This window comes from Muscardinus avellanarius, assembly GCF_963383645.1.
Source record: "Muscardinus avellanarius genome assembly, chromosome: 10".
In the NCBI taxonomy this organism is placed as follows: domain Eukaryota; kingdom Metazoa; phylum Chordata; class Mammalia; order Rodentia; family Gliridae; genus Muscardinus; species Muscardinus avellanarius.
Genome location: NC_137796.1, coordinates 1,635,246 through 1,695,584, shown reverse-complemented (window position 1 = coordinate 1,695,584; position 60,339 = coordinate 1,635,246). Strand labels below are relative to the sequence as shown.

The 60,339-nt window shown below is 56.5% G+C and overlaps 1 protein-coding gene across 1 annotated transcript; it reads right to left on the bottom strand.

The window, feature by feature from the left end:
- Positions 1-23,778: 23,778 nt before the first annotated feature.
- On the bottom strand, positions 23,779-48,809 carry SLC7A5 (solute carrier family 7 member 5; the record flags this gene model as incomplete). The annotated part of the gene is made up of 10 exons (XM_080702865.1): positions 23,779-23,834; positions 25,216-25,393; positions 26,494-26,643; positions 27,766-27,862; positions 28,195-28,298; positions 28,896-29,019; positions 29,596-29,640; positions 30,009-30,114; positions 37,213-37,338; positions 48,254-48,809. The coding sequence occupies 10 exons, from the start codon at positions 48,807-48,809 to the stop codon at positions 23,779-23,781; spliced, it is 1,542 nt and encodes a 513-aa protein (XP_080558991.1).
- Between the last annotated feature and the right edge of the window lie 11,530 nt (positions 48,810-60,339).

Genomic DNA, 60,339 nt, shown 5'->3' with positions numbered 1-60,339 from the left:
TGGTGAGTAAGTTAAGGATCTCAGGACGGGAGATCACCCAGGATATCAAAGTGTGTGTCTGAGAGAGAGGCAGGAGGTCAGAAGGGGCTTAGAAGATGGAGGAGAGGCCGGGTGTGGTGATGCAAGCTTGTAATCCCATAATCCCAGTAACTGGGAGGCTGAGACAGGATGATCTGGGTTTGAGGATAGCATTAGCAAGTAGTGGAACTCTTAGCAACCTAGCAAAACCCTGTTTCAAAATAAAAATAAAATAGGGCTGGGGTTGTAGCTCAGAGGTAGAATACCCCTGGTTTCCATCCTCAGCACCAAGAAAGAAAGAAAGAAAGAAAGAAAGAAAGAAAGAAAGAAAGAAAGAAAGAAAGAAAGAAAGAAAGAAAAGACAGGGACCTGGATTCCCCCAGAGCCTCTGGTGACGGGGCACAGGTACATTGCACACCTTGCCTTTGGCCCAGAGAGAGCCTATCTGGGAGTCTGACCTCCAGACTGTAAGAGAATCAGGGTGTGTGTTTCCAGACACCAAGAATGTGGTTACTGTAACGGGAAGACATGAATACAGGTGGCAGCGTGGTCCAGGTATGCAGGACAGGGCTCCTTCCCAACGCAGCAGAGATAGGGTGTCCCTGCGGGTCGCTGTGGGGTGCCCTGGTTGTTCACAGGAATGACAGCTGGGCCAATTGGGGACCAGGGTCTGGGCTCCTCGTCCTCTGTAGGTGAGAGGTGGGAGGGAGAGAGGACCCAGCGAGGGCGGGCGGGAGCTGAAGGTGGTGCTGGACCCTGGGGTCCTTGGACCCAAAGACCATGGAAATGAAATGGAGTCGGGCCTGTGAGCAGCCCCAGGGCTGGGGGCCTCCCAAACCCCTAGCCTCCCCCTCGTGGGCAACTGGACGGGGGATTAATAAAGGCTCAGCCCAGATCCTCCTTAGGAGCCATCAGCCTGAGCCCACAGCCCCCATCCCACAGGAGGCAGGGCTAACGGACACCACCTCTGGGCAGACACACAGACATGGGTCCAGGCCAGGGTGCACGCAAGCACAGGCTGGTGCCTGGTGGGCTCCGGGCAGCCCACCTAGAGCCGCGCTGCCGAGGGGAGAAGGAGGAGGAAGAGCACTTGGGGTGCGGGCTCCACCGCCGGCCCTCCCCAGCAGCAGCTCCATCCGCACGCAGACGGGCCCTCGCTCAGCCAAGCAGAACATTCTAACAGGCTGTCTGGGGGCCATGGAGGGCCAGGTGCAAACTTGCCGCAAGTCGCAGGTCGGGGCTTGCGTCCCCCCAGGCACAGGCCCGCGCTCACCTCTTGCCTCAGCGTCTTGGCCTGAGCTCTCCTGGAGTTCGACGCCAGGAACTGTTTAACAAGCGTGCGCTGACCCGAGGCGGAGCTCCCCCTGTCCGCCAGCTTTGGCAGCTTCTGCCACAAGCGGATGTGCCTCCCACTCCTTCCCCGGAGCTCCCTGCCCACCCTGGCGCCTCCTGGCACAGTAAGCGGCCTGCCCTGCCCTAGACCTCCGCCTCCCTGCCCCTCCTCCTGCTACCCTGCCGGCCCGTCCAACCCTGGTGCCCACTGGCTTCCAGCCGGGGTGGCCATGGGGACAGTCATCACAGAGCTTGCACCCTGGGCTGGGGGAAACGCCCTGCTGTCCCTCCCGGCTTCTCCCTGAGCTGGAACACGGGTGCCCCAACCCTCCCCAGACCCTCTCCTGCTCTGATAGGGGCTTCACGGCCCCCTGGTTCTCCCGAGCCCTGCCCTGCTCCTCGTTTACCCCTTTTTTATTGGGGGGACAGCCTGTTCTCATGAAGACCCAGAGGCAGGAATGAAAGGGGAGACACGGTGTTTTAACAGTGGGCAAGTGCGCCTGGACCCACTCCACTCAGGAACGCAGATACATCGGCTAGGGCTTCCAGAAAGCACCATCCCAAAGTGCCTGCCACTTTATTCTGTGTCTGGGTCCGAGGGGAGGAGGTCAGCATTGGGAGCAGGAGGAGCGGCCTGTGCTGCTCCCTGCAAGGGGGCGGCCTGGAGCAGCGGGCCTTGGGAGAGCAGCCAGGCTCCTGGGCCCCTGCTCCTCCTGGGTAATATCGCGCTGACACTAACCCAAACCTGCCTGCTGCGGCTCCCGTGTGTGTGTGTGTGTGTGTGTGTGTGTGTGTGTGTGTGTGTGTAGCACATGCTGATGTCCACGGGCTACAGATCCTGCTGTGTGAGCAATGGGTCTCCTGACTTTGGGGTTCCACCTCTGGGAAGGTGCCACTGTCTTGGTGCCAAGGCAGTCTAGATCCCAGGTCCCCTCAGAAAAGCTCTGGAAGACTGAAGTGAGCCCAGTAGCTCTTGGCTTGGCCAGGGAGGAGGGCGGGCTCCTAGCTGCCCCCCAGGAAGCCATGGTGGGACCCCTTCTCCAGTGTCAGCCCGGAGGAGGGCAGTGCATGCCCAGGAGAGAGCAGCGGTCATCAGAGAGGCCAGGGCCTGGCAGCTGAGGGAGAACAAGGAGATGGACACGGTGTCAGACACCAGCGTGGAGAGCTGGCAGGATGGTGGCCCAGCATGGCCCTGCCTCGGGGCCTGGCCTCTGGCCTTCCTGAGAGCACGGTCTTCCAGGGAGTCAAGAGCTGTCGTCGTCTTCCACAAGCAGAGGAGATACCTGTCTGGGCGCCTGGGCATATGGAGTTGGCTTAGATCCTGCCACGGCCTGGGGGGATGTGGCCCAGGATGGGTTCTGCCAGCCTCCTTACTGAGGTAGGTTAGGAAGAATAAAAAAAGATAGCGCTGGGTGTGGAGGTGCAGGCCTTCGAGTCCTAGTACCTGGAAGACCGAGATGGGAGGATTGCAGGTTCGGCAAGTAGTGAGATTCTCATGACCCAGCAAGACCCTGTTTAAAAAAAAAAAAATATGAGCGGGTGTGGTGGCGCACGCTTGTAATCCCCGTGGTGGGGAGGCTGAGACAGGAGGATCACACAGGTTCGAAGCCAGCCTCAGCTACTTAGTGAGGCTCTCAGCAACTTAGTGGGACCCTGTTTCCAAATAAAATATAAAATAGGTCTGGGAGTATAGTCTGGAGGTAGAAAGCCCCTGGGTTCCCCCCCAGTACCACAAAAATAAAAATAAAAATAGCTGGGTGTGGTGGCGCATGCTTGTAATCCCCGCGCTTGGGAGGCAGAGGCAGGAGGCTCATGCAGGTTTGAAGCCAGCCGTGCTGGCTTAAGAGACCCTGTTTCCAAATAAAAAGTATAAAATAGGTTTGGGAGTATAGCCCAGAGGTAGAAGGGTTTCCAGGAACCTCAGTACCACCAAAAATAATAAAATTAAATTAAAATAAAAATAGGAGCCGGGCGTTGTGGTGCACACTTGTTTTTTTGTTTTTTTTTGTTTTTTTTTTTTTTAGTAGTACTGGGCTATACTCCCAGACCTATTTTATATTTTATTTGGAAACACGGTCTTACTAAGTTGCTGAGAGCCTCACTAAGTAGCTGAGGCTGGCTTCGAACCTGTGCGATCCTCCAGTCTCAGCCTCCCAAGCGTGGTGATTACAAGCATACACCACCATGCCCAGCAAGGTGGCGCACACTTGTAATCCCAGCATTCGGGAGGCTGAGACAGGAGGACTGCAGTTCTCAGACAGCCTCAGCTATTTAGTGAGGCCCTTTGCAACTCACTGAGACCCTGTTTCAAAATAAAGAATAAAAAATAGGGCTGAGGGGTGCAGCTCGGAGGTAGAATGCCCCTGAGTTCCATCCCCAGTACTGAAAAAAAAAAAAAAATAGGACTGGGGATATAACTCAGAGATAGTATGCCCCTGGGTTCCCCAGTACCAAAAATAATAATAATGATAAGTAAAAAGGAGGCAAACTGGAAAGAGAAAAATATAGCTTGTAATCCTAGTATTTAGGAGGCTGATACAGCAGGATGGCAGGTACACGGCCAGCCTCAGCTACTTAGTGAGGCCCTCTGCAACTCAGTGAGACCCGCTTATTTCTTATAAAAGAATAAGCCAAGTGTGGTGGCACACGATTGTAATCCCAGCACTTGGGAGGCTGAGACTGAAAAAAAAATAAAAAAAGGCCTTCTGTTCTACCCCCAGTACCACAACATAAAAGAATAAAAAATAGGTAAGAAGGTGTAGCTTGGAGATAGAATGCCGTACTGGGGATGGAACCCAGGGGCATTCTACCTCTGAGCTACACCCCCAGCCCAATTTTTATTTTGGAACAGTGTCTGAGTTGCAAAGGGCCTCACTAAGTAGCTGAGGCTGGCCATGAACCCGGATCCTCCTGTATCAGCCTCCCCAGTGCTGGGATTACCAGTGGGCACCACCACACCCAGCTTCAGAGATCCTTAATAAAAGACTGTAAGACCCCAAGGGCCCCTCACACTCTCAGGTGGCCCGGGTTCTCCCCTGAACGTGTGTATCCCCACTTTCCTAAATAAACCTCTGTCTTTGTCTCTGACTGCCAGGTGCTGAAATCCTTTCTGGCCACAGAAGCCGAGGACCCCGCCTGAGTTCGAGGTAAGGAATGGTCTCCCTGACTCTTAGGACTGCGCAGCTCTCCGACACAGGGTCCTGGGTCTGCAAAGGCTGCAGGACCTGGATCACCAGGGCTCTGCCCACACCCGTGTGTCCAGCGTGCTCAGCCTGTCTGTGTAGGAGACTCCCGGGTGCACTGTAGAGGGGTCTCTCCAGCTGCACCTGAAGCCTGGGATACAGCCTGGGGGGCGGGGTGCCCTGGCATAGTGATGGGGTCCGCCGCAGGCTCTCCCATGCTGGCCTCCCTTCTGGAAAGCCCTCCAAGCCCACCGGCAAGGGCCGCGAGGGGAAGGCCCAGCAGTCCAGGCGCCGGGCCTCACTGGAGCTCAGGCAGATCCCCGTGGTCAGTCCTGCTGAAGCCTGGGACCACCAGTGACGCTCTGGGGCCGGCGCTCCGGTGCCCATCCCAGCTCCAAAAGGGCATTCTGGGGTGCAGGCCCGGCTGTCCCCGTTGACTTTTCTCCCTCCTGTGCTCGCAGCCCCTTCCAAGGGCCCCAGGAGAAGGGCACCTCCCTTTCACAGGTCTCTTTCACATCCCCCTTCCAGGAGCTGCAGGATGGGCGCGGGCTGGTCTCCGCACCAGGTGGGGGAGAACAGCGGAGCAGCTGCGGTGGGCGGAACCAGCTTCCCCAAACTTCCCACCTGAGTTGCAAAGGGCCTCTGCCACCAGCCCCTGCAGGGCCTGGGGTGAGGGCAGGGCCGGGGCGCAAGCCCCAGTGAGGCCGCAGCAGGTTCATGGTGGGGCGGAGCGGGCGTGCCCCTGGATTCTTCTTTCTGCACGCACCACCCTCCCTCTGCCTTTGTGCTCAGATTGGCAGCCTTGGGGAGGGTGAGGACGGTGTCCTACAGGCGGCTCCTTTGAACTGTTCAGACTCATGCCCGCTCTCCCCTGGAGCAGGCATCGGCTCCTTTTGAGTCCTGACCTTGAGGCCTTGCTCCTGCAGAGGGCAGAGGACAGGGAGACTGGGGGCACCTCAGGGACACTGGGAGCCCAGGGTGGCTCCGGCATGTGATGGATGCTGGGAGGATGCTGGGAGGGGGCCCCTGTGGGGCTCAGGGTGTGACCAGCACACAGCCCGCAGGCCCCAGAGGCTCCCTCCAGGCTCTCTATAATCCTCAACACTGCCAGCTTAGGCCCCTGTGGCACTGGACTTGAATCTCTCTCTTCTCCTTCTCCTCCTCTTCCTCCTCCTCCTCCTCCTTGTCCTCTTCCTCCTCGTCCTCGTCCTCCTCCTCCTCCTCCTCCTCCTCCTCCTTCTTCTTCTTCTTCTTCTTCTTCTTCTTCTTCTTCTTCTTCTTCTTCTTCCTCTCTCTCTCTCTCTCTCTCTCTCTCTCTCTCCCTTCTGGGTACTGGGTACTGTGGATTGAGCCCAGGGGCATTTTACCTCTGAGCCACACACTCCCAACCCATTTATTTATTTGTTTGATTATTTATTTATTTCAATACTAAGGATAGAACCTAGGGGCATTCTACCTCCAAGCTACACCCCTAGACATAGTCTTTATTCTAAAACAGGGTCTCACTAAGTTGTAGATGGCCTCACTAAGTAGCTGAGGCTGACCATGAAACTGCGATCCTCCTGTCTCAGCCTCCCAAGTACTTGGGTTACAGGTATGCACCACGATGCCCGGCTTATTTTTATATATATATATTTATTTTTATGTGGTACTACGGATGAAACACAGGAACATTCTACTTCTGAGCTACACCCTTAGTCCTATTTTTTGTTCTTTATTTTATTTTATTTTATTCTGGTGGTACTGGGGATAGATCCCAGGGGCTTTCTGCCTCCGGGCTACACTCCCAGACCTATTTTATATTTTATTTGGAAACAGGGTCTCTTAAACCAGCTGAGGCTAGCTGCGCGATCCTCCTGTCTCAGCCTCCCGAGTGCGGGGATTACAAGAGTGTGCCACCACGCCTGGCTCGCTTATTTTTTATTTTGAAACAGGGTCTCATCAAGGTGCTGAGGCTGGCCACCAACGTACAATCCTCCGGCCTCAGCTTCCCGAGTACTGCTATCACAGGTGTTTGTCTCCATACCCGGAGAGGGACCTGGTTCTGAATCAGCGGGCACTTGGCGGTGTCTGGAGACAATTTCACTTGTCATAGTCAACCAGGGGGAGGCTGTGCCTGGAGTCTAGTGCTGGAGGCCAGGAATGTTGCTAAACATCCCATAGCTCACGGTCCACTCCACAAGAAAGAACTATACAGCCCAAATGTCAACAGCCCAGACCAAGAAACCCCAGCTTTGGGAGAATGGTGCAGCGGTCGACTTGTAATGCCTGCCCCAGGTCAGGAGGGCGATGGTGGTGCATTTGCCATTCGTCTAGATTCCAGGCCTGCCTGCCAGCAGATTGTCCAAGGAAGCAGTCCCTCCCCCCTCCCACTTCCCACCTACAGACCCCTTGCTCTGATGGAGAGCCCGGGCTGAGGGAGGGTCTGGACCTGGGCCACCATATTGTACAACGTTAGCTGGTGGCCTCATCCGATTCGTTGTGTTCTGGGATGTGGATTGGGTGGAAGTTGAAACCTCAAATGCCTAAGGGAGCCGAATCCTGGAGAGGAGAGAAGTGTATGTGGGGGAGACATGAAATTCAGAGGTCCTGAGTGGGTGTTGGGGGCGCACCCTTGTAATCCCAGCATTCAGGAGGCCGAGACAGGAGGATGGCGGTTCGCGGACAGCCTCAGCTACTTAGTGAGGCCCTCTGCAACTCAGTGAGACCCTGTTTCAAAATAAAGAATAAAATATAGGGCTGGGGGTGTCACTCAGAGGTAGAATGCCCCTGGGTTCCATCCCCAGTACTGAAAAAAACAAAAAACAAACAAACAAAAAGGATGGATGGACAGGAGCAGAGGCGCTTTTTCAGGAAGAACCGCGTGCGCATTCAGAGGCGCCCTCCTCTTGTCCAGGTCCTGCGCCTTTCAGAACCCTGCTGCCCATGCTCAGGGCAGGTCTTCCCTCGGTCTGCCATGACACAAGCCAACCACCACGCCGACACACCACAGTCACATCACCTTAGGGGCTGCACGATCCAGTCGTGGTGACACCCAGACTCACCATCACAGGGGCGTGGTCGCTGCACTGGCCTGGTGCAGCCTCTGGTCTCGGCATGGTCAGAAGGTGCCAGCTCCCCAGCTGACCCTGGACATCCCAGTGGCAAGCAAGGCAGCTGCTGGAAGGTCCTGGTGCCACGGACTTGCACCGTAGGACGGTGCACGCTCCGGCTCAGGGGGGAGCGGCCCGTACAAGCAGAGAGCTTGCGGCAGAGTGAGGGCGACACCAATGGGCTCTCCCACGCCTGGCCAGCACCTGCCAACACACCCTGGCTTTCCCCAGCACGCTCACCAGCCTCTGCCATGACGGACCCCAGGCTCTACCCGGTTCTTCCTCTCCTTCCTTTTTTTTTTTTTCAGTACTAGGGATGGAACCCAGGGGCATTCTACCTCTAAGCTACACTCCCAGCCCTATTTTTTTATTCTTTATTTTGAAACAGGGTCTCACTGAGTTGCAAAGGGCCTGAGTAGCTGAGGCTGTCCTCGAATACTGATCCTCCTGTCTCAGCCTCCGAATGCTGGGATTACAAGTGTGCGCCACCACGCTCAGTTTTAGTAGGTTTCTGAAGTCTTACTACTTGCGGAGAATGTCCTCAGACGACAATGTCCTCAAACTTGTTATCAGCCTTTCTCAGGACCCCAAGTACTGGGATTACAGGGTGTAACCACACTGCTTTAGGAACCTGTTTCTTTTTCCAGTACTGGAGATGAAGCCCAGGGGCCTTCTAACTTCAAGCTCCAGCCCCAGCCCTAGTTTTTATTCTTTATTTTGAAGCAGGTCTCACTGAGTTGCAGAGGGCCTCACTAAGTAGCTGAGGCTGGCCACAAACCCAGATCCTCCGGTCTCGGCCTCCCGAGCGCTGGGATGACGGCGTGCCCACCGCGCCGGCTTAGGAACTTGTTTCTTTAAAAGCCCTTTAAACCTGGGCATGGTGGTGCTTGCCTGCAATCCCAGCACTTGGGAGGCTGAGATGGGAGAATCGGAGGTCTGAGGCCAGCTTCTACAATTTAGTGAGATCTTATTTCAAAAAAAAAAAACTGGTCAGAGGTAGAGAGCCTATTTCAAAATAGAATTGCTCAAGCCCGGCGTGGTGGCGCACGCTTGTAATCCCCGCGCTTGGGAGGCTGAGACAGGAGGATCGCGCAGGTTCGAAGCCAGCCTCAGCTACTGAGTGAGGCTCTCAGCAACTTAGTGAGACCCTGTTTCCAAATAAAATATAAAATAGGTCTGGGAGTATAGACCGGAGGTAGAAAGCCTCTGGGTTCCACCTCCAGTACCACCAAAAAAAAAAAAAAAAAAAAAAAAATAGAATTGCTCAGACCTGGGTTCAGTCCAGGCTACCACACACACACAAGGGATATCCAGGGGGACTGGCGACTCCCTCCCCAGGTGTGTGCCCCTAAAATGCAAGACAGGCTCAACTAGACTTGAGTCACATCATGAGTGATACCAAGCTGAGCCCGTGGGCGGCTGCCCCAGCACCCCGCCTCCGCCAGGGCCTTTGTGCCTGGCACAACACGCTGGCCCGGGAAGACCAGTGGCCGCCCAGGAGAACCCGAGCCTGAGCCCCAGGGTACAGGAAATCCCTGGCCTCCGGATGAGCCCAGCCTGGCAGGAGGCCTGCAGCCGTTCACCTGTCCTCAGCCCAGAGCAGCCCCACTGGCCCAGGCGCTGAAGGCGCAGGTAGAGACAGTGGGCAGAGTTGGGGAAGGCTCCAATCTCAACACCCATGGGCTGGAATCATCTGTCCCCTGGAGACACACAGGCCATTGCAACACCCTCCGGATACCAGCGAGATAAGGCACCGTCGCTGGCAGGTCTGGGCACAGGAGCTCCCGTCCTGGGATGGAGCTCTGCCCGCTGGACCGGCTGGGCGGAAGTTGTGATGGAGTTGGGACCCCGTGTACACGCAGCGGAACTGGAGATTAACCCTGCGGGGCCTCCGCAGTGCTCGGGCGCCCCTGCTCGGGGCCGGCTGTGAAGCTGCAGGGTACCAAGTCCCCCAGACTCGTGGTCACCGCTGACTCAAATGTGAATGCACCGGGAAATAGGGTCCTTGTGGAGGTAACCAGCTGGGACGAGGCCAGGCTGGAGTGGGGGCCCTAAATCCAAGGATTAAATCTAAGGACAGTAGTCCTTAGAAGAAGACACACAGGGAAGAACCAGGTACAGTGGTGCACGCCTGTAATCCCAGTACTTGGGAAGCTGAGACAGGAGGATCGCAATTTGAGAAGACTTCCTGCAACGTAGTGAAACCGTTCCAAAATTAAAAAAAAATAGAAAGGGTTGGGGTGTAACTCGTAGGTAGATGCCTTGGGGTTCAAACCCCAGCACTAAAAAGTATAAAATTAAAAAAAAATGAGAAGCCAGGCGTGGTGGCGCACGCTTGTAATCCCTGCGCTTGGGAGGCTGAGACAGGAGGATCATGCAGGTTCGAAGCCAGCCTCAGCTACTTAGTGAGACCCTGTTTCTAAATAAAATATAAAATATAGGTCTGGGAGGGTAGCCCGGAGGTGGAATGCTCCTGAGTTCTATCTTCAGTGCCGCACAATAAGGAAAGAAAGAAAGAAAGAAAGAAAGAAAGAAAGAAAGAAAGAAAGAAAGAAAGAAAGAAAGACAGACAGGCAGGCTGGGGATATCGCTTAGAGGTAGAATGTCCCTGGGTTCCATCTGTAGTACTGCAAACAAACAAACAAACAAAAGAGAGAGAGAGAGGCGGCCGAGTGGTCACCAGCAGGGCCTGCAGTGGTGTGACCATGAGCCAGGGACTCCAGGGTCGTTCACAGCCACCTGGGGCTGGGCGAGGCCGGAAGGAGCCTCGGAGGGAGGCTGGCCTTGCGGACCCCTGCCTTGCCCTCCTGGCCTCCAAACTGTGCAACGGGCAGGTCTGCGGGTCACTTGGGGTCATGCCAGCCAGCCCTGAAGCGGGCTCTGTCACCGTGTGTTGGTTGAAAGACAGCCAGGAACCAGAGTCAGGGACGGGAGGGCCGGCGTCAGTCTGGGGACAGCCGACAGGGGCCAAGGCTCAGGACGGATGGGAGCTCCAGCGGGCGCGGCCCAGCACGCCCGTGTCCTGCGGTGGGCAGCGAGCCCTGGAGGCAGGGAGAGGCAGGACAGCGCGCTCAGCCCAGGCTCAAGGGGACGGCTTCCCAAGATCAGAGCCCGGATCTACTGTGCGGGTTTGGGGAAAGACGGAAAGATGTCAGAAGGGGCCGCCGCCTGCTCTCAGGGGACTGCGGCCCCGACCTCCCAGCACCCGGGGGGCCTCTCCCAGCCTTTCTGTCCGGGCACTGTGAAAGTCGCCAGAACCAACAGGACTCGCTCACGTCCATCTCTAACAGGGCTGGGCGGCCCGGTGACCTCGCCTCATTCCCACGAGGCCCTGGAACGTGCCCTCCCCCACAACCCTGATGAAAGGGAGTCCAGGAAGGGGTCCCTGGCCCTCGCCTGTCTGTATATGTCTCACCATGGACATTAAGACCACGGCCTCCAGATAAACCGTGGGCACAGGAAGGACACCAACTCAGGCTAGGAGCCCGGGACAAAGGCCTTTGTTTGGAAACCCTCCAGTGGGCTTGATCCCTTTGTCTGGAGTTCCCATGCCCAGCTCACTGTGTGGCTCCAGTTCCCCTCCTCGGCCCTGGCATCTACACCAGCCAGGCAGAGTGAGCTTCAGGCAGGCAGAGGGGAGGGAGGGGAGGTGCCCAGGGCCAGAAAGTTAGGGGCCGAGGAGAGGGGCCGGGCGGCTCCTCTGCTGTGACACGTGCAGAGCGCTGGGGAGCGGGCAGAAGGAGCTTTCTGTGTGATCTTCACAATCTCTCTGCAAATCTAAAATGCTTCTAAAATAAAAAAATATATTTTTAGACACTTAGGGCGGCGCTCACTGTCTGTGCTGATAGTACATCACGTGAATTTCGGGAGCCTTGCTAATTTGTTTTTCCTAAGGGCATGGCGGCTCTTGTTAGTAATCCAAGTACTTGGAAGACTGACCCGAGGACCGAAAGGTCAAGGTCAGCCCCAGTAATTTAGTGAAATATTCAGCAATTTATTTTTACTGTTTGTGGTACTGGGGATGGAACTCGGGGACATTCTACCTCCGAGTTACACACTCAGCCCTATTTCTTATTCTTTATTTTGAAACAGGGTGTCACTGAGCTGCAAAGGGCCTCATTAAACAGCTGAGGTTGTCCTCAAACTGAGGTCCTCCTGTCCCAGCCTCCCAAATGCTGGGATTACAAATGTGCTCCACCTGCAGGCCTGAGTGGAATTTTTCCCACCTGCAGAGTTGGGGAGGGGGAGGGGTAATATGGAGACCAGACTAAAAACCAGTCCAGACTGCCAGGATCAAAGACTGTAGTTCCTCTCAGATAATTAAGGATTCTCCACCGTGCCCTGGGCAGACCCCTCAGGTACTTACAAAAGAAATGTGTAGGATACTTGGCAGAGCGCCGCCTTTATCATGGTGGGGTTACTAGTAATGGCCCTGAGCTGCCTCGTCTTCCAAAGGACACAGATTTTCCTCAGGAAAAACCCAAAGAGGGCTGGGTGTCGTGATCCAGCCTGTCATCCCAGCACTTGGGAGGGAGAAACAGGAGAACAATCGGTTAGGCCAGCCTCAGCCACTTAGTGAGACCCTGTTTCAAAACAGAAAAACAAAAGGGAAGCCGGGCGTGGTGGGCACGCTTGTCATCCCAGCCTTTGGGAGGCTGAGACAGGAGGATTGTGGTTCGCGACCATCCTCGGCTACTTAGTGAGGCCTCTGCAACTCAGTGAGATCCTGTTTCAGAATAAAGAATTAAAAAATAGGGCAGGGGGTGTGGCTTAGAGTTAGAATGTCCCTGGGTTCCATCCCTAGTACCGCAAAGAAAATAAAAAAATAAAATAAAATAAAAAATAAAAGGTCTGGGGTTGGGGGTGTAGCTCAGAGGTAGAATACCCTTGGGTTCAATCCCCAGTGCCACAAAAACAGAAGCCAAAGAAGGAGGAAGCAGACATCGCCAGATGAGCCTCCGGTGTGGCCGGCGCGGCTCCCCCGTTTTCCCAGTTCCTGTTCCTGCTCCCTGGTTTGCTCCAGGCCTGCACCAGAGGTCGAGAGGTGGAGATGGGAGCAGAGGGACCACGTCCTCTCTCTCCAGAGCTGCAGCCCTGGGGCCTCGGGGCTGATCCCTGGGAAGCAGGCTGAGCAGGGAAGCCAAGCAGGTCTCGTGGGGGCTCTGTGGCTGGACAACTCCCCAAATTGCCCTGATTTGGGGGACAGGGGCCCATGAGCACGTGCCCACCTGCCACTGGACGCCTGTGGCCACAGCCCCCAGCCAAGGGCAGGTGGGCAGGCCTGCAGAGGCTCCTGTGAGCGCGGTGCAATCCCTGTAGAGAGTGTGGGCTGTACTCCGCGTCCTCCTGTCCTGCCTGGACCAAGCAGGGCCAGCGCCTGTCCCCGAGCGGGTGTGACCACCACAGCAGTGGCGCGGTCCTAGGTGCCAGCCCCAGGCTCAGAGCCACACACACAGTGTTTGGGTGTCACGGGACTCGCTCCTGGGACGGGGCTTGAGTCAAACAGGAAAAAGTGCAGGGACAGACGGGGCTCTGCTGGAGGGCCGGAGCACAGGCACGTGGTCCTCCCTGGCCCTTCCCCAGCTGTGTCCAGCTGCTCCTGAAAGAAGAACCATCCCTTCCTGTGGTTAAGAGGGAGCTTCCCAGGGCTGGGTGTAACTCAGTGGTAAAGTGCAACTGCCGAGGTTTGATCCCCAGCAATAAAAACACAAGAACACCCAGGGAGCCTCGCCTGAAGCCCTAGCAGATTTCCCCTGGGGTCCCAGAGCCACAGGCCACCCGCAGTCACTGCCTGCAGAGTGGTCACACCCTGGAGCTGCCCTGGGCTCCAGGCCCCAGGCACGTTGGGTCCCTGGAAACGCAGGCCAGCGGGAGGAAGATGGAGAGCTGTGTCCTGGCCTCATCCAGCCTGCGCCCCTGGAATCTACCTCATGGGTGGGGACACTGAGGCTTGGGAGGTGAGGCTGCTCCCTCCACGCTCATCGCCAGAGCGACGGCCGGCCGGGACTCCTGGTTCCGACAGGACCGCTTCCCCCGTCCTCTAGTCTGTCTGTCTAAATGTCTCCCCAGCCTGGTGTGGCGGCACACACTTGTAATCCCAGCATTGGGGAGGCTGAGACAGGAGGATGGTGGGTTAACAGCCAGCCTCAGCTGGCCAGTCCTGGGGCCAGCAAGGCCGGGATCGGAGCCTGCCGTGAGGCAAGGCCGGTGCTGGGGCCTCCGAGGCCGGGATCAGAGCCTGCTGAGGGATTAGGCTGGTGCTGGGGCCACTGGCCGGCATCAGAGCCTTCCATGAGGCAAGGCTGCTATTGAGGCCTCTGAGGCCGGGATTGGAGTCTGCCGAGGGGTTAGGCCTGTGCTGGGGCCTCCGAGGCCGGGATCAGAGCCTGCTGAGGGATTAGGCCGGTGCTGGGGCCACTGGCCGGCATCAGAGCCTTCCGTGAGGCAAGGCCACTACTGAGGCCTCCGAGGCCTGGATCAGAGCCTGCCGAGGGGTTAGGCTGATGCCGGGGCCATCGGCTAACATCGGAGCCTGCTGTGAGGAAGGCTGGAGCTGGGGCCTCTGAGGCCGGGATCGGAGCCGGCTGAGGGGTTAGGCCAGTGTCGGGGCCAGTGAGGCCAGAACCGGGGCCTCCCATGAGGCAAGGCCGCTGCTTGAGCCAGCGAGGTCTGGATCAGTCCACCGGGTAGCCAGGCCACTACTGGGGCCGTCAAGAGTGGGATCGGTATTTGCAACACGGCATGCACGGAGAAATATTGCAGAAAATTAAAACCAGATGCTTCCCCTAATCAGCAATAACTAGGAGGAAAGGGGCAACAGGAAGTGGTCGAGCTATAGAAAGGGCCCTATAGTGAATCAATTAAGGTGACCAATCAGAAGGTATGGAATAGGGGAGGATGGAGCCTCTTTAAAAAGCAGGAGGTACATAAACAAATGTATCAAAGTTAATCACCAAACAAGCATGGGATCGAGGGAGGGGGAGGGAATGGGATGGGGGCTGGATGAGGGCTAATTGGATGATGTGTGCTTGTATATCCTCTCAAGTCTTATATTCCAATGTGATGTATGATTACAATGCACCAATAAAAAATTAAAAAAATAAGGCAGGGGTTGTAGCTCGGAGGTGGAATACCCCTGGGTTCCATCCCCAGACCCATTAAAAAAAAAATAGGGCTGAGAGGTGTAGCTGGGAGGTAGAATACCCCTGGGTTCCATCCCCAGTACTGAAAAGAAAAAAAAAGGTCTCACTGAAATGGCATCACAGGTCACAGACGCGTCCCTCCTGGGGAGAAGATGAGCAGAGAAAGGCTCGGGACCCTCAGGACTGGGTGTCCCGAGTTGTGTCCAGGGCTGGGGAACTCCAGCCCCTGAGACGGCCATGGAGGGCTGGAGTGCCCAGGAGGGACAGTGGCCGGGCACCACAGAACCCTGGGGACCCTGGCACTCCACCTTCACCTCAAGAGCAGCGAGTCCTTGCGGGTGTGGAGCCAGGATGATGCTCCAGGGCCCGCTCCGGGGACGGACGCAGCGAGTCTGGGAGGGCCTTCCACCTCCTGGCTGGCCGCCAGGATGCTCAGGGCGCAGAGCCGGTGAAGCTGGGCTTCTGCAGGTTAGTGAATTTCAGCTTGTTGGTGTGTTAAAGGTATCCAATCTCCAAAGTGCTCCTGGAGTTCCCACAGGAGGCAGGAAAGCAGCCAGGAACAGCAACTCCAGGCCATGGAGGAGCCCCAGGTGCTCCACCGGAGGCCGGGACCTGCCAAGGCGAGGGGGGCTGTGGGCTCCTCCATCCTCACAGGACCCACCCGCCCTGCGGGGGCCGAGAGCTGGGGCCCAGTCACAGCCAGAGACCCCTGCTGGAGAACAGTGCCAGACACTTCCCAGGTGGGGGTCTGGGGTCTGCAGGACATGTGCAAAACGCCCAGCGATGCCAGGACAGAGCCCTGCAGCAGTCTCCTGCCCGGGAGGAAACGCCTGGCAAAGAGCCTGGCAAAGAGCGGGAGCCCTGGGGTGAGCCCCACCCGCGTGCAGGCCCGGGGCAGCACACGCTGGCTTCTGAAGCAGTGACTCTGCAGCGTTCCACGGGAGATGAAGGGGCGCCAGGGGCGCTTTCCTGCTGGGTCCCCAGGACCCAAGTTCTCCTACCTGGAGGTGCCTGAGGTGCGAGTCCTGCATGACTCTCCTGGAGATGCCCATGTGCAGGAAGAACGCATTTCTACATTCTCATTCTTCCCTTCCCCTCCCCCCCCCTCTCTCTCCCTCTCCCTCTCCCTCTCTCTCTGTACTTGGGGTTGAACCCAGAGGAATTCTACTTCAGAGCTACATCCCCAGCCCTATTTTTAAAATTATTTATTTGCTTGTTTTTTTGTGTGTGTGGTAGTGGGGTGGAACCCAGAGGCTTTCGACCTCCAGGCTATACTCCAGACCTATTTTATACTTTATTTGGAGATGGGGGGTCTCACTAAGTTGCTGAGAGCCTAAGTAGCCGAGGTTGGCTTCGAACCTGCGCGATCCTCCTGTCTCAGCCTCCCAAGCGCAGGGATTACAAACTTGCGCCACCACGCCCAGCTTTATTCTTTATTTTGAAATTGGGTCTCACTGAGTTGCAGAGGGACTCATTTAGTAGCTGAGGCTGCCCTTGAACCAGATCTTCCTGTCTCAGCCTCCCAAATGCTGGGATGACAAGTGTGCGCCACTGCACCCAGTTTATTTATTTGGAAACACAGGGTCACACTAAGCTGCTGAGGCTGGCCTTGAACCTGTGACCTCCTGTCCCAGCCTGGGGAGTCCTGGGATTGCAGGTGTGCCATGTGCCTCGCTCCATTCCCGTGTTCAACTCCTTCTTATGTAAGCGGCAGCTCAGTGTCACCGCACCTTGCAGCTTCTATGAAAAGGCCTATGTTGTCCTGAAGGTGGGCACAGCCGGGTGTAGTGGCACACGCCTGTAACCCCAGTACTTAGGACGCTTGCTTGAGGATCACAGAGTTGAGACCAGCCTCAGCAACTTAGTGACTCTCAGCACCCTAGGGAGACACTTTTAAAACCAAAAATAAAAAGGACCAAGCTGAGCGTGGTGGGCACGCTTGTAATCCCAGCATTTGAGAGGCTGAGACAGGAGGCTCACGGTTCGCAGGCAGCCTCTGCTAGTTATTTAGTGAGGCCCTTTGCGACTCATTGAGACTCTGTTTCAAAATAAAGAGTAAAAGAGCCGGGCGTGGTGGGCACGCTTGTCATCCCCGCGCTTGGGAGGCGGAGACAGGAGGATCACGCAGGTTTGAAGCCAGCCCGGCTACTGAGTGAGGCTCTCGGCAACTTAGTGAAACTCTTTTTCCAAATAAAATATAAAGTGGGTCTGGGAGTATAGCCCGGAGGTAGAGAGCCCCTGGGTTCCACCCCAGTACCACAAAAAAAAAAAAAAAGGGCAGAGAGTGTAGGTTGGAGGGAGAATGTCCATGGGCTTCATCTCCAGTACCGCAAAATAAGTAAGTAAATAATAAATAAATAAAAAGGACTGGAGGTATGGCTCAGAGGTAAAATGTGCCTGGGTTCCATCTCCAGTACCGCAATAAATAAATAAATAAATAAATAAATAAATAAAAATAAAGAAAGTGAAACAGGAAGCCAGGCCACGTGCAGCCTTTCCAGGTCAGGGGCCCCGCGAAGGGTGCTGCGGGCATCAGGGTGCAGAAGAGGCCACAGGAGGCTTGAGGAGGAGGAGTGCCAGGGGTGGCCTGGCAAGCGGCTCCTTTCCACTGCGTTCACCTCGGCCCCCTGTGGCCGTGTCCGCCTGCCTGTGATCACAGTACTTGAGAAGCTGAGATGGGAGGATGGCAGGTTTGTGGACAGCCTGAGCAACTCAGTGAGACCCTGCTTCAAAAATAAAAATAGGGCTGGGGTGGAACTCAGAGGTAGAATGCCCCTGGGTTCAACCCCCAGTATTGCAAAAATAAATTAAAATAAATAAATAAAAAAGAAAAAGAATTGGGAAAAGCCGGGGATGGTGATGGGCATCTGTAAACCTAGTTTTTACGGGGAGACGGAGACAGGAGGATTGCAGGTTTGAGACCAGCCTCAACAACTCAGTGAGATTCTCAGCAGCTTAGTGAGACCCAGTTTCAAATTAGAAAATAAAAGGCCCAAGCCCGGCATGGTAGCACATGCTTGTAAACCCAGTATTTGGGAGACTGAGTGCAGGTTCGAAGCCAGCCTCAGCTACATAGTGAGGCTCTCAGCAACTTAGTGAGACCCTGTTTCCAAATAAAATATAAAAAAGGTCTGGGAGTATAGCCCAGAGGTAGAAAGCCCCTGGGTTCCATCCCCAGTACCACACACACACACACACAAGGCCCAGCCAGACATGGTGGTATACGCTTGTAATCCCAGCATTTGGGAGGCTGAGACAGGAGGATTGCAGTTCGCAGCCAACCTCAACTACTTATTGAGCTTAAGGAGGCCCTCTGCAATTCAGTGAGACCCTATTTCAAAATACAGAATTAAAAAATCGGGCTGAGGGTATAGCTCAGAGGTAGAATGCCCCTGGGTTCCATCCCCAGTACTGCAAAAAAAGAAAAAAAGAAAAAAAGAAAAAGAAAAGGGGCTGGGGTGTGGCCTTGCGATAGATCCCCAAAGCCCCGGCCAGATGACCTAGACCTTCCGACCTGGGGCCAGGTCAGACCTAGACCCCCACCCCTGCTTGGTCAAGAGGACCTCATGGGCGGCGTGGAATGCCTCCCTCACAATCGTACCGGGCCCCAACATAATCCTGTAGATAAAACTCTCTGCCAAGTCCAGGTTTGTTTTTTGTCTGACAATTTATTCTCCATGGATTCTCAGCCCGACTCAAAGACTGAGCCAAGTTCTGAAATAAAACAAGAGCGCTGTTGGTGGGAGAGGTCAGGCGCGGTGTTTTGTTTTGTGGTGCTGGGGATGGAACCCAGGGGCACTCTACCTCCGAGCGACACCCCCAGCCCGATTTTTTAGTCTTTATTTTGAAACAGGGTCTGAGTTGCAAAGGGCCTCACTAAGTAGCTGAGGCTGTGTGCGAACCATGATCCTCCTGTCTCAGCCTCCTGAATGCTGGGTTTATAAGCCTGAGCCACACGTCCCGCTGGGCCCAAGGAGAGGAACAGGGTCTCTGCTGGAAGTGTTTGAACACGGTGGCTAGAGATTCAAGTCAGCTGCATACAATCCTGCAGAGGAGGGATGCCGGGACTTGCTTGGAGATGCTGGGGGCAGGAGGCCTCGCTCAGAGTCGCTCAGAGTCGCCGGGATTGATGGGTTCTCTGAGAAGCTCATGGGACTAACTCCTACCAAGGGCAAGGTGACCTTGGGTGACCCAGAAGATTGTCAGATTGCCTGGAGGGCCACACCAAGGGGCGGGTCAGGGCCACACCTAGGCCTGGACTTTGGGATCTCACCACAGGGGCTGGGAGCCACCCACCTGATCTCCACCCAGCCTTGCAGCAGTCAAGGGGGAGTGCGGGGGAGGGAGCTTCTGGAACCTTCCCTCAGCCTCTTTGACCTGGAGAGGCTGTGCTCTAGGGAGACAGGTAGAGACTGGTTTGCTGAGGGCCTGACCCTGTACCCAAGCATTGCCTGTACTTTTAAGTGGCGGACTCTATCATGCAGCTGAGTTCCTACATGCAGAATTTAGTCACCCTTTGGCTAAAGAGAAAGAGCTGGGTCTTGTTGGAACTGGACCCCAAGAAGGGAACAGGGTGGCGCCTGGCCTGTTTGGCTGTGCACACAAGAGACAGAAATTTGGAAGTTGCTGGCAGGGGGGCAAAGCCCTGGACAGAGCAGCACCCCTCTGGGGAGGGTCTGCCTGCCTGCGCCTGTCTCCAGGCCGTGCAGGGCGAGGAGGGGGCAGTCCTACAGGGCGAGGCCAGGTGCTGCAGGATGCTGCTCTGGGGTGTACCTGACAGGTGCATCACTGCAGTGCCCCCAATCCAGCCCCGGCCCCACCTAGTCCTCCTGGGCGCCTTCCAGGTCAAGGCACCAGCTGGATCTCCACAGGCAGGGGTCTCTCCAGCACCTTGGAGCACCTTCCTTTGCTCATCTATGACCAACGGGACAAGACACCAGCTGACAGTGGTTCTGCCTCCCTCTTTCATTCCAGAGTCTGGGCTTACAGGTAGCCCAACGCCCTGCTGACACCCGCTGGCCCAGGGCAGCCCACTCCAGCTACAGTCCCCCTTGCCCCTCCCACACCAGCCTCTTACAGATGCTGGCCCCTTCCCTGGAGAAGAAAACTCCTTGTCTAACCCTTGAGACTCTCTAGGCCCTGGGGTGGAAGCTGGGTGTCCTCGTAGCAACAGCCCTGCTCTCTTGAAATAACCCAGTCTCTCCCTAGTCGGGGGTGGTGGCGCACGCTTGTAATCCCAGCATTTGGGAGGCTGAGAGCATTCGGGAGGCTGAGACCTAGACGATCGATCGGGGTTCGCAGACAGCCTCAGCTACCTAGTGAAGCCCTCTGCTACTCAGTGAGACCCTGTTTCAAAAGAATAAAAAATAGGGCAGGAGGTGTACCTCGAAGGTAGAATCCCCCTGGTTCCATCCCCAGACCCGCAAAAACAAAACAAAAAAGTTTCTCCTTAACAGAACCTGGTTTTCACTCATAGCCTCTTGCTTACTTAACACCCCTCAAAACAACTCCCCTCACCCTACACAGGAAGGCCGAGAGCTGGCCTGGCCATGGCCCATCTCTTCTCCAGCTGGGCTGGCCCCAAGGTCCCCACCGAGCTGTGCGGTCTGTTCACGGGACGCACCCAGGACACTGCGGGCTCCTACCCCTGGGTCTGGTCCACTAATGAAGTCTTGGTGAGTATCTTGAGAGATGGAGCCAGCACCGGGCCCACAGGAGCCCAGGTCCTTCAGCAGAGTCAACTTGAGTGGCGGCCCGACGTCCAGGTCAGAGGACCCAACCTGCTAAGGAGGCACCCAGAGGGCCAGAGGACCACTGCGGCGCCCTCGGCTCCACCGGGTGGTCCCCCAAGGAGATACTGGAGTGCATCTGGAGGTCTAGGCCCAGCCTCGCCCAGGGAGACCCTGGGTGTCTGAGCTCCTCTAGGCCTCTGGGGGAAGGTGCCAGCACTCCCACAACACAAGTGGGCTGGGATTTCTTAACCCGGGCTGGGCTGTCTTCCAGGAGCTCAGGGCTCTATAAAGGTCACTTTGCACGTCACCAGGAAGTGCCAGAGGGCAGGTGGGCTGGTGGCCACTTGGGAGCTCCCAGGGGCCTATCCAGCTCAAGGGTTACTGGGAGCAGCTGGGTAAGTTACCTGCGGCCCGGCCCCATCCTCGAGGTGGGGGCCATCCCAAGCCACTTCACAAGTGGGAGAGGGGGTAGGAGCTCCCCAACCAGGAGGCACTTCCAGGCTCAATTATCGCTAATAACAGGGAGGGACGGCGATGCGGCTCCCAGGAATTACATTAGCCTTTGGACTGCAGCGCCAAGGCCTGGGCATGCCCTCCCCAGAACCCATGGGAGGGGGTAGGTGGGGCCTGGGCCAGGCTGTGCCTGTGGGGAGAGCTGGCAGTCAGGATTCACTCAGGCTCTTGGCAAAACTCTGGCCCAGCAGTTCAGGCTCTCCAACCCCCACTTTAGGATGCCTGGTAACTACACTGGGCATCTCCCTAAAGTCTAAAACCAGTCTCCTGGAGCCAGCCCACCCTCCAGGCCCCAGAGGCCTGCACGGGAGTCCCTCGGCATCCTAAAGCCACCTTCCTCAGGATGTGTCCCATGTAGCAGGTGAGGGGTGAGGGCCTAGGACCCGAGCCCCGCCCCTCCTTGCTGCATGCCGGGGTGAGACTGCAGGGGTCTGATAAGACCCCTGCAAGTAGGGGTGACATCCTCGAGTTCTTCCAGGCTACGGTACAAGCACCAAGGATGCTTAGAAGCCAGGACACCTGCACTGCTGTACCCCTCTGGCTCCCCACCGACCCCACAGAGCATGCCAGGCCACACCCTCAGCCTCAGGTGCCAGCAGCCACACCGCACCCCTAACTGACCCAGCCCTGGGGGCTGCTGTGCCCCTCGGTGTCACCGATGTCTGCTCCCCCAGGTTCACTTGCTGGGGGACCTTGCCCCATTCCCACCTCTGTGAGGCCCCAGTGTCTTCTCCAGGCCCTCCCACTTGTGAACTGAGGTCAGGGAGGGGGAGAATGGTAGACCATTCCCACACTCAGAATTTGGCAGCAAAGAAAAGGACACAGAAGACCATGAGCAGCACTCGGAATTCCAATTGCTTTTCTTTAAAAACCAACAAAACCCCACAAAATAACAATCTCCCACTCTAAACAGACTATTGTACAGGTTAGCAGTTAACACAGAACAGGAGACGACCCAGCCACCAGCCGCCACTCCCACGTGGCCGTCACAGTGGGCGGCCCTGTCGTGGACGCGGACACGGCGCCGCACACACCACAGAGACGCAAGGCTGAGGGCGACCACCGGAGACAAGAGATGCCGCCAACAGTACCTTCACATTAGTAAGATGTTAGGGCCAAAGAAAAGGCAGGAGGGGACAGATGCTGGGAGGGCCAGGGTCTTCAGGAAGAAGTGAAACGCACAGTGGGAACCGCAGAATGCGCCAAAACAGCCCAGTGGGCAGGGTCCGCCTGTGCAGCCTTGGTCTGGAGGACAGGCAGGCGGGCCTGGGGCTGCTGGCGGTGGGCATGGGTCAGCACCATGGAACAGTCCCCGTGGTCCCTGCCTTCAGGCCCCCACAGGCTCCCCAACCCCTAGAGAGGGGACCAGAACATGGCGGGGCCGAGGTGCCTGCCTGCAGGAGGCTGCCCTTCTCCAGGAACTCTTGGTCAGAGGGCAAGGCGGAGCAGCCACCGGCAGTTTGACGGGCGCCACGGGGCCTCTCACGGCCTCAAGTCTTTTCGGTCCAACAGGGACATTTTCGCCTCTCCTCCCCAATGGTTCCCAGGCACGTACTGGCAGCTCAGGAAAAGTCCGTGTGGCTGGACGTGCTGGCCAGGCTGCAGCTGGCCAACGTCAGCACGCGGGGGTAGGGGGTGTAAGACTCTTGTCTCCATCTTCCCGATGGGGAAATGAGTGACGGGGGGATAGCCAGAGGGGCTGCTGTCCAGCCAGTTGGAGGTGGCGGCCGATTCTTCAGAGCCTCCAGCAGGGCCATACTGCCCATGAGCACGGCCACCCAGTGCCTCGCCTTTCTGGTTGTTTCTAGATCTGAACGCAGCAGGTTTGTCTGTGTGAACTAGATAGAACTTGGCCTCCCAAACTGAACAAGCGGAGCAGGCAGGCACTGCCCACTCTGGAGCTAGTGTGCTGGGGCTGCTCAGGATGGAGCCTGGGGCCCCTGCCCAGCCAGGATACTGTCCAGCACGGCCCCCGAGCCCAGAAGCCAGGCCTGCTGGGCATCCAGGGCAGGTCTCAGCCTTCCGGCCAAGCTCCTGTCTACAACAGCCGGCCGCCTTGTGGGGATGTCTCTCTTTTGGGGCTGCAGAGAGGTAACTATCTCAAGGCAGAGAGACACGAGTCCAGGGGACTGTTTTCATTCATACCCTGTTTATGATTTAAAAAAATGTAAGATGGCTGGAGTGGGGCTCTGTGGCAAAGTGCTTGCCCAGTGTGCTCGAGGCTGTGGGTTCCATCCCCCACACTGTAAAAATAATAGCAACGATAATGATAATAATAAAAAAGAAAGAAGGCTGGGCGTAGGTTTTGGTTGGCTGCAGCCAAAGCGGCGGTGCCAGGGTCAGTAGTTCTATCTGCCCAAGGACAGTCAGCTGGTCCCTTCCAGGTGCCTGTGCGTAAGGAGAGAACTGTCTCCCCTGTTGCCTCCTGCCCCATTTCTTAAAAAAATAGAATCGTCTTGGTGGCACCAACTTGAACATGAATTTAAGTTACAAATGAAAACAAGGAAAGATGGGTCCGAGGTGAGACCCAGAGGTCAGGCCTCCCTCGGCCCCGGGAGGAGGAGCGCGCCCCACGCAGAGCAGCAGCCGGGGTCACCTGCCCAGTTCGTACCAGTGTTCACAGCCCCGACCCGTGGGGACAGTGATGGGATGCTGGGCGGCAGGTGACGCTCTGACAGGTGTGGAGTGACGGGGATGGAGTTACTTTTCTGAGAACTGGGTGTCTGGAAGCAGGCTCTGTCTCTCCCGGCAGCATCCAGCGTTCTGGCTAAGTCTCCTGCGGGACCACCTGCATGAGCTTCTGGCAGAGGACCGTGGTGGAGACTGTGGGGAGAGGAGGGCGAGTGAGGGCCCCGAAGGCCCACTCCCACCAGCCTGGCACCACCCACCTTCCTAAATCGCAAGAGAAGTCAAAAACCCTTGGGAAGCTGGGCATGGTGGTGCACACTTGTAATCCCAGAAAGGCTGAGGAGTGGACAGCCTCAGCCACTTAGTGAGGCCCTTTGCAACCCAATGAGAATAAGCCGGGCATGGTGGCGAAGGCTTGTAATCCCCGCGTTTGGGAGGCTGAGACAGCTTGGGAGACTGAGACAGGAGGATCGCACAGGTTCGAAGCCAGCCTCAGCTACTGAGTGAGGCTCTCAGCAACTTAGTGAGACCCTGTTTCCAAGTAAAGAATAAAAAACAGGGCTGGGGGTTGTAGCTCAGAGGTAGAATGCCCCTGGGTTCAATCCCCAAATCTCCAGTACTAAAAAGATAAAAATAAAAATAAAAAAGGTCTGGGCATGGTAGTGCATGCTTGTAATCCCAGCATTTAGGAGGCTGAGACAGGAGGATCGCAAAGACATCCTCAACTACTTAGTGAGACCCTTTGCAACCCAGTGAGACCCTGTTTAGGAAAAAAAAAATTAGAGTTGAATTACCCAGGGGTCCACTAACAGTATTGCAAAAAGCAAAAAATATAAATAAATAAATAAATAAAATAAATATGGCTTGGGGTATAGCTTGGAGGTAGAATGCCCCTGGGTTCAATCGCCAGTACCACAAAACAAAAAACACCTTGGGAAACTTCCCCTGGGACACTTCCAGGCCTGAGCGCTGGGTAGACGCCCCAGCCTTGGTGGCACAGCCCAGCTCCTGGTCAGATGCGTTGAGTGCTGAGGGCTGCACACCCCCAGAACCCTGCCTGCACGCAAGGCCCCGGGGCATGGCCTGAGGCACCTGGGAGCTAACAGTCCTCCTGCAGGTCCTCCCTGAGCGCCATGTGGACCTATGCCAGGGCTTGGCTCGCTGAATGAGCAGCCATGGCTTGGGCGGGCTAGCGCCCCACACCAGGGGCCCTAGGGAGGCTGCCGCCCCTGGTGCTTCCTACAAAGGACACGCGGGAGGGGCCTGGCTTCAGAACGTGGCCTCTGCCCTGCTTTGGGCTTGTGGTATGGTTGTCAGGGCCAACCGGCAGGGACCCCTGGTCAGGCTAGGAGGGGCGACTTCAGCCCTGGGCATCTAGTGGTCAGAACATGGGTGCGGGTCTTCTCACCGCCTGGCATGGTGGCACTGGGCGGGACCCCAGGCACAGCCTCCCTTCCCCCGGGAGCCGGCCCTACTCTCTCTGGCGCTGGCTCTTTCTAGGTCAGTCCGCTGCCTGCACTGACACCGACAGCAGATCTTTTATTTGGTGAAGCAGCCTGGCACCCGGGACACTCACAGATGGCCTGCAGGAGCCACTTGGGCTTGTTCTGCCACCACACCCCGAGGAAGTAGACGGGCAGGCCGCTGAGGATGATGGCGAAGCCGATGCCACACTCCACGGGCGTCTTCCAGAAGGAAACGACGATGAGGAAGAGGCAGGCCAGGATGAAGAAGACGGGGAGGGCGAGGCTCACCTGGGACAGGCACAGGGTCAGCAGGGGCTGTGCCCGCCCACCCACGCGTGCCAGCCTCAGGCGAGGCTCACCTGGGACAGGCACAGGGTCAGCAGGGGCTGTGCCCGCCCACCCACGCGTGCCAGCCTCAGGCCGTCCGGGGCCGCTTCTGCCTCAGATCCACCCAGCCACACCTACACATCTGGGCCCCCAGGTGGGCACACACCCCATGTGCCCGCGGCCCGGCCAGCACCAACAGGCAGAGCGGCCAAGGCCCTGGAGAACCGAGTCTGGTCCTGCACCACTTCACCCTGGGCTCAGCGCATGGTGCCAGGCGTGTAATTACCCAAAGCTAAGCTGGTGTTGACAGAGATGAAAAATAGCCACCCGGTGTCTGCCGAGGGCGGCAGAGGTTCCCACATCACAGGCCACAGCAGCTCGTGGCCACCGGGAGGAGCAGGGGTCTGGTGCTTCTGGGAAGGCCGTGCCACTTCAAGAGTTTTTTATGGTCAGTTTGCCAGGGCCCCGGCTGGAGCCCTGCTGAACACCTGTCTGAGGTCCATCACTGGTTGGTCAAACAGCCACTGTTGGTCCCCCACAAAGGGAGGGGTGTCCTCCCTGGATCTACCCTGGGCTCTCGTGGGGTGGGGCTTTAAAGCACTGTTAAAGGCACAGAGCAGGCAGCCCTGAGCCCCGCGCCTGGGAAGAGTGGGGGCTCCAGGGTACTAGGTCACCAGCTGCCTCCCAGGACCCCGGCTCAACCCGGACTCCGAGGGGACCGCCGGCTGGCGGGCAAGGAGGCCTGTGGTGTGCCGGCTGTGGTGGCCTTGTGCCCAAGGAAGCTGGCAGAGAGGCAGGAGCTGCTAGCCAGCGGTCTCCATATACAGGCCCACCCCCCTGTAGGGGCTCCTAAGGCTCCATGAACCACCCTGCCAAATTAATTAGCCTCCACCGCCTACTCCAGAAGCACGTTCACACGCCTGGCTCAGCTCTCGCCAACCCTCTGGAGCGGGCAGCGGACCCTGACTGGCAGCGGGAGGAGGCGGCTCGGCAGGGCTGGCCGCGGGCGCCCGCCCTGCCCCTCCTGCCTGCTCCTGCCCAGGGCGCCCGCGCCGGCTCACCTTGATGGGCCGCTTCAGCTCGGGCTTCTTGAAGCGGAGCCAGACCATGCCGATGATGGCCAGAGCCACACAGAGCCAGTTGAAGAAGCTGAAGAAGTTGATGACGGAGAAGATGTCTTTGGAGAAGGCGTACGGCAGCGTCATGAGGCACTGGAAGCAGAGGGGCCGCTGAGCCCTCGCAGGCGCGGTCCCGAGGCCAGGAGGGCGAGCCCGGCCAGCGACACCAGGGCGTGCACGTGCTTGCCCCCTTCAACAGGGGACCCACTCAGGGAGGCCAAGGGAGGAGTAGAGGAGACCGTGAGGCCTGGAACTCAGCGAGTGCCCACAGCAGGGCCACTTAGCACACACGGCGCCCCCACATACAACACCGCCTGGCTGTTGCAGACGAAGGCCAAACAGTGGCAGTTTTTTAATGCCAGGGCATTCTACCCTTGAGTTACACCCTCAGTCCTATTTCATCTTGAAACAGGGTCTCACTAAGTTGCTGCCAAGGCTGGCCTCGAATCTGCAATCCTCCTATCTTAGCCTCCCAAGTACTGGGAATAGAGGTGTGCACCATCACACACCTGGCTAGAAACTGTGACAGTTTTAAAATATGTCTAAAATTAGTCAAGCGCTGTGGGACATACTTGAATTCCTAGCTACTCAAAAGGCTGAGATAGGAGGATCATCAGAAGTTTAAAGCCAGGCTGGGCAATTTAGTGAGACACTGTTTCAAAATAAAGTATAAAAAACTGGGCTGGGGGTATAGCTCTGAGGTAGAATGCTCCTGGGTTCCGTCCCGAGTACCACAAAAAATAAAAAATATGAAAAGATCTCGTGACAGCCAGGTACAGTGGTACGGGTCTGTCATGCCAGCACCCGAGAGGCTGAGATGCGAGGACTGCAGGTTTGAGAACAGCCTCAGCAATACAGTGAGACTTTGTCCCAAAATATAAAACGCGCCAGGCGTGATGGCGCATGTTCGTTATCCCAGTACTTGGGAGGCTGAGACAAGATTGCAGGCTCATGGCCAGCCTTAGTAACTTAGCAAGACCCTGCCCGCCACGATGCAGTGAGACCATGTTTCTAAATAAAACAGGGCGAGTGGGGGTGTGGCTTAGAGGCAGACAGCCCTGGGTCCCATCTCCAGTACCACACACAGGCCTTGTGTGTCTTGTCGCACACGGCATGCACTTGGTCTTCACCGGCCCCGCTCTAGGCTGCACACACGCGCCAGGCGCTGTGGGGTCACATGCATGGGGATAGAGGGCAAGGCTGCGGCAGGCTTACTGTAAATACGAGGGACGGCATGGGTGTCAGCAGCTGCGGGTGGATCATGGAGAGGACCGAGGGCAGGTGGCCTTCCCTGGCACCTACGAAGAACAGCCTGCAGAGGGAGTGGCGGGCAGTTAGCTGCAATCTCCTCGCTAGGGCATGCTGGGTTCCGCTCTGCCGGAGCCTTTCGGCTGGTGGGGACAGAAGCGGGACAGGCCCCCGGGTTTGCACAGCAGCCGAGGAAGGGGCCTAGCAGCACGCAGCCGTTGGGGCATCTCCAGGCAGGGTGAGGTCACGCCTGTTTTCTGGTTATTTGAACTTTTAACCCCTACACCTCCCTCCCTCAACCAACAGCAAGCAGACTTTGAACTCACAGGCTGGAAAGCAGCCTGGGGGGCTGTGGGGCCTGGCAGCTGGCTGCCCCCTGCCAGGGCCGGCACGTACCTCGAGGACGTGAACAGGGACCCGTTGACCGAGCCGAAGCAGGATAGGCCCACGAAGACAGGGATGATCCAGGACATGACTCCCAGGTGGTAGTTCCCAAAGTCCTGCAGGGACAACAGCGTGACTCCGGCCCTGGCCCGCCCGCCCTCATGTCTGGTACGTGGCGGCACGTCTCTTGCCAGATTCCATCCTGTGGGGCCCTCACAGTGGCCCTCCCTGCTCCTGAGCGGGGTGCCTTCCTAAGGAGTGTCGGCCTCTCTTGTGGCGTCCACCAAGAGCCAACACCAGCTATAACAGGAATACCCTGCCCTCCTTGTTGAGGGCTGGCACAGTGGATCTTTGCAAGTGGCGGGTTCCAAGTTAGAAAATACTTGGCCGGAGCACCTGGTTCCCATCAGCCTAGGAGGCAGTGGGAAGAGCCTTGGGGGCTTCGAGAGGACCCACTGGCCAAAGCTGCCCCCAAGTTGACTCAACATCACCTAACTCGCCATGGTCATGAGGAACCCTAGCCCCTGCACTGGAGCTTCAGAACCGCCAGCCAACGTGGGGCTGCCTGCTGCCTGCTACTGAGTCGCGGACGCCCACGACAGTCGCTGGCTTGGCAGAAGGGCCCTCTGCAGTCACCTTTAGTACAGACCAGGACCCCCCACCCCCTGGGCAGGCCTGGCCTCCGCCTCCGGGAGGCCTGTGGGTCAACTTACCACGGCCACGGCTTCAGAGGACAGCATCTGCTCGGTGGACAGGGTGGTGAAGTAGGCCAGGTTGGTCAGCACGTAAACCAGGGTGACGATGGGCAGGGAGATGATGATGGCCAAGGGCAGGTTTCTGGGAACAGGGAGAGCACACAGTCTAAGTGTAGCCTGGACATGGAGGGACATGCCGCGAGTCTAGGCGCCCAGCCTCCTGGTGGGCGCATCTCTCTCAGCCTGCGCTGTGCTTTCTGGACAGAGTTCTGAGCACTGCCCCCTTCAGCAGATCACCTAGTCACTTTACCCCGCCAGCCTCAATGCCTGGCCGCCCAGCTGGACACCTGCGGTCCTGCCTGCTGGCTTCGAAGCCTGGACAAGGACCTCCTTGAGTCAGCTGAGGCTCTGGGCACCTGGGCTCACCCCCTCTGGCCCTTCCCACACCATGTAGGGGACCTGACACCTGTGTATGTGTGTACACACGTGTACACACGCACACTCTCCCAGAAGGCCACCCCTTGCAGATTTGTGGCCACTGCAGCATCGGATGCAGGGCAGGGGCCCCAGAGGAATGCCGACCCCGCACACTGCCCATCTCTGCCAATGTGGGTCCAGAAATCAGCCCTGCCCCTGGCCCGGCTCTCTGGAGATGGCTGAGCCCATTACTGAGACAGGACTCAATTTAAGGAGACCTCTCCGATCTTTCTGCACATACCGATAGGGATTGATCATCTCCTCTGTGACAAAATTCAGGTAATTCCTAGAAATCAGAAACAGAGTAGTGTTATGCGCCTGTCCTACAGCCACTAGGGCAGCGCTCAGAATTCCACAGGGAGCCCTCCTGGCTGCTCCGCCCGGCAGATCTCAAGGTCGCCAAGAGTGGTGCTGAGGTCAGGCCTGGGTCTTAGAGAGCCAAAGCGCTGCGGTGCTGCTCGCTGCCTTCCAGAAGCTTCCCGCCTGCGATTCTCACGTCCCTGTGCAGCCATCCTGGAGGTGCCAGGGCCGGGGGCACCCTCTCCCTGTTCTTTTGGTGCCCCGGGGTCCAGGACCTGTGGGGTGGCTTCCTGAGCCCTGCGTGTGTGTGGGAGACGCGTATTTCAGCCAAGGCCCCAGACCTCCAGAACCTACCAGCCTCCGTAGGCGAAGAGGCCGCTGTACAAGGCCAGCACGATGTTCCCCACGTCCCAGTTGGTACCTTCAAAGGAGAACCTGGGGTCCAGATTGGACACGTCGCCTGGCAAAGGCCAAACAGAAAGGAATGCCGGTTAGGGAATGCCGAACAGGTCAGGCTGCAAGTTCCGGAATCTTCCTGGAGCAAAATACTGTAATTAACAAAAATGCCGGCGAAGGCTTCTCTGTAGCAAACTGTACCTGCCGAGCCGCCGGAGCACACGCGCCTGGGTGGGGACGTAGACGACGTGGTCGGGCTGCAAGGCCCCTCCCTACCAGGAGAAGGGAGGTCCTGCCCAAGGCCCAGCTCCCCGGGAGGGCCAAGCCACCTGCACACAGCCACTGCTGCTGGACGCCGTCCTCGCCCTGTGCAGACGGGGGTCCTGGCAGGGCAGGGTGTACGTGCAGGAGGAGCAGCCGATCACCCTTCAGAATGCCCGCACGGTGCGGCCTTCGAGACCATGCTGGAGACCAGGGTCTGGGAGATCCTGCCCTCTCAGTGTGCGGGAACTCAAGAGCGGCCCTCTGCAGGCCGTCGGAGCGGGGAGACCCTGGGCCATGTGTGCGCCAACGGCAGCATACGCCGGTCCCTGACAAAGGCGGACTCCAACCTCCACCGTCTCCAGGTGTTCACCCACCCTTCGCCTCTCTTCTAAGGATGCCTGCCGCTCAAGCCCCACACCGTGACCCCACGCGAAGACCCAATTTCCAATGAGACCCGAGTCACAGGTCCGCCTGGATGCACCCTCTGGGGCTACAGTTTACCCTGGCGCAGACATCAGGCGGGGTCTGGGGACAGTGGCTGGCTGCTATGGTGGGTTCTGGCCCTTCCCAGGGCTCGGTTGCTGCATCTGTGAGATGGCCCCAGTGCCCTCGAGTCGGCTGGACAGCCAGGGGCTAGGGTAGGGTGGGTCTCCGCTGACCACAGGTCACCGAGGAGGTTCTAGTCCTGGCTCCTATGGCCCTGGGTTACCAGGGTGGCCACAGCAGACACGCCTCGCAGTGGCCGCACTTCAGGAAGCAGGGTACAGACCAGGGTCCAGGTGCCAGCAGTAAGAGCTGAGTTTCCAGCTGTGGTTGTGGACGCAGGGTCCGAGCCCTGGTCCTGCCAAGGAGAAGCCACCAGCCCAGGCCATGCCCGGGTCACATCGGGCTACCTGGTTAAGGTCATCACAGGAGCCCAGCAAGAATGCCCACCTGCCCAACCAGGCCTCCTGAGAACCCCGCCTAACCTCTGCTGGGGGGAACATCTGGCCTACAACTGGGAAAGCCACTGCCCAGGCTGCAGCCCCGGGGCCTGAGCTCTTGGGTGCAGGCAGGATACAGCCCGGGCTAGCACACAGGATGCCCACTGATCGGTGGCCAGAGCCAACCTCTGGCCTCTGCTGGTAGCTTCTGAGCGCCACAGGGCGGCTGGTGCGCTCACGGAGGAGACGACAGTGGGAGGTGCTCTGGTCACTGAGATGTCCCTGCTGGGGACAGAGCACCGGCCACGGGAGGGCATGTCTGGCGATTCACCACTCAGTCTTGTAGCCCCTGAGACCCACAAGAAAATCCAAGTAGCTCTGAGAGAACACGGGCTCAGCTGCCTCACTGGGCACAGCTGGGCGCGGGGTACACACCTGTCGTCCCAGGACTTAGGAGGCTGAGTCAAGAGGGTCGCAGGATCAAGGTGGCCAGCCTCGGCAACTTGGCGAGACTCGGTTTCAAAACATAACAGGGATGGAGGTATGGCTTGGAGGTGGAATGCCCCTGGGTCCCATCCCCACTAAGGAAGGGGCGAGGATGGCTCTCACCGGGCTCTGGTGGGAAGCTGGGCCAGGTCCCTCTCACACAACCATGGGACTCTTTCTAGGAGCAGCCTGGCCAGGCCACCCTGACAGGGCCTACCTGCCCTGGAGGAAAGTGGAGACCCAGGCATGGAGGGACAGCAGCCCTGGCCAGGCAGTCAAGTGCGGCTGGCAGGCCAGACTCGTCACCTGCAGTGGGCGGGTGCTGGGCTCGGGGAGCAGAGGCCGCCTGCCGCTGCAGGTAGATCTCTGCCAAGGACTTGGTGGTTGGGGGCAGCCCATCAAGTCCGGTGCTGCCCCATTTCTGGCCAGGGACAGAAGAGAGAGTATGGGGTGTGGGCAGGTGCCTAAGGAACTTGAAGACATCAGCCCGTATGTAGCAAAGCCCCAGGGCGTGGCTGGCCGCAGTCTGTGCTGGGCATCTGCCCAGCTTCCCTGGGCACAGAGCCAAGGCAGGCTGCCTCTGCTCTCCAAAGGCGCCATGGAGCGGGAGCCTGGTCTCCTGGCCTGAACCCCGGCTGGCCCTGCACCGCCTGACAAGGATGGGGGTGCGACCACACAGCAGCCGGGGCTCCGCCAGCCCCTGCTGTCCAATCTGAGCACGGGGCTGCTTCAGGCCTGCTTGAAGAGCTGGCCGTGGGGCCGCCCACCAGCCTCCAGGACAGGGGTGGGCCAGAGCCACACCCCCCAGTCTAATCTGGGCCCACAGGCAGCTCTCTGCTGCCTGACTCATCCAGGCCACAGGATGGAAGCCACACACCCTCCAGGGAGGAGGTGGGGCCAGGATTTAGAACAGCTGCCCCTCCCATGGCCAGCAGCTGTCAAAAAAACGGGCGCTGTCAAAAAAACGGCACTGTCAAAAAAACGGCACTGTCAAAAAAACGGCACTGTCAAAAAAACGGCACTGTCAAAAAAACGGCACTGTCAAAAAACGGGCGTGGGTGGGCGGCTGGCTAGAGGTCAAGGCCAGTGTTGCTGCTCCCCATCCCCAAATGCACAGCACTCCCTTAGTGAATAAGGGAGTGTAGTAGCAGGCTGGGAGGGGCCTGTCCTGCTCCCAACAGAGCGCCAGGCCAGCAGATGCTGTCGTGGGGGGCAATCGGGCTCACTCCCTCAAGTGCCGCCCAATGCAGGGGTGCCTTCCTCAGGGCCTGGCTCACAGGGAAGACAGGCAAAAGTGCCGCTGTGCATATGCCAGGAGACCTCACAAGGGAGTCAGGTGCTGTGATGCACACCTAGTAATCCCAGGCCTCAGGAGTCTGAGGCGGGAGGACTGAAGATTCAAGGCCAAATTTAGCAAAACTCAAAGCAACCTCAGGAGACCCTGTCTCAAAAAACAAAAAATTAAAAAGGCCGGAGTATAGCTCAGAGGTATAATGCTCCTAGATTCAATGCCAGTACCCCTCTTCCCTCCCTGAAAAAAAAGACCACAAGAGGTGTGGGGGGCCGGAGGCTAGGCCAGGGGCCTGGAGCTGTGGGGCTCCCATGGCTCTGTGGTCTTAACCGCGCTCCTCTGGCCAGGCTGTCTGTAACCTCAAAGCCCCTCACCTGCTCTGGCCAGGGCAGCAGTGACCTTCAGGAGAGGTCCAACCGCTGCTCCTCCCCCCTCCCCACGCTGCTCTTCCCCCCTCCCCACGCTGCTCCTCCCCCCTCCCCACGCTGCTCCTCCCCCCTCCCCACGCTGCTCCTCCCCCCTCCCCACGCTGCTCCTCCCCCCTCCCCACGCTGCTCCTCCCCCCTCCCCACGCTGCTCCTCCCCCCTCCCCACGCTGCTCCTCCCCCCTCCCCACGCTGCTCCTCCCCCCTCCCCAAGCCTCTCTCCTTGTCCATAAAAGGCCCCGTCCCTGGGGGGCAGACAGGACTGGGCGCAGGGCGGGCGCTGAGGACCCTGGGAACCAGGCTTCACCAGGACCCCATGAGAGTTAGGGCAAGGGGTGGGAGTGTTCCAAAGGCCCAGGGGGAGGGGAAGGCAGCCCAAATCCCAGGGTCAGGCAAAGGAGCCATGGGAACCCTGCCCCAGAGGAACAGAGGAGGCACTTGCAGCAAGGAGCCAGGGCCCGTCCTCGGTTCTTGCTGACAGAGGCCGGGAGGGCGCCCGTGGTACGAGGGATTAGGCCAAAGCTGAACTTGTTCCCAGCCGGGGGACACAGCCTGACTGACCCCTACTCAGGAGAGGTTCCCTAGGGCTGCTGCTGCGTCCCCCGAGGCCTGCCTGGCCCGCTGTGTCGGGCCGGGGGAGACCTGGTCACGGGCTTGCCGGGACCTTGCTTGGGCCCCAGGCATGGGAAATCAGCTGTCTAGAAATGGTGTGGCTCCACGCCAAACACCAGGCCAAGAGGACCTCGCCCCGCCCACTGCCGCAGGAGGGGGCCCGAAGCCCACCCTCAGCCGGGACCGCCGCTGGCTGGGCCTGCTGACCCAAGGCTGGACAGTGTCCTCAAAGCCCATCCACCTGGAAGCACAATGCACCTTCGTTTGTAAAGAAGGTGTCTACAGGGAGCCGGGCGTGGGGCTGCACGCTATAATCCCAGCATTCGGGAGACTGACACAGGGGAATTGTGGTTCTGGCCAGGCCAGCCGCAGCTACTTAGTGAGGCCCTTTGCAACTCAGTGAGACCCTGTTTCAAAATGAAGAATAAAAGATTGGGCTGGGGTGTATTTCGGCGGTAGAATGCTTCTGGGTTCCATCGCCAGTGCTGCAAAATAAATAGGTTCCACTGGGCCCTTCCCAACCCACAGCTCCACAGGCTGAGGAAGACCCCACCCCTGGCCTCTGCCCTTGTGTCCTTGCACCTGACTACCCCCTAGCCTGGGCTGAACACTCCAAGAAGTCTTCCCATCTGATGGTCCTCCCGGGGCCAGCACAAGCCATGCATGTGATTCCAGAGCTCTTGTGATGTAGCCACACACAGGATAGGGGCCATGGAAAAGGACTCGGTTAAGCCATCAAAGAACCAGTGACCAGCAGCTCTCTCGGCCGCCAAGTGTCTGACCACAGTACTTGACGGTGCCTAGGAGGCCCTGCAAGGACAGCACGTGGCCTGCCGCCCTGAGCACTGGAAGGCACTCCTGTCTCGGGGGCATGGGTTATATGGGTTATATATATATGTGGAGGGCTGGCCCTGAGCAGCCCCAGCTAACTGAGTCCACCTTTGCTTTCTGAGAACAGAAAGAAAGGATGTCTCCTACTCTAGAGTTCTTACTGGCTACAGGGAGGAATGGGGAGAAGGAAAAGAAGGTCCTGGGCTGCTTCCCACCCGCCACCGGACGCTGCAGCCCACAGAACCACAAGGGCCCATTGTGCGGCGTCCTGGGGAGGGACCTGGCTACGTTGTCGAGCACGGGAAGGGGGCTTCCGCATCCCACTCTCCCCGGCCTCGGACACAAAGGCGCCGCTAGCTGCTGGCATTTGGGGTGGTCTGACCTTGGGCCACAGCCTGTCAGGGTGCCATGAAGAACCCCTGGACCTCTGTGCCCCCACCTCACTGCGGCCACACTGCCCAAGATTTGGTCATGCCTCAATCGCCCCCATCCACGGTCCTGCGAGGCCCAGTCGGATCTGAAATGCTAATTTTGAGCACTGTCTGCCCTCCTGAAAGTACTGGGCTAAATCCAGGCCTCATGTGATGCCGGGCCTGCAGGTCGCCAAGCCACCCCACCTGGGAGCAGCCAAAGCTCCTGACAGCGTGGGGTCGGGGTCCAGCAGAGAGGTCCCGGGCCCAACTGATTCTGCCCCACCTGATTCCGCCTCCTTCCACCTGAGCCTGGGAGCAAGCCGAGCCTTCAGAAGGGTCTTCTGGTACCCATCCCCAAGCCCTCAAGTGGGAACTGCAGAAATTCTGTGGAAGCCTGGTGGGGAACGACCCTCAGCCTCACACCTGTACCCCAGGGTTTGGGGACAGGGAAAAGAGGACTCAGCCCCTGGACCCCACGCACCAGGCCGAAGGAGCCAGGATGGCGGTGTGGACGCCACCGAAGCCACGTGAGGGGGCGCCGGGCTGCTCTACACCAGGCGGACAGATGGCAGCTGCAGCACACAGTCGGAATGGAGGCTGCGTCCTGAAGGACCCAGGCACTTCTGGCATCAGCACGGGGACCGCGGCACTGCCCGAGGGCTCTGTGGCCCTGGGAAATAGAGCCGAGGAAGCCGTTGGGAGGACGGGGTCAGCATTTGTGTGTCCTTCAGAAGCAAGGGCACCCGTCCGGAAACAGAACAAATCTCCCAGAGCAAGCCTGGGGCTGGAATTTTGCAGACGCTGCACGGAGCCCCACAGTTCAGAAAGGAACTGCTGGGGGCGTGGGGGGGGGCTTTTCCACAGCAACCAGAATTATAAACACATTGTGTATTCAAGTCGAACAAAAGCTCTTTGCTATCTGTACTGGAGTTTGTTTTTATAAAGTCAGTAACCCCCTCATCTATCTTTAATCACGGCAACCACGCAAACCTTCCCGAGACTGCCCAGGGAGCAGCTTTTTTGTCGGCTGGGCGAGGACGTTAGGACAGGATGTGGTTTCCCTTCTGCACCCGAAGTGGGTCCTCGCTGCTAGGTCCCAGATGTGGACTGCTCAACCTGACCCCGGCCCCAGGGTGCCCGCCACCACTGGGGCACCTGGGGCTCTCTCTGCCGGGGTCCCGGCAACAGCAGCCTTGTCTTGGACTCAAGAATGGCTTCTCTACTTCAACATGCTCTACAAAGTCCGAAACACAGGCAGAAGCGTTTCAGCCTGGCGACTACCCGAGTGGAGGACTGCGTGTGGTAAGCCAACGCTCTTGCTGTGATTATAGGAAAGAACACCACGGCCGGCAGGGAAGACACAAGGTGACCTGCGCTGGCATGTGTACCTCCATGCGCACGGGTGCCTGTCAACACACCCAGCAGCGCGTCACCCCTGGCACAGGACATGCTGGACACTGGATGGCTCACCCTTGCTCCCCCCAGCCCCGGGAGGAGGCAGCCAGGCAGAGGACACAGGTTACACAGCACATCTGAACACCCAGTCACCCACGGGCGGCCCTGGATGCCAAGGCGGGAGGTGGGGTCTGGATGTCCAAGTGGTGGGATGCAAAATATCCCCGCTTGTTTTCACATCTCACACCCCCAGCCCGGCCAAGGGCAGGCGCGCCCCCAGGGCCCGCCAGTGTCCCTGGAGCCAGTGTCCCTGGACGTAGCCGAGGCTCAGCAGGAGCACCAGGAATAACCCTCACAGCATGTCCACAAGGGCTGCACGCAGGAGACAACCCACAACACGATCGGACAGTGGCGTGACAGCTCAGACATGGGCACCCACGTGGACATGGCGGGTGGCACAATGCTCCCTCCCGCCCGGGCCTCAGTGTGGCCACAGCGCTCCCGGGGCCGCTGGTCACTTACCCGTGCCGATCTGGATGAAGCCCAGCAGGATGATGAGGGCCAGGGCCAGCAGCTTGGCGGCGGCGAAGGCATCCTGCACGCGGGTGGCGGCCTTCACGCTGTAGCAGTTGATGGCCGTGAGCAGCACTGTGGACAGAAGGCGGTGTGAGCGAGCCGGCTCTACTGGGCGGGCGGGCACATGGGTCAGGCCAGCACAGATGGGGCCAGGGCCGGGATGCGGGAGAAACAGCTTCTGTCCTGCCGCACCCTGCCGCTGCTTCTGATTTGATTTTCTGGAATTTTTTTTTTGAGTGTGATACTAGGGGTTGAACCCAGGGGCATCTACCTCTGAGCTATACCCTCAGCCCTATTTTTTATTCTTTATTTTGAAACAGGGTCTCACTGAGTTGCAGAGGGCCTCACTAAGTAACTGAGGCTGTGGTGAACCGTGATCCTCCAGTGTCAGCCTCCCCAATGCTGGGATTACAAGCATGTACCACCACACCTGGCTTGGACATGTTTTGATAAACATGAGTCTCCTAGTGGGTGGCTCTTGTTGCCCCAAGGGACTGTCCAGCAGGACTGCAGGACAGCTGTGACCTCAGGCTTGGGCCAAAAGGGCAAGCCTGCTGCCTGGAAGCAGGCTGCATCGCCCCTGCACCCAACACTCAAGCTCGGCCAATCCCGCGAGGCCCTTCCTCGGAGACAACCCCAGTATGAGGCATCCCTTGAGAAGGTGGTGCTGTAGACACGGCTGAGTGACCTCGGGGGATGATGAGGCCGTGTGACCAGCACCCACAGGAGGTGGAGCTTCTGCAAATGTTTTATAGAAACCTGAGCATCTACCCGCAGACAGTCCAGAGCCCAGCGCCCTGGGAGGAGCTGAGAGGGGACAGGGATCTGGAGGAGGCTGGGGACTCGAGCCCAGACATGCAGGCGAGCCGGCCTATGCACACCGTCTGACCCCCAACCCGAGCCTAAGAATGGGGTGGTGGAGAGTAGAGGTTCAGGAGCCACCTGTTAACTGTTCAGGGGCGTTGAGCTGAAGGTTGAACACAGCTGTTCTATGACGTAAGTGAAATGCCCACACGGAAGAGGCTCTGCGTATGCCCTGCCCTCCCCTCTGCCTCTAGACTGTAGCCGGCTAGTACACCCTGCAGGTACCCTGTGATGGTGCCACCTGTGTCTCCCCAGCTCCCGCCTGCCAGTGTCTACACCTAGATCCACACAAAGGGCATTTTCCTAGAGCACTGGCGGCCAAACTGCCTATAGGGCATGTGCAGAGGGCCCGGGCACGGCAGCTGCACCAGCAGGCGGCTCTGGCTGGCTGCCGGAAGGAGTCTGAACCATCCTGCCCCATGGTTCCCCTCCCCCCTCGGAACAGCCCTCAGAAAAGCCAGGTCGACTAGGAGGACCACAGGGACACCAGGAGGCTTCCTGAGCCGGAGAGGAAGCAGCCTCAGAGAAATAAATCTGCACTCCTTAGTGGATAGACCTGCCATTTCAGGCGGAGGGAAACAGGAAGCCGCCCTGGTTCTGCTGGCCCAGCTGTGTTCTCTGGAAATTACTGAGCATCCCCTCGGCTGCTGCAGAGCCTGACTCTGTCGTTACCCCGCACAAAAATCAAGCTGAGTCGGGCGTGGGGGCGCATACTTGTAATCCCAGCACTTGGGAGGCTGAGACAGGAGGATCGCACAGGTTCAAAGCCAGGCTCTGCTGGGCTAAGAGACCCTGTTTCCAAATAAAAAATATAAAATAGGTCTGGGAGTGTAGCCCGGAGGTAAAAGGCCCCTGGGTTCCATCCCCAGTACCACCCCAAAATAAATAAACAAATAAATAAAAAAGGCCGGGCCTGGTGGCACGCACTTATAATCCCTATGTTTGGGAGGCTGAGACAGGAGGATCACACAGGCTCGAAGCCAGCCTCAGCTACTGAGTGAGACCCTGTTTCCAAATAAAATATAAAACAGGTCTGGGAGTATAGCCCGGAGGTAGAAAGCCTCTGGGTTCCAACCCCAGTACCACCAAATAAATAAATAAATAAATAAAAATAAAATAAAATCAAGCTGAAAGTGTTCAAAGGACGGTCCTGGTGGTGTGTGCCTGTGATCCCAGTACCTGGGAGGCTGAGACAGGAGGATCATAGGTTCAAGTCCAGCCTCAGCTATTTAGTGAGACCTGTTTCCAAAAATATAAAAAAGGGCTGGGGTGTAGCTGGGAGGCAGAATGCCCTTGGGTTCAACCCCAACCCCTAGTGCCACACACACACACACACACACACACACACACACACACACACACAGTGTTCAAAGGTGACTTTTAGCTACTGCTGCTAAGAGGACACACCAGGAACCCCCTGCCCTGAAAATTTAAAGGCTGAGGGAGGGAGCCGGGTGTGGTGAATGCCTCTGCCTTCCATCCTCAGTACCGCAAAAAAAAAATAAATAAACAAATGAAAAAAGGCTGAGGGACTCCGTGTGGACGGCCCGCTCTGGGCTCTGGGAGGAGGCGGAGAGTCTGGCTCCCCCCTGGCCTCGCATTTCCTGATAGGTGAGCATGGAGTCTCGTGCCTTCCTCCCTAGGCGGAGCCTTCTGCAGCAAGCAGCCAGCAGATTGCATCACTCCATCCAGGCTGGGGCGGGAGGGGAGGTGAGGCGGGCCAGCGGGCACCCAAGCTGCCTCTCAGGTCTCTGGTTTCCCTCTAATCTCCCCAGGGAGGGCGGAGCTGCCAGACACCGCTGAGCTGCAGGGCTGCCTCTGCAGCACTGTCTGGGGCACACTCCACTTCCCAGAGGTAGATGGGGTAGTGAGTGGCCGGAGGGGTGGTTCTGGGAAGGCATGATCACAGCGCCCCCCTTCCTTGCCCGCCTTGCCCTGCTCCAAGCCCCAGGTGGACGGGCAGCAGGTGTCATGAACCTCCACACCCGCCTCAAGAAAAGGGCATTACAACACTTATTTCTCCTATGAGAAGTGAAGATGGTGATGAATGCCCCTGGGTGGTGAGCATGCGGGGCCCATGCTCCGCAATGTCCATTAAAAATCTCAACAAAGCTGGGCGTGGTGCACACGCTCATAATCTCAGTACTTGGGAGGCTGAGACAGGAGGATTGCACAGGTTCAAATCCAGCCTCAGCTACTTAGTGAGGCTGTCAGCAACTTAGTGAGACCCTGCTTCAAAATAAGAATAAAAACTAGAGTGTGTAGCTCGGAGGTAGAATGCTCCGCGTTCAATTCTGGTACTGCATAAAACAAACTCAATAGGACATAAGGTAAATTAATGAATTGATCCAGACCCAGGGCCTTGCAGACTTCATAAGACCTGTGGCCCATGCAGACAAGCTGCCTGGCCTCAGTTTCCCCGCCTGCAGGTGGCTGGGCAGCTGGAGGCTGGAGGCTGGCTACGGTCCCATGATTGAGTCTGAGGGTGGGTTGGGGCACAAGGGCTCCAGTCAGGCCTGCAGCAGTGCAGAGGAGCTGGCCCTCCTGGGCTCCTCGGCATGGCTAGATAAGGGTGGCTACTCGGACCCAGTGACAGCCGGAGCCAGGAGATACAGCACAGCGCCTTGGTCCCGCAGGCCATCCCTGGGCCCTTCCTGTCTCAACCTTCCTGTCCCCGTGTGCCAGCTGGCATAGAGCTTGCAGCTAGAGCGCAACAGAGGGCTGGCGCTTTCTGGGGCAGCAAGCTGGGGGATGCCTGCTGGCCAGGCCCGCAGTCACCATTCCTCCTGAGGGGTGACCACCTCCCCCATCTGCATCCCAGCTCTACCAGGCCTGACACTGGAGCATGGAAACCCCATTTCCCGGGTATGTCTCACAAGCAGGGCGCAGCCAAGCACAGGAAGGAAATCCCTGGGGAGACCCAGCCGCACCGACCAAGCTGGCAGGTCCCCTCCACCAGCCGCCTGCCACTGCAGAGCCCAGAGCTCAGGCACCAGGCTGCGGGATAAAGCCTTCCATCTTTCCCGACACACCGTTAAGGATGGGGGCGCTGGTGGGGGACTCCCCGAGGGAGTTAGCAGAGACTGCGCTCTGTGCCTGGAGTTGGGGCGCCTCATTATAAGGGTCTGTGCGTGGCCACGGCCTGTGCAGAGCGTGCTGCCTCACACAGCTGGCCTGGCATTTGGATGCTGGCCATAACCCTGCCAGCGGCACCGCTGCCTCCCATAGGCCCGAGACAGCCCAGGACAGTGGCCAGCAGGCTTCCTCTCGCTCCAGGAGGCAGGGCCAACAGGTCACCCCGGGCACATGGCCAAAAACAATGGCAGCCGAGCACTGCACCAGAGCCGCCCGAGGCCTGGCCCTGGCTGTTCAGTCTAGCATCTGTCAAACATGACACTGGGCACTGGCCTGAAGCCTGACTGCAGGTGGCCATCCAATACACACGGGTACCCTAGGTCCCATGGGTACTAATGAGCCCTTACTAAAGCCAGCCCTAACCCCCAGCACCACCTGAACTGCGGCCTGGCATCTTGTCCCTACTAGTGACAGAGGGCAGGATGCTCCACTGGCCACCAAACTTTTGGTTGCACCTGACCAGAGTCCCGAGGCTATGGAGAGACCAGAGCCCTAAGGCTGCTGGTCCAAGATGCCCACTGGGGCGCCAGCAGGCGACTCCTTCCCGGACTCCAGACTCGCAGGCTCCGCCACTTCCCACTGCTGGCCAGAGATCAGAACGTCAGAGTGGCCTGGGCAACCTAAGGGAGCGCAAAGCAACTCCAGGCCAGGAGTCCTCCTCTCTCCAGGGCTGGAGGGGAGATGCTGGCTCAGACACAGGTGCCACTGAGCTCTGCCCTGGCCCCTCTCCCCAGCTCTCTTTCAGGTACGAGACTGAACTCAGGAGCCTTCTTCTGCCTACAAGCTTAGAGCCCCCAGGTTCCTGTCATGGGGCTGGGACATTCTTTTCAAGAGGAAGATTTAACCCAGTGTGAAGTCGCAGACACCATGTCCTGGGGTAGGTGGTGACTTTTCCTGGGCTCTTTTCGAGATCTCCTGGTGGAGAAAGGCTTCCTAAGGTTTCCATCTGCAGCTCCAACCAGGCACCCAAGTTCTGACAGGCAGTGTGGCCTCAGCCTTTAACTGTAAGAGTCTCCAACATTCAGTCAAATGAGCACAAGCCAGGAAAGAGTGCCATAGTGGGAATAGAACCAGGCAGCTATGTTATCTAGAGTTCACGTATTCAAAATGTTCTGAATAGAGACGGGCGTGGTGCCTCACGCCTGTAACCCCAGCATTCTGGAGGCTGAGACAGGAGGATCCTGGTTCGTGGACAGCCTCAGCTACTTAGTGAGGCCCTCTGCAACTCAGTGAGACCCTGTTTCAAAATAAAGAATAAAAAATAGGGCAGGTTGTAGGCCAGAGGTCAAACACCCCTAGGTTCCATCCCCTGACCTGAAAAAAAATTAATAAATAAAAACAAAATGTTCTGAATAAGAGAGTGAAGCCAGACATGGTGGCACACTCTTGTAATCCCCGTGCTAGGTAGGGAGGCTGAGACAGGAGGATTGCACAGGTTCGAAGCCAGCCTCAGCTACTTGGTGAGGCTCTCAGCAACTTAATGAGACCCTGTTTCCAAATAAAAAATAGGTCTGGGAGTATAGCCTGGAGATAGAAAGCCTCTGGGTTTCACCCCCAGTACCACCCAAAAAAAAAAAAAAAAAAAAGAATATAGGCCAAGGGGTGTAGCTCAGAGGTAGAATGCCCCTGGGTTCCATCCTCAGACCCACCAGAAAAAAAAAAAAAAGTGACCAAGATGAGCGTGGTATAGCTACAGGCAGGTTAATGAGAGTTACCTAGGGCATGAGTCTGCCTCCCCCTGCCAGGCAGAAGCATGACCAGCACTTTCTGGGTGAAACGACACACAGGTATCTTTGGCACCCTATCACGAGGCTGCCCGGCGCGTATCTGCCTCCCACACAGAGCTGTGCGTGCGTGATAAGGGCTCCCACCGCCCCGCGGGTCTATGGCACGCTCCACTGACAGAGGCAGGGCCCTGCCAGGCCTCCTCAGCAGCCCGGGGAAGCCAAAGTCTGCAGCCCAGCTTGCTGGCCTGCCAGGGAGCCAGGAGGAGCCGAGGCAGACCCTGGCCTGGCAGCCTGCAGTTCACCCCGCGGCACAGTGACAGGTGTGTGTCCTGGGCGGGTGGCCGAGGGCAGGGTGACTGTGTGGATCAGGTTGCCGGGGGAAGTCGGTGCTAATTCTTCACATAGCGGCAAATCCCAGCCCAGCCTGGGGGAGCGGGCACCGCCCTGGACACATCCTGCCTGGGCCTGTCTCGTGGAAGGAGGCCGGAGACAGAGGTGCCCCTGGGTACCTGTGATGAGTCCCAGAAGGGCGAGAGCCAGAGAAGAGAGCTAAGTAGTAGCTGGGCGTGACGGTGCTGCTTGTAACCCCAGCATGTGGGAGGCCGAGACCGGAGGATCCCGGCTCGCGGACAGCCTCAGCTACTTAGTGAGACCCTTTGCAACTCAGTGAGACCCTGTCTCATAATTAAAAAATATATCAGAGGTAGAATGCCCGTGTTCCACCCCAAATAGCGCCAAAAAAAAAGTAAGTAGTCACAGGCCTTGGGAGGCCTGTGACAGAGGGCACTGCAGGTTCAAGACCGGCTCCAGCAACTTAGTGAAACCTTGTTGAAACAAGAAAATAAGGGCTAGGGATGTAGCCTGGAGGTAGAATGCTCCTGGGTCCATCCTGAGTAGCACAGGCAGGGTGGGGGTGATTTCAGAGGCCTGTTAGAAGGGCCAACACGCGCGGTCCTAGGACAAGGCGCTCTGGGACAGCTCCCACTGGCCAGGGCCTCGGGATCTGAAAAGACCACCATTCAAGACAAACTGCTGCGATGGTGCCAGGCAGACATTTCTGGGCAGAGAGCCTGTGCATTCTATGGGATTACCCAAGTCCAGAAGGAAAGGGGTAGAAATGGCTGCCCTATCTGCCGCCGTCTCGGGGTCATGTGCTCTGTGAACCACCCCAGCGGGCCTCGGCAGCATCCCGTGATGGGGCATGACCTGCCCAGCAGCCACCACCCTTTCATGTCTGGCAGGGAAAGGCGGATTTCAGTGCTAATTACAGGGCTGTCGCGTCAATGGGCTCACAGCTTGAAATGCTGGGGCCCACCAGCACCCAGGAAAACACTCACGGGGCCTCTGCCTGACTCCCCTGCGGTCCAGCCACAGTGCTCTCCAAGGGCCGGAAACCCTGGGCCTGGCCGATTGCTCCCAGGCCTTGCTAACTGAGGAGCAGGGTACAAGGAGGGGACACCCTGAGTAAAGGAGACTGCAGGCAGCTCTAAGTCCAACAGGAGAAAAGCAGGCTTGCCTCTCCTGCCCTCTCTGGTCCTCACCCCAGGTGACCCACAGGCCTCAGGTCGTCGGCTGACCATGGCTAGCCCACACCTTTCAAAATTCTATCCCTAAGCCGGGCGTGGTGGCACACGCTTGTAATCCCTGCGCTTGGGAGGCTGAGACAGGAGGATCGTGCAGGTTCGAACCCAGCCTCAGCTGGTTTAAGAGACCCTGTCTCCAAATAAAATATATAAAATAGGTCTGGGATTATAGCCCAGAGGTAGAAGGCTCCTGGGTTCCATTCCCAGTACCACCAAAAAAAAAAAAAAAAAAAATTCTATCCCTAGCCGGGTGTAGTAGCACACACTTGTAATCCCAGCATTTGGGAGGCTGAGACCAGAGGATCGTGGTTCACCGACAGCCTCAGCTACCTAGTGAGGCCCTCGGCAACTTAGTGAGACCCTGTCTCAAAGAATAAAAAATAGGGCAGGGGGTGTAGCTCGGAGGCAGAATGTCCCTGGGTTCCATCCCCAGCCCCCCCCCCAAAAAGTCTATCCCTGAGCTGGGCATGGTGGCAAGGCTTGTAATCCTAGTACTTGGGAGGCTGAGACAGGAGGATCGTGCAGGCTCAAAGCCAGGCTCAGCTACTTAGTGAGGCTCTCAGCAACTTAAGTGAGACCCTGTTTCCAAATAAAATATAAAATAGGTCTGGGAGTATAGCCCCGAGGAAGAAGGCCCCCTCAGTTCTATCTCCAGTTCTATATCCACACACAAATAAAACCGCTCTCCCTGTACCCCGGCCTCCACGGGAGTGCCCAGTGAGGTCCCCCACAGGGCTGGCTCTGGCACTGCAGGTACGTCACGCCAAGGAGCCCAGGGCTGAGACTCCTGGCTTTTCTCTGCCTTCTTTCTGCTCAACTGCAAGAGTGAGCTCTGGGGCTGCTCCCTGTCAGAAGGGAACCAGGTAGCGGCAGAGTTAGGAATGACTCACAGCCCCGGGGCTAAGGACTCCAGGATGGCCCAAGATCCTCACCAACACCAGGCAGGGCCTGAGGCGTGCCCATTTGAATCGGGGCACCTGGAGGGTCCCTGTGATTTCTCCAAACAACCATGTTGCTCCTGACACAGGTGGAAAACATTACAGGTCACATCCCCAGACACACCAGCTGCAAATGGCCACCACCCCGCCCTGCTCACGGGAGCAGTGAGCCACCTGGCTGCAGGTGTTGTTGCGCTGGCTACACTGCCTTGGGAACACAAGACCAGCTGGGAATCCCACCCATGGGCGGTGCAGCCTTGATTTTTTTAGTTTTTTTTTTTTTTTGGTGGTACTGGGGATTGAACCCTTCTACCTCTGGGCTACACTCAGACCTATTTTATATTTTTATTTGGAAACAGGGTCTCTTATCCTTCTGTCTCCGCTTCCCAAGCGCCACCACACCCAGCACAACCTTGATTTTTTTTGGTGGTACTGGGGGTGGAACACAGAGGCTTTCTACCTCCGGGCTATACTCCCAGACCTATTTATACTTTATTTGGAAACAGGGTCTCACTAAGTTGCTGAGAGCCTAAGTAGCTGAGGCTGGCTTTGAACCTGTGCGATCCTCCCGTCTCCCAAGCACGTGTGCCACCACGCCCGGCTACAGCCTTGATTTTGATTCCTCCTTCCAAGAACTTCTTGCTGGGAGGAGGCAGCTCCTACCTGCTGAGAAATTGCCCCAGGGCCCCAGATAAACCAACTCCACAAATCCAGGCCCATCAAAAGACAATCTCAGTCCAGTTCATGTGACTTCTGCAGACAAGATAAAACCAGGCATCACTGGAATTCCAAGAGGAGGCTACAGTTTTCATGAAGCAATAAACAATACTCATATACCAATTCTCATACAAATTCTATTTCAGACAAGACAGCAATGTAAGGATCTGGTTTCTTTCACCTTTAAGGCTGGCAAAAACAACACACACACACTTGCCACATTGTGAAAGGACCTCTAAATTTCCAGAAATAAACTGCGCATGGTGGCGCATGCTTAGATCCCAGCATTCAGGAGGCTGAGACAGGAGGATCGCGGTTCGTGGACAGCCTCAGCTAATTAGTGAAACTGAGCTTCACTTTTACAAGCAAGCAACTACTATCCAGCCGGGCGTGGCGGTGCATGCTTGGAAGGCTGAGACAGGAGGACTGCAGGTTCCAGACCAGCCTCTGCAAGTAGTAAGGCTCTCATTAATTTAGTAACTGTTTCAAAACAAAAGTAAAATTAGAGGTGTAGCTCAGAGGTAGAATGCCCCTGGGCTCAATCCTCAGTGACAGACACAAAACTATTAATTGTATCATTACCTACCAAGCATAAACACTAGAAATGACGACACTTAATTAAAACTCTCCTAAAGACAAAACAAGCAAAGTAACCTCTCTGGTGGAGGCCTGTGTGCCACCCCAAACCTTATCTCCGTGGCCCACCCAGGAGCCACAGGTGCTGTCCACTCCATCCTCAGGAAGACCAATCTTACGACTGGTCCTAGACCCGGGTCAGAGTTTCTCGGGGCCCAGCCCATATCTTGGTGACTCCCGAGTTTCAGGGCAGGTCCTCTGTGGCCTCGGTAAGGCTTGGGCTCTCAACAGCCAAGCAAAGACCGCCCGGGTCTGCCTTTTTTTTTTTTTTTTTTTTTTTTGCAGTACTGGGGATGGAACCCAGGGGCACTCTACCTCCAAGTTACACTCCCAGCCCTATGTTTTATTCTTTATTTTGAAACCGGGTCTCACTGAGTTGCAAAGGGGCTCGCTAAGTAGCTGAGGCTGCCCGTGAACCATGATCCTCCTGTCTCAGCCTCCCGAAAGCTGGGATTACAAGCGTGAGTCATCAGGCCCTGCAGGTATCTGCTCTTAAGGCAAACAAATACATCTGAGCCTTAGGTGCCCAAGGCTCCAGTGCCAGCTTTGAAAGCAGGATGCTTCCAAGAGCAGCCACAACATAAGCTGAGAAAAAAACCCTCACTTTATACACACACACACACACACACACACACACACACACACACACACACACACACAGTGGCACTGGCTACAAACATTTTTTAAGGTGAAATCCCCCTCGCCCACACAAAAACACCGTTTTGGGAAGCAAAAGTCCTCTCTGGTCTACCAGCACCACACCCACCAACACCGTATAAGGCCCAGCAGCTGGTCCCTGGCTCAGGGACCCCCACCCCCCATGCCCCCCCTCCGCAGCCCTTAGGGGAGCGCCTGCCTCACCAGTACTTTCACTACAGCCGCCCTTTTATCACTACTGTTTTGCGGGGGTGAGCCTGTGTGCTCATTCCTGACAGGCTAGACTGGCTCAGAGAACAGAAGTGAATGATGTCTTTTTAAATTTTTTTTTTTAAACTGCAATTTCCCTCTAGACAACCAGTCAGCAAGACGCTGAAACAGGAAACTGGCTGCGGCGACTCCACGTGGTGCTACCCTCTTGCAGAGGCGGTGAGTATTGCCCAGCCCGCCGGGAAAGGCCGGTGCCGGGACGGCCGGCTTAAGTCCTAAGGGATTAATGGGGCCGGAGTGCCCGCTGGGGGCCTGGGCCGGATCGCCGCCGGTCTCCCGGGCCGGCCAGGGCTGCCCTGAGCCGTGGAAACCACCGATGGAGGGAACTCACGAGGGTTCTGCGCCCTGAGACCTCAGCGCGGGATGGCCGGGGATGGCCGGGGATGCGGGGCTGGGAGCAGCTAAGAGGGGCTGGGGGGGGGCGACCTGGGATGCGGGGCGGGGCTCGGCCGTTACTCACGCACGCAGAGGCAGGCCACGAGCTTGGCGGCCTCCTCGGGCACCGAGCAGGTGGGGAAGACCGGCTTGAGCAGGTAGGTGGCGAAGACGAGCGCCACGATGTACTGCGAGGAGGGCCGGATGATGAGCAGCTCGATCCAGAGCTTGAGGAAGGCGGGCAGCGAGCCGTAGACCTCCAGCATGTAGGCGTAGTCGCCGCCCGACTTGGAGATGGTGGTGCCCAGCTCGGCGTAGCAGAGCGCGCCCACGATGGAGAAGACGCCGCACACGGCCCACACCACCAGCGACAGCCCCGGCGAGCCCGCCTCCTTGAGCACGCCCGTGGGCGTCACGAAGATGCCCGAGCCGATGATGGTGCCCACGATGATGGCCACGCCGTTGAGCAGCGTGATGTTGCGCTGCAGGATCACGCCCTCGCCCGCCGCGTCGCCGGGGTCCGCGCCCTCCGCGCGCTGCGCAGCCAGCATCTTTTCTCGCGCCTGCCGCTCCTCCTCCTCCTCCGTCGCCGCCGCCGCCGCCACCTGGCGCCGCTTCGCGCCCGTTCCCGCGGCCGCCATGCTCGTCGCACTGGCCCACCGGCCCGGAACGAGGAGCGCGCGACCGGAGGGGACGACGCCGCGCGCACACGAGCGGCCGCGTCTGCGCCCGCGCTGCCCGCGCAGCCTTTTATCACGGCCCAGGCCCCGCCCCCGCCCCGCCGCCCGCCCGCCCGCGGGGCCGTGCCCAACAGCAGTCGTCATTGGTCCGCTCTGCCAGGCCCCGCCCACCGCCGCGGGTCCGTCCTATTACACCCGCCCGTCTGCTGCCGCCATTGGTCCGGCTCGCCGGGACCCGCCCTCCACGAGGCTCCGCCCACCTACGCCCCGGACTCGCCCCACCAGCCCTGTCCGCTACGCTCATTGGTCGTGCTGGATGGCCCCGCCCCGCCCTGATCCCGCCCCCTCGGCCGGTTAGGAGCACGTGGAGCCTCGGGACCCGCGTAGCTGGGGAGCCCTGGCGGATCCCGCGGTGGCGCCACCCCGCGTGCCAGCTTCCGCGAGTCGCCAGCCCATCCTCCCTGCCGCCCGCAGCCCGGCTCGCGGGCACGGCCCGCTCCACCCTGTTTCCAAGTAAAATATAAAATAGGTCTGGGAGTGTGGCCTGGAGGTAGAAAGCCTCTGGGTTCCACCCCCAGTACCACCAAAAAAAAGGGGGGGCAAGGGGTGTAGTTCAGACACAGAATGCCCCTGTGTTCCATCCCAGTAGCGAAGAAAAAAAAAAATCTTCCCATTTTATCTAAGGGGAAATCTTGCCAAAGCCCACGATGTGTGGGGCACATGGCTTTGAGAAACAGGGCCACAGGCTTTGGGAAGCCAGGAGTCTGCACTCCCGCAGCTAAGCAACAATGTGGAAATTCCCCCAAAGACCAAATGAGAACCCCCACCCCAACTCTAGCTGGGGACCTTGAAGGCAGGCAAGGGCGTGGCTGTCGCCTTGGACGGGCCGAGGCTGACCAGCGAGGCCTGAGGTCACGGAGGGACTGCGGACTGACCAGCGGGGCTGCTCCAGGCCAAGGCCAGCGTCAGGCAGGAAGCCCCCTCCCTGCCTTAGAAGGCCTACTGGTCTTCAGGAAAGTTGACCGGCAAAAACTCGGGGCGAGCGAGGGGCCTTAGTTCCAGGGACAGTGCAGCCGCCAAGTGCAGCCATCCAGGGCAAGCCCGGACTCAGCGGGGCGGCCTGCTGGCTGGGCCTCAGGGGCTCCTAGGATCCTGTAGAGAACCAGGCCATCCTTGGACCTCTCCTCGTCCACGATGCCTGGCTTTTCCTGGGAGCCCCAGGCAGGGGCTTCGCTCTGGGCCCCAGTGGCCCGGCCATTTGTCTTTATTGATCGAGTCCTCGGAATTCTCTCCAGCACCCAGCTAAAAGACCACACATACAATGCTGTGTTTTGTCTAAACTGGTGGCTAGGGGAGAGTAATAAAAGAAAGGCTTTGCCCGCTGGTTCCTCACACTCTGCTTTCAGAGGGCGGAGGGTATAGGATTAACTCACCGAACCCTCGCTAAGAGCTCCTCGCACACCTCATAATTTGACAGGGCAGGTACAATTCTGCGCGTTTTTGTTTTTTGGTACTGGGGATTGAACCCAGGGGCATTCTGCCTGAGAGCAAGATCCCTCGCACTTCTGATTCGCTCAGTTGCTTAGGCTGGCCTTGAACCTGCAATCCTCCCACCCGGGCCTCCCAAATCTTGGGATTACAGATGTGTGCCACTGTGCCTGGCTTGCAAGTGCCAGTTCATAGGGTCATTTTGTACATGAAGGAACTGAGACTTGCATTTTTGCGACTTTTCTGGCCAGCATGTGGGCTGGAACCCCTTCATTTTGGCCCCCCAACCCACTGGACCTTGCTAAGCGCCTGCCACCTTTTACCTGCGGTCTTTCAACCCTTAGGCTTGATGTTTCATAGTAGCTAAGACTCCATGGCCCCTGCTAGCTTTTTGTTTTCACAAGTAAGGCAACCATCTGGCCAAGTTCAGAGGGAAGGTCCCAAGAACACCAGTTCTTGCTGTGGTCACCTGCAGGGGACACCCTCTGGACCAGGGCACAGCAGAGAGTGCCTTAGCTTTGAATGGAGCCACAAAGACAGGTGGCCAGCCAGGGTACACGGAAGGTCACAGCCCTCATATAGCCCAGGACACCGTCAGAGGCCTAGAGAGCCAGCACGGGGAAGCCAGGAAGGTCCACATGGGCGTTTCTGGGCGGGTCCTAGCACCGAGTCCCGGGCTAGTGAGAGCAGAGAGGCAGAGGGAGGCTCGGGTGCCCAAAAAGGCCTGGGCTGGTGGGTGGGCGTGGGTCCCTAGGGAGCGGTGGTGGGACGCTGTGGACCTCACGCCACAGGATGAGGGCAGCTCGTGTGTGTCCCCAAGGCCCCGCGGCTACCTCCTCAGCTCTGTTGCTTTTTGCCCGCTTTTCGGAGGATACAATCCTGAATTTCTTCATGAAAAAATTGCTTTGAGATACATACATACATACAACCTCAAACTTCCCTCTTGGAGGCTGACTCAAGACCTGAGACTCCTTACACTAGATCTAACATGCTTAAAATCTTTGCAAACAGTGCCGCCTAGCGGGAAGATAGCAGCATCTGCTCTTAAACAATGGCTGTGTCCCTGTCCACAGGGCCAATCCTGAAAGCGATCTCTTCCGCTCCGGGTAATTTGTTAAAACCTGCATCATGTTTTCCCATGTGGGTGGGGAGAAGAGCTTGAAAGTTTCTATAGATGGAAACCTGGGGTTATACCAAAAGTCTCAAAACTCCATATCCCCTTTGACCAGTGATTCCATTTCTGAGAATTTCTTTGAGGAATAAAGATATGGGCTATATTTGGCTACATGATTCTTTTGTGGGGTTTTTTTTGTTTTGTTTTGAGGCACTGAGGATAGAATGCAGGGCATTCTACCTCTGAACTACAGCCCAGCCCTATTTTTTATTCTTTCTTTCTTTCTTTCTCTCTTTCTTTCTCTCTTTTGTAGCACTGGGGGTGGAACCCAGGGGCTTTTCTACCTCTGTGCTATATCCCCAGACCTATTTTATACTTTATTTGGAAACAGGGTCTCACTAAGTTGCTGAGAGCCTCACTAAGTAGCTGAGATTGGCTTGGAACCTGTGTGATCCTCCTGTCTCAGCCTCCCAAGTACAGGGATTACAAGCGTGGGCCACCACACCCAGCTTTATTCTTTATTTTATATTATTTTTATTTATTTGTTTATTATTTATTCATTTATTTATTTATTTTGCGGTACTGGAGATAGAGCCCAGGGGCATTTGACCTCCAAGCTATATCTCCTGCCCTATATTTTATTCTTTATTTTGAAACAGGGTCTCACTAAGTTGCAGAGGTCCTCACTAAGTATCTGAGGCTGTCTGCAAACCGTGATCCTCCGGTCTCAGCTTCCCAAATGCTGGGATTATAAATAACCATGTACCACCATGCCCAGCAGGAATTTCTCGAATGCTGGGATTACAATGGTGCGTGCCACACCTGGCTTCGTGTGTGTGTGTGTGTGTGTGTGTGTGTGTGTGTGTGTGTGGTACCAGTATTGGAGATGGCTTAGGAAGATTTGAGAAAGCTGATTATTAATTTATATATTTCAGAAATAATTGTGTCAAAATGTCGGACCTGGAGAGAGAAAGGCTTGGCTTCGGTCAGGAAGCAAATAGCGATTCAAACTTAGATTGGCTTAGCTAAAAGTAATTAGCAAGTCATAGGAGAGGGGACTAGGACTTTCCTATCTAAAGACAGATCTCCATGATTAGATAAGCTACCTAGGAGAGTAGGAGCAGGTCGACCTGACCTTTGATCATGAGTGAAATAGACCTAGGCGGAAAGGGCCCCTGGGCTCCACCTTGGCAGGGAAATACGGGGAGGAAACTTCCAGGGTTTTTACTACGTCAGAATCACGTGGACAAGATGGAGTCATGTGTATACAAAAAAAAAGCCGGTCCACGTGTGGTCCCTTTGGTGAATTTGCTCGAATCGCCCCCTGTGCCATTTCTGAATGGCATGGGGCTGTAACTATCTTCTGTATTTCTATCTTTTTAATAAACTTCTTTAAATCTTCAGCAAGAGTCCGGGCCAATGTGTATTCACCCTTAGTTCAGGACAAGAACCCGCGGTTTTTCGGTTTTTCTGTTTTTTGTGTTTTGAGGGAAATTGTGTCCAGAACCTAACAGGGGTCCTCGGGGACAGTTTCCCCAAAACCATATCATCTCAAACCGCAACGTGTGTGTGTGTGTGTGTGTGTGTGTGTGTGTGTGTGTTTTATGGTACTTAGGACTGAACCCAGGGCATTCTACCTCTGAGCTACACCCCCAGCCCTGTTTTCGTTTTATTTTGAAATAGGTTAGGTCTCACTAGGTTGCTGAGTCTCACTGCTTGCTGAGGCTGTCCTTGAACTGGAGATCCTGCTGTCTTAGCCTCCCAAGTACTGGGGTTACAAGTGTAGTCACCATGCCTGGCTACATGATTCTTTATTCTAGCCTTTAAAAACAACCACTATTGGAAGTAAAATACCCAGCAAATTTGCTGTGGTTATTCTACCATATTGTGGATGTAGTGTGAGCAATCATTAAAAAATCCCAGCCGGGCCAGGCATAGTGGCGCACACTTGTCATCCCAGCATTCGGGAGGCAGAGACCAGAGAGCGGTTCACAGACAGCCTCAGCTACTTAGAGAGGCCCTCTGCAACTTAGTGAGACCCTGTTTCAAAATAAGGAATAAAAAAATAGGGCTGTAGATCTAGTTCAGAGGTAGAATGCCCCTGGGTTCCATTCCCTGTATCACAAAAAATAAATAAAAATCTCAATGTGCTGGATGTTGGTGCTCACATCTGTAATCCTAATATTTGGGGAGGCAGAGACAAGAGGACCACAGGTTTGAGGCCAGCTTCGGCAAATTAATGAGATCCTCGGCAACTTAAGTGAGTCCCTGTTTCAAAAAAAAAAATAAAATAGAAGGCCGGGCGTGGTGCCGCACTCTTGTAATCCCAGCATTTGGGAGACTGAGACAGGAGGATCGCGGGTTCACGGCCAGTCCCAGCTACTTAATAAAGCCCTTTGCAACCCAGTGAGACCTTGTTTCAAAATAAAGAATAAAAAATAGGTGGCTGGAGGTGTCGCTTGGAGGTAGAATGCCCGGGGTTCCATCCCCAATACCACAAAAAAAAAAATTAATTTAATTTATTGGCAGTAGCCGGGCGTGGTGGCGCACGCTTGGAATCCCCGCGCTTGGGAGGCAGAGACAGGAGGATCGCGCAGGTTCGAAGCCAGCCGCGCGTGCTGGTTTAGGAGACCCTGTTTCCAAATAAAAATGTAAAAATAGGTCTGGGAGTGTGGCCTGGAGGTAGAAGGGCTTCCAGGAACCCCAGTACCACAAAAAAATAAATAAATAAATAAATAGGGTTGGCGGTATAGCTCAGCAGTAGAATAGTCTTGAATTCAATGACTAGTACTGAAAAATAAATAAATAAGAAAGAAAGAGAAAAAGAAAAAACCCCATCGTACAGGCCTCCAAACTGAAAAAGAACCAAGCCCAGGAGCATTTGGGCAGGCCTCCTCAGAGAAGCCTCCCGCTCCTCCAGGTCAGAAGGGACAAACTTGTTTAGTTTTGACCTTGGAAGCGAGAACATTTGGTTCCTGCGCAGGAGCGCTATGTGGCCTTGAAAACTTTGTATGGGCTGCAGTCTCAGAGCTGAAGTCGTTCACAAACATCCGCCCGGCCGGCCGGGGTGAAGCAGGCCTATTGTACTGTAGCCGGGGTCACGGGCTCCGGTGAGACAGAGCCCTGGGAGGGTTTCTGCCTTGCAGAGGGATTGCTGGGCAGTGGGCTCATTGTCCTGCAGGGCTTAGGTTGCCCACCGGGGCCCCGGGTTTGTGGGTTGCCTTCCCCTGCCCTGCGCTCCCCTGAAACTGGCCCAGACTTGCACACGTTTTGAGGGAGGAAGAGTGGCCAGGGGTCCAGGCTTGGACGGGTGCTCTAGCAGTACGACTACAGACTTGGGCCTCTGCGTCCACAACGGCCAAGTGCGGAGAGTAACAGCCCTTCCTTCCTTGGGTGGTCTGCAGCCGAGCCAGGCCGAGGCATCCTCATCCCAGAGTCCCTGAAGACAGCTTGGCAGGGCTTCCTCTCTAACCAGAGCCACCTGTGGTTCCTGTCCTGTCTGTCGGGGCAGCTGAAGTGGAGGGCGAGGGGGCACAGAGGTGGGAAGGGGAAAGCGGACAGCTCTCATTTATCCTTTCCTTTTTTCTTTTCTTTTCTTTTCTTTCCTAGGGATGGAACCCAGGGGCATTCTACTTCCAAGCCGCACCTCCAACCCTGTGTTCGTTTTATTTTGAAACAGGGTCTTGCTAGGTTGCTGAGATTTTCATTACTTGCTGAGGCTGGCCTCGAACTGGTCATTCTGCTGTCTTCGCCTCCCAAGGGCTGGGATCACAAGCAGAGTGGCCACCATGGCTGGCTACATGATTCTTTATTCTAGCCTTTAAAAAGCAACAACCAATACTGGAAACCATATCCAACCGCTTTGCTTTGGTAAAGGTTATTCTGCTCTCATTGTGGACGGAGTGTAAGTAATCCTTAAAAAGCCCCAAAGAATGGGGCCCATGATCCCACGGCTCTGTTGGAGACTGTTGGATACTCTGACTGCAGAGAAGAGACCCCACATCCATTTTGGAGGTCTGGAAAAGCTCTCAGTTGGAGCAATTTCTGACCCTCAGGTGATGGGGGTAGCCTGTCTCCTGGCCTCTGCCTCCGTCTCAGCCTCCAAGTCCTGGGATTCCAGGTGTGCGCCGCCCCGCCCGGCTGACAGTGTTCTGTTTTCTACTTGGGCGATGAGCCTTCTCCTCGCGGCTTGCATGTCCTGGTTTTCATCACTCAGAGAAGTTCGAGCGTGGTGGCCTCAGAGACGGTTGTCCTTCGAGCTCCCTGCTTTCCTCATGGACTTTTCTGTCCCCAGGAAATGACGTGCCTGGTGAGTCCTGACTTGAGGCCGGGGCTGCTCCGGCTGCCTCCGGGTGCGATCTGTGCTCGGCTGGTCCTCAGCTGCGCGGGGCGGGGTTCTGAACAAAGCAGTGCCCTTCTCCTGGAGTGTTTTGGAAGGCTGTGGCGCTCCACTGTGCTCGGTGGCTAGGTTTTCCTGTCTGTACTTCTGAAGGTGGGGCTGTCCCGGCCACATCCGAATTCCACACGTTGACCGCTCAGCCGGGAGCCGGGCTTGAAGGTACTTTAAGTCATTCCACCCTGGGACGGTCCCCGTGGGTCCTTATTAGTGACCCCTGTTTGGGGCAGGAGAAGCAAGTGGCTGAACCTGGCTGCAGCCCAGTTGGGCCCTCATCCCAGGCGGGACGGCCCTTGACTGTGGCCACGCAGCACCCAGCAAGACACACCTGGGCTCCTCAGGGCAGTGGAACGACCCAGTGGCTCAGGGCGCCTCCTCAGGCAGGGTGACTCACCCTCCTGGGAGAGAGGCCTGTGACCCTCCCTCAGGAGGCGCTGGCCCCTGTTCACAGGCTCACGAACCGCTCCCAGCTTTCTGAGTTCATCCCAGTAGAAATGGAGAGGCCGGCTGTGGTGGTGCAAGCTTGTAATCTCAGCATTTGAGACGAGAGGAGGATCACGGTTCAAGGCCAGCCTCAGCTACTTAGTGAGGCCCTTTGCAACTCAGTGAGACCCTGTTTCAAAATAAAGAATAAAAAGCTGGGCGTGGTGGCGCATGCTTATAATCCCAGAATTTGGGAGGTTGAGACTGGAAGATCGCAGTTCCAGGACAGCCTCAGCTACTACTTAGCAAGGCCCTTTGTAATTCAATGAGACCCTGTTTCAAAATAAGGAATAAAAAATAGGGCTGGGGGGTGTATCCCGGAGGTAGAATGCCCCTGGGTTCTATCTCCAGTAGCAAGAAAAAAAAAGAGAGAGAGAGCTTGCCTGTGCTGTGGACGCGGGGCTGAAGACCCCACTGCAGATGGTATCGGGGGTTCTCAGCTTGGTCCCCAGCTGCGTCGATGCAGTCAAAGGTGCTCTGCAAGCCAGGCATGGTGGCGCACACCTGTAATCCCAGTACTCTGGAGGCTGAGACAGGAAGTTCACGGGTTTGAGGACAGCCTCAGTAATTTAGCAAGACTCAGCAACCTAGGGAGACGCTGTTTCAAAACAAAATATAAGCTGGACGTGGTGGGCACGCTTGTCATCCCAGCATTCGGGAGGCTGAGACCTGGAGGATCACAGTTTGAGGACAGCCTCAGCCACTATTTAGTGAGGCCCTTTGCAACTCAGTGAGACCCGGTTTCAAAATAAAGAATAAAAAATAGGGCAGGGGGTGTAGCTCGGAGGTCGAATGCCCCTGGGTTCCGTCCCGGCTGAGGAAGCAAGGGTTAAAACTCAGGCCTAGTCACCAACCGAGGCTGTTGCACAGAACAAGTCTGTCTCTACGCCGAGCATCGCTCCATCACAGGAAGGACATTTGTTGCTGCAGGAATGACATGGTGCCAAGTGCCTGAAGCCTGGCTCAAAGAACACATGCTCTAGAGCCTGTTTATTTATATTTATTTATTTTATTGGTGGTAGTGGAGATTGACCCAAGCATTCAATCCTGAGCTACATTCCCCAGCGCTATTTTATTATTTTTATTTTGAAACAGGGTGAGCCGGGCGTGGTGGGCACGCTTGCGATCCCCGCGCTAGCGCTTGGGAGGCGGAGATCGCACAGGTTCGAAGCCAGCCACGCTGGCTTAAGAGACCCTGTTTCTAAATAAAAAAATATATAAAAAATAGGTCTGGGAGTGTAGCCCGGAGGTAGAAGGGCTTCCAGGAATCCCAGTACCACCAAAAAAAATAAGTAAATAAATAAAAAAATAAAAAAATAAAAAACAAAACAAAAACCAAATCTGGCTCCTTACAAGCCAAGTGTGGTGGCATGCACACACTTTTCTTTTATTTTCTCTTCTTTTCTTTTCTTTTGAGGTACTGGGGAAGGAACCCAGAACATTCGACCTCAGAGTTATACCCCCAGCCCTATTTTTTATTCTTTATTATTAGTATTATTATTATTTTTTTTTGGTGGTACTAGGGGTGGAACCCAGAGGCTTTCTATCTCCGGGCTATACTCCCAGACTCATTTTATATTTTATTTGGAAACAGGGTCTTACTAAGTAGCTGAGGCTGGCTTCAAACCCATGTAATCCTCCTATCTCAGCCTCCCAAATGCTGGGATTACAAGCATGTACCACCACGCCTGGCAAATAGGCACGTTTTTAATCCTAGTACCTGGGAGGCTGAGACAGGAGAATCACAGGTTCACAGCCAGCCTCAGCTACTTAGCGAAGCCCTCTGAAACTTAGACTCTGTTTCAAAATTAAGAATAAAGCCGGGCGTAGTGGCGCACGCTGTCATCCCAGCATGTGGGAGGCTGAGACCCTCCGGTTGGCAGACAGCCTCAGCTACAACTGAGACCCTGTTTCAAAATAAAGAATAAAAACTAGGGCAGGTGTAGCTTGGAGGTCGAATGTCCCTGGGTTCCATCCCCAGACCCGCAAAAAAAAAAAAAAAAAAAAAAAAGAATAAGAAATATGGAGCCGGGCGTAGTGGCGCATGTTTATAACCCCACCATTTGGGAGGCTGAGACAGGAAGATTGCGGTTTGCAGCCAGCCTCAGCTACTAATAAGTAGTAGTACTTTATTCATGTCATCTCAGCGAGTGGGGAGGCAGAGGGGGGCGGCAAGTCTGAGGCCAGCTTAGAAAATTTAGTGAGACCCTCTTTCAAAATAAAATAAAGGGCCGGGGAGCAGCTCCGTGGCAGAGCACTTTTTAGCTCCTACTAACCCATGATCTGTGCCCCTGGAGGGACACAGTGAAGGCCTGACTCCCGGCCACGGCCTCAGAATGCGACCTTCTGTGGCAGAGCCACCGCAGATGTGATTGATTGAGACAAGGTCACTCCGGAGCAGGTGCCGCAGCGTGACTGCGGAGTCCTTCTGAGGACAGCCATATGGCGACAGAGACCTGCGGAGATGCCCATGAGGCAGGGAAGGCAGAGGCCGCACTGGGGCATCCACAGCCGAGGAAAGCCTGGGACGCTGGGAGCCCACAGAGGCTGGAGGGTTCTTTAGAGGCTGCGAGCAGCTGCAAAACTCTCAGAACTCAGGCTGAGACAAAGATGCCAAGAATGGGAGCCTGGTGTGGCCACACACGCCTGTAATCCCAGTACTCGGGAGGCTGAGACAGGACCATCGCAGGTTCTTGGGGTCAGCCTCGTAGCAGTATTGGGAATGGCCTAGGAAGGTTTGAGAAAGATATGATTATTAATATATTCCCAAAAATCGGGTGAGGGCCAAATCTGTGAAAGGACTTGGTTTCTGCCCAGAAGCAGGCAATTATCCAGTGTAAATTAACCTAGCTAAAGGTAATTAGCAAGTCTAAAGGAGGGGGAGGGGACTAGGACTTCCCCATCCTCACTCTAAAGACAGGTTAACATAATAATTGGATAATCTAGCTGGGATGGTTGACCTTCTGTGAAAGGAGACACTTTGCCACACCTTGCTGGGGGAGGAACCTTACAGGGAAGTTTACTATGTCAGAAAACAAGATGGAAGTCTTGGGTATAAAAAGTCCGGCCCATGTGTTGTTTCTTTGGAGGGGCATTCATTTGAACCCCCCGCCCATGCCATTCTGGCCTGGGGCTGTAACTATCTTCTGTATTTCTATCTTTTTAATAAACTTCTTTAAATCTTCAGCAAGAGTCCGGGCTAATATGTATTTATACTTGGCTCAGGACAAGAGCCTGCTGGGTTTTTTTTTTGTTTGTTTGTTTTTTCTTTGGGGAGTTTTTGGGAAATTATTCCCAGGTGTTTAATAAAGATCCCTGGGGACAGTTTCTCAAACCATAACAAGCCTCAGCAACTTAGGAAGACTCTGTTTCCAAATAAAAAATAAAATGGGGAGTAGCTTAGAGGTAACGTGCCTCTCTGTTCAATCCCCAGCACCAAATTACAAAAAAAAAAAAAAAAAAAAAAAAAAGCTGTCAAGAATAGGAGATGTTTGAGTTGGGTGTGGTGGCGCAGGATTGTAATTCCTGTATTTGGGAGAAGGCTGAGACTGGAGGATCCCGGTTCCTGGTCAATCTCAGCTACTTTGTGAGGCCCTCAGCAACTTAATGAGAGACCCTGTTTCAAAATAAAGAATAGGTCGGGTGTGGTGGCGCACGCGCTTTTATTCCCAGCATTTGGGAGGCCGGTGGTTCGCGGACAGCCTCAGCTACTTAGTGAGGCCCTCCGCAACTCAGTGAGACCCTGTTTCAAAATAAAGACTAAAAATTGGGCAGGGGGTGTAGCTCGGAGGCCAAATGCCTCTGGGTTCCATCCCCAGACCCGCAAAATAAATAAATAAATACAATAAATACAATAAAGAATAAAAATATCAGGCTGGGAGTGTAGCTTGGAGGTAGAATGCCCCTGCGTTCTGTACCAGTATTGGGAATGGTCTAGGAAGACCTGAGAAAGCTATGATTATTAATATAGTTAAAAAATTGGGTGAGGGGCAAATCTGTGCAAGGACTTG